Source organism: Sodiomyces alkalinus, assembly GCF_003711515.1.
Source record: "Sodiomyces alkalinus F11 unplaced genomic scaffold SODALscaffold_5, whole genome shotgun sequence".
NCBI lineage: Eukaryota > Fungi > Ascomycota > Sordariomycetes > Glomerellales > Plectosphaerellaceae > Sodiomyces > Sodiomyces alkalinus.
In genome coordinates, this window is record NW_021167083.1 from 1,677,697 (window position 1) to 1,747,802 (window position 70,106).

Genomic DNA, 70,106 nt, shown 5'->3' on the forward strand with positions numbered 1-70,106 from the left:
GACTATTGGGGTTAAAAGAAGGTATACCGCGCCGAGTTCTATATTATAAATCTCACGGGCGCGAAGATTATCCTAAGGAGGCTATGGCTTATAGCCGTTAACTCTAACGTTAATTAGCAGTGCAGTACGTGGACTTATCTCTTATCCTACGTGGAGCTTAGTGTGGTCACGTCCCTAAAAGAGCTACGTAGGGCAGTTAGATAAACTAAGTCTATCCTTACTCTAACCTATCTAGGTTCTACGCGGGGCCTATATATCGGCTATATCGGCCTAGCAGAAAACCCTTTAGTGGGATATAGAGATAAATTCTTAGAAGACAGGGACCTAGTGGCCACCCCCACGCTACCGGAATAGTATTAAGATTTCGCTAACGTTTTTAACGTCGAAAACGCCGGGCGGCTACCGATATACTAGTAGTAGGACCACGCCGTTAAAATCGAGGAAGGGAAGAAGTCCTCCTACAGACCGATTTACCCTCTCGCCGTATAGGAATTAAAGGTGCTACGCTAGTATTTATAGGATACCGTTATAAAAGGGTAGATTAAACGGTCCACTAGTCCGGCCGGCGCGCCTATCCTATTCGTCCCTAAAAAGGGTGGTAAGCTACGCCTCTATATTAACTATAGAGGGTCAAATAAGGTGACCGTTAAGAACTATACCCCCTTACCCCTTATCTACGAAATCTTAGATCGGTTATCTTTGGCGTAGTACTATACTAAGCTAGATCTTAAGGATATATACTATTGGTTACGGATTCGGGAAGGCGATAAGTGGAAGACGGCGTTCCGGACGAAATACGGCTACTACGAGTACCTTATTATGCTATTCGGGCTTACTAATACCCCCGCGAGCTTCTAACGCTATATTAATTAGGCGCTAATAGGCCTTATAGACACTATCTACGTCGTATACCTCGACGATATCCTTATCTATAGTAAGGACTTAGTTACCCACCGCGTATATATCCGCGAGGTCCTTATAAGGCTTAGGTAGTAGTTCCTATATACTAACCCTAATAAGTATAAGTTTAAGACCCGCGATATTAAATTCCTGGGATTTATCTATAGCCTAGACGGGGTACGTATAGACCTATCCCGCATTAAGGCTATCCACGACTAAGAGCTCCCTAATAGTATTAAGAGGATACAGATCTTCCTAAGTTACACGGGCTTTTATAGGCGCTTTATTAAAAACTACTCTAAGGTCGCTACCCCTCTTATAGATTACTTAAAGGGGGGGTATATAAGGATCCTCGTATTTTCCCCGTAGGCCTAGGCCACGTTCGAAGAAATAAAGCTATTATTTTAGAAGGCACCAGTCCTACGGTATTTTAACCCTACTCAACTAATACGTATTAAGCTAGATACTTCCGCTTTTACTATTAGCGCCGTTATTAGTTAGCTTAAGGATAGGCTATAGAGACCCGTTACGTTTATATCTTATAAGCTCCGAGGTGCCGAACTTAATTATAGTATACCCGACTCCGAGCTTATAGCTATTATCGAATCTTTTCAGACGTGGCGGCACTATATAGCCTATAGTTAAAGCCCTATAGTAGTCCTAATAGACCACCTAAACTATCGCTACCTATTAGATAAGCCGAAGCTTAAGGGGCAGCACGCGCGGTGGCTTAAGGAGCTCGCCCCGTTTAATTTTAAGATTCGGCACTATCCGGGGACGTTAAACCCCGCGGACGGATTATTAAAGAAGCCCTAATATACGCCCTATAAGCGTGCTCTGGTTACTAACCGGGCTAAGGTGGCAGAGTCCTTTTCTAAGCGTTTTATAGGCTATATCGGGAACTAGGGTAGTCCCCGTAATAGCCCCGGTTATAATTTTCCCGCCCCTCCTACCTTAGTGGTCGAGACGTAATCGGATAACCTTTTTTTAGAGCCCGCTCCTCCTATCTTAGTGGTTAAGACGTAAACGGATAATCTTTCTTCTATTTCCGCTCCTCCTATTCTGCCGGAAAGGGTAGTAAAGATATAAGCGGATAATCCTTCTTCTATCTTAAAGTCTTTTTCGAGGCATTTTATATTAGGCTATCCCGGGAACCAGCGTAGTTCCCGTGCTACCTTAGTTTCTATTCCCGCCCCTCCTATATTAGTAGTTAAGACGTAAGCGGATAATTCTTTTTTAGAGCCTATATCGAGACGTTTTATATTAGGCCTTATCGGGAACTAGCAGGGTTCCTGTATTACCCCCGATCGTGTTCCCGCTATTAATTCCCCCACCTTATTAGAAGAGGTGGCAGAGGCGTAAGCGGAAGACCCTTTTTACACCCGTTAGCGAGAGGCCCACGGCGACGATACCACGTACGGATAATAGTCTAGGAGTAGTAGTATCCTTCGTTTTAAGAATCGAGTTTTTATACTAAACCACTCTGCCCTCCGATAAAAGGTCCTGTAGTGTTTCTATAATAGACCTAGCGTGGGTCACTATAGGGTTATAAGGACTATTAAGAGGATATCGGACTTTTACTTCTAGGACTATCTCCTACACGATATACGGCAGTTTATACCCACCTGTACTATATATTAACGCACTAAACCGCGGCACTATAAGCTATATAGCGAGCTAGCGAGTCTTCTAGTGCCCTAGCGCCCGTTTATAGAGATATCTATTAACTTTATCACGGGGCTACTACCGGTCTATAGCCTAGGCCGTAAAAAGAATACTATCCTTATAGTAGTATATCGCCTAATAAAATACTCTATTTATATCCCCACGAGTAGTACCCTAATAGTAGAAGGGTTAGCCGAGTCCCTATAGCACTATATCTTCTGTATTTTCGGCTTACCCGATAGTATTATATCTAATCGCGGGATATTATTTACGAGTCGTTTTTAAGCCACCTTATATCGCTGCCTCGGTATAATATATTGCCTATCCACGGCGTGGTATCCGTAGATAGATAGATAGACGGAACGATAGAACCAGAACCTCGAGTATTACCTGCGTATATTCTATTCGTAGGAATAGGATAGCTAGGTTAACCATTTACCGTTAGTAGAATTTACCTATAATATAGCGTGGCACTCTACGATATATTATATCCGATCCGATACCCTAATAGACTATAACCCCCGAGGTCCTAACGAAGTATAGCTGCCGAGGGCAGGTAAGGTTCGCGCCGCTAAAGTAAAGCGCCGTGCGGAGTATTTTATAGCCTAGCGCCGGTCTATTTCGGATCTTATTAAGAGGGCGTAGGCCTCCTACGAACGGTATTATAATAACGGCCGTGCCTAGCGCTTCTTTAAGGTGGATAAGTATATCTTACTATCCACGAAGAATATCCGACAGAAAAGGCCCTCTAAAAAGCTTAGCGATAAGTTTATTGGACCTTATAAGGTGACTAAGATCGTCGGCACGTATAGCCTAGCTTACTAGTTAGCGCTGCCTAAAAGCATAAGGATCTATAACGTTTTCCCTATATCCCTGCTAGAACTATAGAGATCCCGCGATAGGTTATAACCGGAACCACCTATAGTCGACGTTAAACTAGACTCCGATAAGTACGAGGTCGAAGCTATCCTAGACTATCGATATCAGGGTAAGCGACGTTAATACCTAATTAAATAGGCAGGGTATAGCGATAAGGAGAACACCTAAAAGCTAAAGCGGAACGTCCCCGATAAACTCGTCGACGCCTACTTTAAGGCGAGGCTAACTAGGGATTACACGGGTTCCTATAATATTCCCCCCGGAAACTAAAGGGGTTTATACACTATTCCTATAGGAAACCTTATAGATATAACGTAAGGGCGCTATTTTATCCTTCCCTCTCCTTACGGTATCTTTACTACGAGATAGTCCGGAATCTAATAGGTCTATATACTATTCTCTTAGGGGACACGATAAAGACATAACGCACGTATCGACTATATAAACCTAGAAACCCTTTAGTAGGGAGTAGAGATAAATCCTTAGGCGGGGACCCCCCCTTAATCCAGACGGGAACTATATAGGTATTATCGCCTCGGTTACTATTTTCTTTCTTTTAAGCGCTTTACTCCCAATCTCTATTTTCCTTTTAGAAGTTATCGCCGCGTTTATTATCCTTCTGTATTTTGGGTATAATACCGCCCCCGACCCCGTCCTTATTCCTTTAGCATAATAGCTTATCGCCCTTAAACCTTATTTACTACCGCTTTTCCCCTTAATTAACCGTTATAATAGGGACACGATTATATTATAATAAGAGTATAGTTAGGGACCGTTAGAGTTACGATAGGAATACCCTAAAGCTAGTTAAAAAAACAAGGAAAAACCTAACCCGAAGGCTAGTAAAAAACCTAAAAAAAAAAATTACCGTTCCTCTATATATACTATCACGGCCCCTTTAGGGCGTCCTTAAATCCCACTAACTTATCGTCTAGAGGGGTAGGCTCCCGCCTAGCCACCTCATTACTATTATCCTCCGTATATACCTAGCTCTACCCCGTAGTAGTAGCCGCTATTCCCCCCTCTTACCCACCACCCGCGGATAGTATTAAAGGCCGAAAAGATAAAGGCGTCTTCGCCTTCTACTTCTTCTTCTTCTTCCCTAATAAAGGAGTCGAGGGCGTTAGAGCCTTCTTCCCCTTCTTCACTAATAAGGCCGGCACTATATCGTTATCGTCGGGCACTTCGTAAGGGTCCGGCGGACCCTACGGACCTTACGGTATTATAACCCCCGATAACGAGCCTTAAGGTTACGCAGGACTACCGTTACTAAATATATTATTACCTATAAAGATAACCCCCACGGGGGCTAAGGCAGACCCTAAAGGTATAGGCAGGTCTTCCTAGGCCTAAGCCTAGGCTAGGTTAAGAGCGGCTATCTACTCGAAAGCAGTAGCCGTCCGCTCCTAGGCCGTAAGGTCGTGCTTATATAATATAAGGCGTTATTATTTAATATTAAGGCGTTTCTGCTTAACGGTAAGACGCTACTACTATAGCCCGACGAATTACTTAAGGAGTGACTCTATACTATTAAGCCTCTCGTGGATATCTTCCGCCGTTTTCTAGCGGGCGTCGGTAACTTCCTTAGCTTAACGCCGAGTAGTAATAGCTTCCTCGGTAGACGACCGGTTAACCTCTAGCGTCGCTTAACCCAGAGCCTCTCTAAGGATAACCTAGCATCGAACTACTATAGCCTAGTATTAGTTTTATATAGGATTAGTAAGGGTACTACACAGGATTAATAAGGGGATATAGTTAGTAACACTTATATAACGACTCTTATTTAGGCTACCTTTTTCGATAGCGATAACTAAAACCTTCTATAGCTGCTCGGCAGCGTTCTTATCGGTAATAGAGAGCTATTATATATATCAGAAACGGGCCTATAGAGTAGTCTATAAAGGAAGGGGCTATAGGGATTAAAGATAGCGTGTAACTTACTACGCGGCACTTAAGGCTATTATACTCGGAGTAGTAGTAATACTTATTTATACGCCGACCGTTATCAGTGTGTCGGTATATCACGGCCTCGATAGTATATGTCTTCTCTTTAAAATTAATCGCTACTAACTTACCCGTATAACGTATATAGGGGGCCCTTAGATCTTTACCTATACCGATATCCACTACCTTCTAGCGTGGAGTAACCGACGGCGTAGTAGTCGATATTAAAGGCGTAGCCGTAGTTAAAGTAGGAGGCTCTAGCGTAGCCGGGGCAGTAACCTATAATAAGGCAGGTTAAGCAGCCGACTACGGGGTAGACTACCTAGCGGACTACGAGGACGACGCTATAGCCGTGGTCTTAAGTCTCTTAAAGGCTCGCGTCATACTCGTAGGAGTAGCGGCGCGCTTATTATTATCGTTATTATCTCCCTAGGAAGGTATAGTAACTACGCTATACCGCGCGGTTAGCTAGTATTATAGATTAAAGACGTGTGGAAGCACTTATAAGATAGTAGTTAATTAATAGAAGACTATAAAATATCGGTATACAGTATCTTAGATTAGGGGAAAACTCACGAAGAATAGTATAATCGGAAAATTAAGTATAGGAGAGAAAAAAAAGAATAGGAAGAGGGAATAACGGTAGGTTACGAGATATCCCTAAAAAGCAGTTATATAGGCACCTCTTTTTAGTATAAAGAAGGAAGCTACGAATCTATAGAAGGAGTAATAACAGACCCTATATAATACCGGCTCTAGGAGTCTTTATAGATAAATTAAAGGGATAGCCTAGAAGGATAAAGGGATATACTAGGGGGCTAGTAGAGGAACCGGCTAGGAACCTATTAGGGTCCCGGGTAGGGTATTATCTTTAGTGGTTTTAGTAATAGAACGAAGAGAGGGAGTACGCACCCGGGTTAGAGCTATAGCCTAAGAGGCTCTATATAGAAACTAGGTAGGGACCTATCGGGGTCCTATCGTGGAGGGCTCTGGTTTAGGGCACCGGGGGACGTAGAGGACGGATTCGGGCACTGGGTTTTAGAGGAGCCGGGAGGCCGGCACAGATCGGGCGCTCCTAAGGATAGGAGTATCCGGGGGAGGTCGCTATATCAGGTGCCTATAGCAGTGGTTATAATAAGTCCCTAGTATAAACCCACAGGGATCCAGGTATACTTAGTCTAAGACCCCTTAAGACACAAATAAAGTAAGTTACCATATAGTAAACAGGATAGTCCCTCGAAGTAAATAAGGCAGCCCTCGAGGAAGCAAATAAGGTAGCCCTCGAGGAGCAGCGAAACGTAGTCTTAAGGAGCGGAGGAGCCTCCCCTTAGAAGAGGGAGGCCAGCGATTAATCTGATTCTTTAGCTACCCCTATACTTCCCCTATCGTGATCCTATCGTGATCACACTTAGTTCCTTGCTTAACCCTACCTTTTCACTCTTTACGACTACCCATTTAACAGTTCTTTTAATAAATCTAATAATAGCTTTAATTAGCCTGATATTAGTCTAGTAGCGATAATTAACTTTATATACACCTATATTAAAGGGAAATACCGCTAAGCCCAGACGTTTTAATCTTTAGTCCAGAAAAGTGGGGCTATACTAATATAGATTCTCTTACCTGTAAATAGCCTAGTTCATAGTATTAAAACGTAGTCTTAGTGGACTAAGGTATATACTGCTATATTCGTTAATTAAACTATAAGTGCCTGCCCTTCTTTTACTATCAGAACCGGTATTAGTATCCTGGTCGAGTATCTATAGATTACGATTTCGGCTAAGTTTTAGGATAATATCGATACACGATTAAGGCAGATTAAGAAAGAGGTATTATAGGCAGGAGGTGGATAAAATATTAAGCTAGCTATTTAGATTATTATTATAGGTAGGCTCTAGCTACTTACTTAGGTAACGAAGAATTCAGTGTCGTTTAATTCATAAATATAGAGGTATATACCTTAGCCCGCCGAGACTCCGTTGTAGTACTACGAATTAGGCTGTCTGTATATAAGAGAACCTGTGTCAGCATGGCTCCACTTTTCCGGGCTGAATATTAAAAGTCCAGGCTTAGCAGTGTTTCCTATATTACATAGGTGTAAAGGTACGGATTAGCAGTATAATAGAAGAATCGAGCGGCGTATAAAGCTTTGTATCGAGCTAATATTTATAATCTTTAGATAGATATATATCCTTACTAGAATCTAGTATATTATCGCCTATACAAACCAATATAACTAGCTAAGGATAATAGGGGGGTTTACTAGGTAGAAGTATATCTATATATATATATAAGAGCTATTAGTATTAAAAAAGTACCTATATATATCTAGAAAGTCTATTTTTCTATCCTTACTACTATTACTACTATCGCTACTATTACCACAATTACTAATCTATATCTTCGCTAGCCCTCTTAACAACCTAATTCAGGTAAGCAGGTATTCTATAAGTAAAAGAGTAAAACTGTCTAATAATAGCCTCCTAAGCAGCCTTAATAGCTCCGGATACTATACTATTATTAACTATATAATATAAAAATAGTAATATCTTTAATTATATTATTATTATTATTATCGATCTTACTCCGCTATCCTGACTAATCTATAGGAGCCTTCCTAGGCTATACGGTCCTTCTCGGGTGGCTATAGAGGGGAAAACCCGGGTAAAACCTGGGGAAAACCTCTATACACTTCCTTAGATAAAGAGGTGCCTCTTTAATTATATAGAGATTATCTATAATCGTTCTATAGTTATTATATAGCTATTATACTTATCTATATATAATAGGTTAGCAGGTATAGACCGGTAGGCTAATCTAATAAGCGATTTGGATATAGGGCGAATTTATATGCTAATATACTAGATCCTCGTAGAGGTGTACTATATAACCCCTGTTTAATTGTGTTATAGGCTATATTCCTGTTTTACCCTTTTAGGTAAAACAGGAAGGTTCGAGTAACGTACCTACACTCATAACACTTAGGTACATACTTCTATACTATATCGACTTTACTTATTAAGGAGTTATAAGGTAGTTTGCCAGGATACGGAGTCTCCCCGGCTAAGTATATCGAAGCCCCTGTATTTTATATAGGAGAATATTATTACGGCCAGCAGACCTAACATGCACTAAGGATATACTGGTGTGTAACGTACTGGGGCGGTCAGCGCACCAGGGCGTAATCAGAAGATGACTCAGGACAATATCACGTGCTAAGTCACGTGATGGATAACCGGTATAGTGTGCACCCGCACAGGGAACCTATTAGCATAGGAGGATCACTAGGATCACCAGGGGTCACTTAGTCCGAGAAATGATCCGGCGTGATCCCGAACCAGGAGATCACCAGGATACCCGTGATCCCGTAGATATATATACTAGTATATCCTAGGTCTTACTTCTATTAGAGAATAAGATATCGATTAATCTAAGTCTTCACCTAGACTATTAGTCTACGCTCGACTCTACCTTATAAAGAAGACGCTTAGTCTTTACGACGTAACTACGACTAGACACTACGAATAACAGTTACTACTCTTTAGTTAATATCCTCTTCTTATTTTAAACTAAAACCCTAACGCTAGTCCCCTATCGTCCGCTATACTATAGAGGACCGGAAGCCGTCGTAATATTTTAATCGATCCTGTTCGGTAAGTTAACCTTAATAGCTAATAAGTAGTACGCCCGAAGTAGAAGCTACTTCGCCTAAGGAAGAAGAAGTCACTTTATCTAAAGAAGAATTATCGTCTAAAGAATCCAGTTCCTCCGACGAAGAGGAAGGACTAGAATAACCTTAATAAGACGACGAAGTAGCCAGCAACCACTCTTCTAATATATCGAATAATAACCGTACCACGAACGCTATAAGCACCGCGACGCCTACCACTACCACTAAAGGAAGCAATAACCTTTAGCAGATTCGCGATATAATCACTTAGCTTTAGGGGGAGAATACGACCCTAAAAGCTTAGTTAAACTATCCTGGAATCGGGGCTAAGTATAGATACCCTATACCCCCTAAGTATAACGGGACTCGGGGATAGCTTTAGAGCTTTATTACTTAGCTTAAAGGCTACCTCCTATTCTACTAGGATAGTATCCGTATAGAAGAAACTAAGGTACTCTATACCGCGGCACTCTTTACGGGAGATATGTATAAATAGTTCGAGTCTATCTATAAAGACTACCTAGAGAATATAGGAATAGAGATCCTAAGGAAGCCCGGGACTACGGTAATCTTCGAGAACTTTAACGTGTTCGTTAAGAGACTTAACGCTATCTTCGGCTAGCCTAATAAGGAATAAGTCGCGGCTAAACGACTAAGCTAGCTATATTAGACTAAGTTAGCTACGGACTATACTATAAGATTCTAGTAAATCTCGTTAAAGCTTAGCTACCCGGATAAGCCCCTTATAGATCGGTACTACTAAGGACTTAAGGAAGAAGTGAAGGACGAACTATACCGATTAGACCGACCTAAGATATTTAGCGAATACACCGCGATAGTAATTCGTATCGATAACCGGAATTATAAATAACGCTATTAGAAGAAGTATTAAATAAGCGTTCCATTCTACACGGCTAATTCGAAGAAGAAATAATTATACCTATACTAGTTCGGAAATACCTTATATAGACACTATAGTAGACTTATAGAGCTCGATAATATTAACCGATAAAGCGATAAGCAGGGTAAAAAGGATATAACGAAAGTTAAGTATTATAACTATAATAGGCTAGGTTATTACGTACGCGACTATTATAAGCCTAAGAAAGAACGACCGTAACGATAAGTAAATACGATCGAGAAAGAAAGACCCTAGAAGGAAATTAACGCTATTAGATACCTAGAAGTTTATAGGGACGAAATACTATATATTAACCTCTATTAGGCAACCTGCTACGATAACTATTATCTAGTATACTAATTAGGGAAAGACGGAGCTAGGTACTACCCTAAGAGACCCTAGAAGATACTCGCTATAGTATCTAGTAACGAGTACGATAACGACTATAGCCTTAAGATCCCCGATTAGGATAAGGATAAACCAGCTTTATAAACTATCGTAGAAATCCTTTAAAAATACGGATAGATAAAAGAAGAAGCTAAGAGGTAGAAGTAGATCTTAGAAATCCAGAAGGAAGGAGATCGTACCCGAGGGAGAATCGCTAAACTCGAAGAGTAAGATTAGAAAACGGAGTCCGACAGAACCCCGGATAATAACACGAACTTCTAGTATTAACCTATAGAAGCAGCCGACCTAATTAAGGAGGAAACTATCTAGCTACGGATACTTAACTAGCTTATAGAAGAACCCCTTAGATAGACCTACTAAGTTCGTTTCACTAAACTTAACTTCGATAACGCTTACCACGGGATACCCACGAATATTAGCGGGGAATAGTAGCAAACTATACGTTAGCGACCTTACCGCGCTTAGGAAAACCGAGATACTCTTACTAACCTAATAATAAGCCTACGAGGATCGGATAATTAACCACCTAGGTATAACTGCTACGGGTGCCGGTTAGATAAATATAATACTACTAGCTACGTAGTATACGCTTCTAAGAAAATCCGACGACTAGAATAAGACTAAGAAGCTTAGGAGTCACGCTTCTAGACCCTTAATAAGCGCCTATAATAGATAGAACGGCTCTTAATCCAGTACGGGTTCTTAGATAAGGAAATATCCCTCGAACACTAAGCTAAACAGGCAAAAAACTAGGAGTATACTATTACTAGGAGTATACGAGAGGCACTTAATAGATATACTCTATAACACGTAGTAGTATAGGGTACTATTATATTAGAATACGACTTAATAAATATAAGATAAACGCACTATTAGATATAGGCGTAGCAGGAAACTTTATCTTACCGGTAGCCGTGAGAAAGTTCTTTATTCCCTGGGTTAGAAAACACCTAGAAGAGGAGTATAAGGTTACTCCGTATACAGGAAAGAACTAGTCCCACGAAGAAGTTATTATTAACTAGGAGACTATACACTTTTAGGTTAAAATCCAGAATAAGACTAGAATAATAAAGTTCGATATATATAATATAGGTTATAAGGACGTTATCCTTAGCGAACTATAGTTTAACGAATAGAATCCTGATATAGACTAAAAGCTTAGCTAGCTCCGGTAACGATTAGAGAATAAGTAGGAGACTATAAAGGAAACCTTACCCGATCCCGATATCCGTCGAAAATAGCAGAAAGACTTACCGACGAAGGAGCCTTAGGGAGACTTAGATAGCCGCTAAAAGTCAGGGACTAAGGCGAAGGAAGTACGAAAGACTTTAAGATAGCAGCGACGGTATAACCACTAACGCGTAACTAATATTATTAAAGGAATCTACTAGATCGTCTAAGCAGAAAAAGGACTAGTAATAAGTAATCATAATAGACTCGCTAAGGTATTACCAGAATACCGTAAATACGGAAAACTATTTACCGAAAATCTAGAAACCGGATTACCGAAACACCGACACTATAATCATAAGATACCCCTAAAGGAAGGGACACGCCTAAATTTCTTCCTAATTTACGGGCTAAACCAGAAGGAATTAGATACCTTAGAAGAATATCTCGAAGAGATACTAGCAAAAGGCTATATCAGAGTATTATAGTTACCGGCAGGATACCCGATCCTATTTATACTAAAGAAAAACGGTAAACTACGACTATATATTAATTATTAATAACTTAACGATATAACTATTAAGAACCGCTACCTACTACCTCTTATCTTAGAAATATAAGATTAGCTAGTTAGAGCGTAATAGTTTATAGTACTCGACTTAAAAGGAGCCTATAACTTAATTAGGATTAAGGAAGGAGAAGAGTAGAAGATAGCGTTTCGGATAAAGTAAGGATATTTCGAGTACCTTATTATACCTTTTAGACTAATAAATACGCCGGTATCGTTCTAAACACTTATTAATAATATCCTAAGGAAGTATCTAGACCACTTCGTTATAGTATACCTAGATAATATCCTAATCTTCTCTAAAATACTTAAAGAATACCGATAATATATTCACACGATCCTATAACTCCTATAAAACGCCGACCTATTAGTTAAACCAGAAAAGGTTTAATTCTATATATAAGAAGTTAACTTTTTAGGTTATACGATACGACCTAATAAGATCTGCATAGATAAGGCGAAAGTCTAATACGTCTCTAAGTAGCCACGACCCTAGAATATTCGCGATATTTAGTCCTTTCTCGGACTTATAAACTACTATTAACGATTTATTAAGGATTATAGTAAGATTACTATCCCCTTAACTAAAGTAACTAAAAAGGGACTCGACTTCGAATAGAATAAAAGAATAGAAGAAGTATTCTAAGCTTTTAAAGGAAGGGTTACTAGCAAACCTATCTTAGTAATACTAGACCCCGATAAAGAATACGAACTTAAAACAGACGTATCCGACTAGGCTTTAGGAGTATAACTCGGATAGCGCGACGTAGAAGGAAGACTATACCCTATAGCCTTTATATCTAAGAAACTTAGTAGACTAGAACTTAACTATTAGATCCACGATAAAGAGCTAATAGCTATTATCGAAGCCTTTAAAGAATAGAGACCGTATCTATCAGGGATAAGATACCCGGTATAGGTCTACACGGATTATAAGAACCTTACGTAATTCACCACTACTAAGGTTCTTAATAAACGATAGATCCGATAGGTAGAATTCCTAGCTGAATTTAATTTCTATATTCAGTATATAAAAGGGAGCGAAAATAGTCGCGTAAACGCACTTAGCCGACTAAGGATACCTAACGAATCACCTAAACCGTAAGCTATACTCTAATAGGAAGGAGAAGCTCTTACTCTGAAGAATAGAGAGGTAAATAGTATTAATCGGATAACCGACACTATATTTAAAGAAGCACACGCCTCGCCGATATATAGATATCAAGGAATTTATAAAATATACTACCGATTACGCTAATAATACGGCTACATAGGAACTAAAGAACGAGTCAGGGACTTCGTTCGTAACTACGATATTTACTAGAAAGTAAAGAGTAGCCGATATAAACCTTACGGACTACTAAAACCACTACTAGTAGTAGACGGACTATAGAAATCGATTATAATAGACTTCGTGACAGGATTTCCAGTATCCAAAGATCTAGTAATAGGAACCGCCTATAATAGTATATTCGTGATTATCGACCGATTCACGAAATACACTCTTTATATTCTATATATTAAAAACACTATAGCAGAAGAACTAGTAAGTATCTTTATCGACCGCCTAATTAGGGATTACGGCGTACTAAATAAAATTATCACGGATAGAGATAAGCTCTTTACTAGTAACTTCTAGAAAGTAGTTATAAGCTAGCTAGGAATAAAATATAAGTATTCGATAGCGTTTTACCCTATAACGGACGGATAAACCGAAATTATAAACCAAGTCCTAGAATAGTACCTACGATACTATATAGGGTATAAATAAGATAATTAGGTATAATGCCTGCTATTTATATAGTTTATATATAATAGCTCGTTAAACGAGTTAATAAAGAAAATACCGTTTAAAGTAAATTACGGATACACACCGATAGTATTTAGAAAACCTTTAGAAGGACTAGACGCACTAAGAGCGATAAAAACATTTAAAAGCATAAAAAAACTACACGAAGAACTACGAACCGACCTAGAGATAGTCAGAACACGAATAAGTAGGTACGCGAATTAATTAAGGATTAAGGGACTAACCCTTTCGAAAGGGGACCATGTCTACCTTATTCGTAAAAATATTAAGATATAATAACTAAGCGATAAATTGGATTTTAAAAAATTAGGACTATTTAAAATTCTAGAGAAAAAGTTAGATATAAACTATATTCTATTACTACCTCCGATAATAAGAATATATAATAATTTCTATATTTCACTACTTAAACTAGCACTAAAAAACGTAAAAATAATATAAGATATAATCGTGGTCGATACTAGCGATATATATAAAGTAGAATAAATCCTCGATTACCGAGAGACGCTAGACGGTACCGAATATTTTATAAAATAGAAAAACTACGACCACGGCGATAATATATAGGAACCCAAAGAAAACCTGATTAATTATAAGTAACTCCTAAAGTAATGCCGACAGAACACTATCAGGACCCAGAACCGGACACCGCGGTCTACGTAAAATTAATATCCAGAAAATCACCTATATCCTACGGTAGGATTAGATTCCAGTTAATTATATTAACCGCACCCGCCACCCGCGTATCGACTACCGCTTCGGACTCCTCGCGATCCGCCGCCTCTAAAGCATTAAGGGACTTAAGGCCACGGGCTACTATGGTCACACCCTTAGAACGAAGAGACTCCCTCTAACGACGGATTCGGGCCAGACAGGCTAAAGACTTAGAAGCTTCCTTCTATGCCTTCTCTAACACGCGATAAGCAGATAGAAGGGAAGCCTCGGTTACCTCCTCCTCCGCTTTAAGACGCTTTATTTCCTTATTAATACGTGTTACTAGGGAGAGCGGTTAGTAAGAAGAAACGGCTCGCGGAGAACAGGAAAACACCTATAAGAAGATAAAGGGATACCTAAACTATCGCACGAGTAACCACGACGAATATATTCCTTATAATAAGAGATACTCTTAATTATAAGGCACCGGAGGCCTTTCGACTCGTAAAAGGAATAAGGTATAACTTCTACTCTAGAAAGCTTAATAGTACGCGATAACTTAATTCGATACTACGTCTTATAAGAAAGCTATAACTTCTATATATAACCGGATATAATAGTTAGCTATAAGAGAAAAGAAGAAAACCCGGGGGGTTATAAACCCGGGGTAGGCGACCTATTTATACGACTACTAGGATAGCGCTTAGAAGGGGGAAGGTAATATTACGGCTAGTAGACCTAATATACACTAAGGATATACTAATATATAACGTACTAGGGCGGTTAGCGCACTAGGGCGTAACTAGAAGATAACTTAGGATAATATCACGTGCTAAGTCACGTAATAGATAACCGGTATAGTATACACCCGCACAGGGAACCTATTAGTATAGGAGGATTACTAGGATTACCAGGGGTCACTTAGTCCGAGAAGTGATCCGGCATGATCCCGAACCAGGAGATCACCAGGATACCCGTGATCCCGTAGATATATATACCAGCATATCCTAGGTCTTACTTCTATTAGAGAATAAGACATTAATCAATCTAAGTCTTCACCTGGACTATTAGTCTACGCTCGACTCTACCTTATAAAGAAGACGCCTAGTCTTTACGACACAACTACGACCAGACACTACGAACGACAGTTACTGCTCTTTAGTTAATATCCTCTTCTTATTTTAAACTAAAACCCCGACGCTAGTCCCCTATCGTCCGCTATACTATAGAGGACCGGAAGCCGTCGTAACAAATATATATCTAGCTCTATTTTACTCCACCTTTTATCGTGATATTATTGGTTTATTTGGATCCGTAAGTATATAACATATAATTAAATAGGGGTTAGATAGTAGGTACTATATAACCCCTGAAAAAATATACAAAGTAGTACTTTATAAACTACACTTTTAGGAAGTTTAAAAAGGTTCGAGGTACGTACCTGCACTAATAGCACTAATACGAAAATCAATTTAAATACTATTATAAGATATCTTTAGGTTAATCTAGAATCTATCTATAGTATTTTATATAAGAAAGGATTTAGTTACTAGATATATATATACACGCTATATAGGAGGTACTTAGTTTATAGAGCTATTAGTTATTATTTAATATAATATGGAGCTACAGGGTGGTTTCAGAGAGTACTAAGTCCCCCTGTTTTAGTATATCTAAACCCATAGAAAGTTCCTACCTCTTAATGTATCTAGTTGTACTCATTGTCGTGATACTATTGGTTCATCCAGGCCCCGCAAGTACATATTGTAGTTTTTTCAGGGGTTAGACGGTATCTGTATTTATGCGTTTCTTCAGATTACATTAGAACCCATGTCGGGATCACAACGTCCCTCTTTCCCCCCACATTTGAGCCTTGTTCCAACTTGCAGGTGCTATTCATTGGCCTGCAGATGCCGGGCTTAGAATGCAATGCCTAAGGTGTCTAGGTACCTTCCTTACCTACCTGATGTTTCCTTCGTAAGGATATACCGTAGCAATATCACATCCACCACGCCGCCAACCCCATGATTATCGTACAATGCCTAGGTACCCATCCACCTTGCCTTGTACGAAGTGTATGTTACTCCGTACTGTAACTCAGGGATAAGCGCACCCCCAGAGTTTATGGATCGAATGTCCTGGAGAGGAGGCGGGCCTCTGCCGTCGTTGGGCTGGATCAAGCGCGCATCTATATAAGAAGTACTTCGTACAAAGTACTGAGGTACCTTAGTGTATTTACCTTTGTTACCTTACCTTATATAAGGTACCTAAGGTACTCCATACCAGGTACCTAAGGTAAGCATAAAAGAGTGACGGTGGGTTTCCCTTGTGGAACGTCGGGTCTCAGTGGATGGGAGGGGGTACCTTTGAGGTACTATACTTTTGGTCATGTTTCCTGCGTGAATCACCGTAGCCCCAAAGTCAAACGGTTGTGTGGATGGGGTCCTGGCCCCACAGCCTCCCTACTGTACTTCGTACCTCCCCGGTCTGTCCACGAACAAGCCGTGTCCACACAAGCCTGTCCCCATCTTCTCCTGTTCCGTCCGGCTCCTCAACTTTTTCTCTCCTTTCCCACCTCACCACCATCACTGTGCGTCGCGACATCAACCACAACATCACAGACCATCTATCGCTATCGCTACAAGGCTCTGAGGGCCGTCAACAGCCAATACAACCCACTCGAAAGAGTGCCTTTTCCATTTTAGCCGAGGAGGGGGTCGGTCGACTATCACCGCAGCCCCGGGGGAGAAAGCAACTTTCCCTTCCTCCTCACTCGTCGACCAACAGCTAGCTACTCGGACGTGCCGAGAGGCGTCGGGGTTTTTGTCTCATATTCCCGCGATCCCCGAATTTTCTTAGATCTGCTCCGGCATACCTCGATCTTGCCTAGGCCGCGTCCTGCTCGAAACATTCTCTCGTCATGTCTATGTATCCCCATCGCGCCATGGCCGGCGCGGCGCCCCCTGCCAATCAGTCCCGGCTAGACGAGCTGCTTGAACAGGTTCGCAATGAGTTCAGCTCGCAGCTGCGTACCAATGAGGCATACGAGCATCAAAGTATGATATACAAACGCCTGCCCTGGCTCGTATCGTGTTTATTGGGCGTTACTGACCAATTCGACCACCATAACAGTTCAAGCTCAATTAAGCGAGATGCAACATATCCGAGAGAAGGTCTTCAACATGGAGCAGATACATCTCAACATCAAACAAAAGTATGGACATCTTCCTCCACACTCCCCCTAGCATGGGTTGTTTTTTATATATATACTTCTTTTGCGGCACGGCGACTCACGGAATTGATCAACTAGGTACGAAGAAGAGGTCGCTCATCTCCGTCGCCAGCTGGAGCTCGCTCGCGGAAATGCCCCACCAGGCATGAGTAACGGTCCTCCACCCCATCCCGCGCCTTCCCAACAACCTCCTTCTATTTCGTCCGGCAATGGCCTATTTAATGGAATCATGGCGGGTGGCGGGCAGGGTGGCCTTGCCCCTCCTCCCCCTCCTCCGCAGGACCAACAGATGGGCCCGCAACATCAAATGGCCCAGGGACCGCCTGGTCTTCCCGGTCCTCCACCTCCCCCTCCTCCTCAATCGCAACCTCAGCATTTCCAGCAGCCTTATCCTCAAGGTCCTGTTCCCAACGGGACGCAGCCTCCCCAAAGTACTGCCTCGCCCGGCCCAGGCAGACGCGGCATCGGCCGCCCCCCTGCGGGCGTAGGTCCAGCTACACCCCAAATCAATACTCCCATTCCATTTCCCGGGGCCACTCAGTCGCCGCAGGTCAGCCATCCGACGCCAGATCACGCTCGTATGGGAGGCCCTCATGCCCCACCTCCCCCGCCCGTGGGTAATGCCCTGGGAGACCTGGACCCGGATCGCCTGCCTGCTTCGGCAAAGAAGTCCGGCTACGATTGGTTTGCCATCTTTAATGACCGCGTGCCCCGCATGCTCGACGTCGATCTAGTCCACACCCTAGGGCACGAGAGTGTGGTGTGCTGCGTCCGCTTCAGCCACGACGGTAAATATGTGGCTACTGGATGCAACCGATCGGCCCAAATCTACGACGTCCAGTCGGGCGAGAAGCTTTGCGTGTTGCAGGATGACTCGGTTGACGTCTCTGGCGACCTGTACATCCGCAGCGTTTGCTTCAGCCCTGACGGCAACTACTTGGCTACTGGCGCTGAAGACAAACTGATTCGCGTAAGTTCCCCCAACATGGTCTTCCTATATTATGGCGAGGCTGTCGGTCTGCTCACACTCTCGAACAGGTATGGGATATTAAGAGTCGGACCATCCGCAACACGTTCTCTGGTCACGAGCAGGACATCTACTCACTAGACTTTGCCCGGGACGGACGTACGATTGCCTCGGGAAGCGGTGATAGGACAGTGCGCCTCTGGGACATCGAGTCGGGCACCAACACTCTCACGCTGACCATAGAAGATGGAGTAACGACGGTCGCCATCTCACCCGACACGAAGTATGTCGCAGCTGGCTCTCTTGATAAGAGTGTCCGTGTCTGGGATATTCATCAGGGCTACCTTTTGGAACGTCTCGAGGGCCCAGATGGTCACAAGGACAGCGTCTATAGCGTGGCTTTTTCACCAAACGGTAAAGACCTGGTCAGCGGTAGTCTCGACAAGACTATCAAGATGTGGGAGCTCAGCACACCCCGCGGACTGTCGAATGCTGGCCCCAAGGGGGGACGGTGCGTGAAGACATTTGAAGGACACAGGGTAGGTTTTCTCCGCCCCCCGCCCCCTTTTTTTTTCTCTTTTTTCTCTTTTTTCTTGTGTTTTCCCTTCTTTTTCCATTATCACCCTTTGGGCTACCTTCTCTGTCACGGTAACAGGCAAATTGCTTACACGCGTGTAGGACTTCGTTCTCTCTGTCGCCTTGACGCCCGATGCTGCTTGGGTCATGTCTGGCTCCAAGGACCGAGGCGTGCAGTTCTGGGATCCTCGCACAGGAGCTACGCAACTCATGCTGCAAGGTCACAAGAACTCCGTAATTTCCGTTGCCCCAAGCCCGACGGGCGGATACTTCGCGACGGGGTCTGGTGACATGAGAGCGCGTATCTGGTCATATCGCAGCGTCCAATAGTAAAGAAATGTAATGTTGTCCGGGATACCAACAGCGGTGGATCGTCGTGATAAGTTTTTCGAGGTATGTGATTGGGGAAGTGGGGGAGTATGGTGTTCAGACAGAGTGGTTGATCCTGATTGGAATCACTTAACCGCACATATCTCTCTGTTCACGCTTGCTCACTGGGAGACTACAGGTCGGAGGATGGCGTAAGGTAATTACTTCAATGGGACTCTTGTATTATTGCCCTCACCCCCTTTGGTCCACGCGTTCCACTGATCAGGTGAAGGTTAAATTGGGAGCCATCTTCAGACACTTTGGGACAGACTTGATGGGCGTTAAGTTTCTCTCTCTCCCTTTTTTTCATTATTTCCAATCGGAGGAGACAACGGGAAGAATGTGGAAACAAGTCCATGATGTACGGCGATGTGTGGGAATTCTGTAAATCACCTGGCTCACGCGAGTAGGAACTGCGAGATATTGGGATGAAGTAAGAACGAAGACTCAAATCATAAATACACTGTAGAATACATGGCCGTCATAACAACGAACCAAACAGTTCCGAAAACTCATCGCCCTTTTTCCTCTTCTTCGGCTTTTGCATACTCTTTTTGCTGATGCGTGCCTGGGTTGATATTTCTGCGGGAGGCTGATCGTCATGCAGCCTGTCACGGCCACGATCCTGGGGAGGCTGGTCACCAGAGACCGGCTGCTGACTCGAGGGGGTCTTCTCGTAGGTCTGGTGGAGGCTTGCCTCGGACCGCGAAACCACGACACCAAAGTCGAGCGGGGCAGGCTCGCCCACGGTGGCGGATGATGGCAACTGACTGGGCTCGGTTGTCGAAGTGACTTGTGGCGGGGGGTGAGGCTCCTGCGCGTCACCGAGCAGAGGCGCTATGGCGGCCTTGACGCGGGAAGTGAGGCCAAGCAGGAGCAGGCCGAGAGTGGCGTGCTGGTTGTCAGCAACGAGCTGAGTGAATGGGCTGTTTTGAATGCATCAGGTCATCCCGGTCAACTAGTAGAGTGAGACGGGCCAGGCGGAGGCGGCGACGGATTTGTAATTCAGGCCCGACTTGTGTTGGGTGAATTATGAGAAGTTAAATCTGCTTTCCTTCACACTTACAGGTAGACTGTCGGAATAACATGACCGGAGAGCCAGCGTGCCCTTTTCAGGATAGCATCTCTCTGCGAGACCAGTTCGCTCGGCTCCTTCCGGTCTCGTTGCTTTGCGGTGGAGCGCGCCCTGGCATATCGTCCGTGTAGCTGTTCGTATGTGCTTATAGTGTCAAGGAGCCTTCTGACGGACCGGCGGAATAGGTCAAACCGAGCCCACCACGTGGCGACGCGATGTTGGTTCTTATGGCGATGGTTGAAACGATCTAGAACCAGCAAGCTGGAACTCAGGCCGTCCGCGACATTGGCGACCCGCTCGGTATAATCGGTCGACGTTGTCATTCCCAGGGAAATGTTAGACGAGAGGGGGGGAAGAGTAGAAGTTGGAATATAGGAACTCCGCCTTGGTGTATTAAAATGACATGGCATTCGTGGGTGTATATGGGCGTATTGTCATTGTCAACCTGTAAGCTTGCAAGGCAAAACTGTATCGGCTCGGCACCGCCAAGACCGCCCGTTTATCTGTAGGTGGAAAGATACAAGAGGTGTAGTTCAACAGTGTGTGTCGGTGTGAGTATGGGCACTGTCGACTTCTCGTCATTTCCTTTTCTTTTTTCTTCTTTTTTTTTAATTGTTTTGAATTCGTACCGTGTATTGGATAGACGGGGGAGTGGGGCCAGGATCCAACAGCGAATGGGACTACGATCTATGATCGTCACTAAGGTACCTTAGTATTAGCAGCATAGCCTATTATGGAAGGAGGGGCAATACTGAAAGTGGGAGAAAAGACGCGGAGAGAATTCACACATTGAAACTTGAAATTTTTTGACCCCTCCGAATCCGGACTTCACTCTGGACTCAAACCTCAGCTTGGTCGCGGCGCTTTGGATTGACACTTTGTCTGCAAAAGAAAGCCCACGGCAAGCTGCGAGCTCCAGCTGAGCCTGACGTTTTACTTTTTACCTTTTTATTTTTTATTTTTTTAACCTTCAGTCTGCCCTGGAGAACTTCTATTCCGCATTATTCATTCAAACGGTACCCCGCCATCCCCAGTACGCACGCGCTTCTTCTTCTTCTCTTCGACCTACTGGACCCCCGCACTGACTGTTTCGTGCCTTATCAGCTGGTGGTCAAATTCAACTGTCCACACAGCCGTTAGAACGTTACCTGCTACACCACGATGGCACCGACAATGCGCATCCTTTTGATTGGCAATGGGGGTCGTGAGCACGCACTCGCTTGGAAGCTGAGCCAGTCCCCCCTGGTCGACTCCATTTTCGCCGTCCCAGGAAATGGCGGCACGGCGAGCTGTCCCAAGGTTACAAACGTGTCGTCTGTCAAGCCGGAGGACTACCCGGCCCTGGTGGACTTTGCCAAATCACAGGGCGTCAACCTTGTGGTGCCCGGGCCAGAGGCACCGCTCGTCGACGGCGTCGAGGGATACTTCCGAGCCGCCGCCATCCCCTGTTTCGGCCCTTCCAAGGAAGCGGCCCGGATGGAGGGGAGCAAGACATTCTCCAAGGACTTCATGAAGAAGCACAACATCCCCACGGCTGCCTACGAGAACTTCTCCGATTACGACCGGGCCATCGCCTACCTCGATCGCATCTCTCACAACGTAGTCATCAAAGCCACGGGCCTCGCGGCCGGCAAGGGCGTCATCATCCCGAACAACAAGGAGGAAGCCAAGGCCGCGGTCAAGCAGATCATGGTCGACAAGGCTTTTGGGTCGGCCGGCCAGGAAATCGTCATTGAGGAGTTCCTCACCGGCGATGAGCTCAGCATTCTTACCTTCAGCGACGGCACCCACACCCTCTCCTTACCCCCGGCGCAGGATCACAAGCGGATCGGGGAGGGCGATCAGGGTCCCAATACGGGCGGCATGGGGTGTTACGCGCCCACGACCATCGCGACCGAGGAGTTGATACGCCGCATCGAGGAGGAAGTGGTGGAGCCGACCATTCGGGGGATGCGCCAAGACGGCATCCCGTTCCGCGGCGTCTTGTTCACCGGGTTGATGATCGGGAGCAACGGTCCCAAGGTGCTGGAGTACAACGTCCGATTCGGCGATCCGGAAACGCAGACCGTTCTCCCCCTCCTCTCGGAGGACACCGATCTCGCGGAGATCATGATGGCCTGCACGGCACACGAGGCCCGCCTGGACTGCGTCAAGATCCGGGTCGAGCCGAAATACAGCGCCACCGTGGTGGTTGCTGCCGGCGGGTACCCCGAGGCGTACGCCAAGGGGACTCCGATGGTCGTCAAGGCGTCGACGTCGCCCGAGGTCACCGTGTTCCACGCCGGGACACGACTCACCGCCGAAGGCAACCTCGAGACGTCGGGCGGTCGCGTCATCGCCGTCAACGCCACGGCCACCGAGTCGCTGGAGGCTGCGGTGAAGAAGGCGTACGAGGAAGGCATCAAGCTCATCCAGTTTGAGGGGATGTACTTCCGCAGGGATATCGCTCACCGCGCTTTCCGCAAGTCCTCCCCCGCCACTGCTACTAAGGAGGCGCTCACCTACGCAGGCGCGGGCGTCAGCGTCGACGCTGGCAATGAATTCGTGGAGCGGATCAAGAAGGCCGTCAGGGCGACCAAGGTGCCCGGTGCCGATGCCGAAATTGGAGGTTTCGGGGGCGAGTTTGACCTGGCGCAATGTGGACTCTCGTTGGAGGACGGGCGGCTCCCCATCGTGGTGGGCGCCATCGACGGCGTGGGCACGAAGCTCCTCATTGCGCAGAAGCTGGGGAAGCACGATACGGTGGGGATCGACCTGGTGGCGATGAACGTGAACGACCTGATCGTGCAGGGCGCGCGGCCGCTTATGTTCCTGGATTACTACGGATGCAGCAAGCTCGACATGGAGACGGCGGCGGCGTTTGTGGAGGGGGTGGCAGCAGGCTGCATCCAGGCCGGGTGTGCACTGGTGGGAGGCGAGACGGCCGAGATGCCGGGGATGTACCAGAAGGACGACTACGACGCGGCCGGGTGCGCGTTCGGCGTCATTGTCGGGAGGCAAAGGCTGCCGCGCCTGCAGGACATGAAGCAAGGGGACGTGCTGCTGGGGCTGGCGTCGAACGGGGTGCACTCGAACGGGTTCTCGCTGGTGCGGAAGATTGTGGACCGCGAAGGCATCGAGTACGGCGAAGCGGTGCCGTGGGACCAGGGCGGCAAGACGGTGGGTGAGAGCCTGCTGACGCCGACGCGAATCTACGTCAAGGGCGTCCGGGAGGCGGTAGAGCGAGGGCTGGTAAAGGGGTTGGCGCACATCACGGGAGGCGGGCTGATCGACAACATCCCCCGGATGCTGCCGGAGCACCTGGCGGCGGAGGTGGATTTGACAGCTTGGCAGATTCCGGGCGTGTTCAGGTGGCTGAAGCGGAGCGGCAACGTGTCAGAGTTGGACATGTGTCGGACATTCAACATGGGAATTGGCATGACTGCGGCGGTGGATGCTAGCGTGGTCGAGGAGGCAGTGGCGGCATTTCAGGCGGCGGGGGAGACGGTGTTCCGGATTGGACGCCTCGTGAGTCGGGGAAGCAACGCGGAGGGTTGCTCGATTGTTAATGCGGATTCGGCGTCTTGGGACTAACAGGTATTAGAAGTGGCTTTGTAGAAAAGGAAGCTAAAAAAAGAAAGAAAGATAGAAAAAGGGAAGGATTAGGGCGCCCGGACGTTTTGATATCGAGCCCGTAAAAGTGGAGTTATAATAATATATACTCCTTTACTTACAAACACTATAATAAAGCGAGGCCTTATCGAGTCCAGGTATATACAGTTATATTCTAGGTAATTACCCAATTAAACTGCTTTCAAAGTACCTAGGTATACTACCGCCGCCTCCTATAATAGAAGGAATAACCCTATTAATACATTACTACCTAGGTAAGGTAACTATAAAGTATAAGTCTAGAACCGTGGCTCTAGATAGGAGCTATTAGATCTATAAATCGAGGAAGATATCCAGGAATATATTAAGGAAAAAGATAAGGATCTCTTATTAATTTACTTAAGTACTCTGCAGACTTAGTACCTTATAGTATTACCTTAGGCCTAGGGGATTAATAAATATAACAGTATATACCTATTCCTACCAAGACGTCGCTTTAGTACTATAATATAGGCAGTTTATATGTAAAGGGATATATATCACTATGACTCCACTTTTACGGGCTGATATTAAGACGTCCGGGCGCCCTAATCCTTCCCTAGAAAAATGGGAAAATACCGAAGAATTTGGCTGGCGTGACACGAGACAGGTAGTTGTCAGTGGCTTGTGTCCGAAGCATGTGAGGTCGGTGAGATCGCGGGACGATCGGCGCGGTTGTTATTACCCCACGATTTGTAGTGTTTGTTTTTTGCGTGGGATAGATAGAGTACGTGTCTTCCAGAGAAGGACACGCCACTGACGGCCGCAGTGTTGCCATTTGAAGCATCTAATTGTCTATTTGTACGTATAGCTATTGCTGTGGCTGAACTAAGTGTAGTGTGCAAGGAAGTACCCGGGTACCTTACACACGCTTCTAATAAGGGACGGCGGCAGACCTATCGCACGTCAAATAGGCCCTTGAATAATTAACTTAGTAGAGCAGAAATCTCGTGTGTGTGTATTATGTCCAGTTATATCTAGGAGAGTCTCTTATGCCCTTAATTTAGGTGGTAAAGACTCTATTATAGGTACTATATTATTTAGATCCTATCCGGTCTTTTCCAGTATCCACCCGTATTATATTCTGATACCCGAAGTCCCCGATATCCGGAGCCCTTAGTTGTAGAGTGGATCCCCCCTGGATCCTCTATAAACTATATCGTGGTCCTGCCCATACAACACACCCCCTTAGTTAAGGTGGGTCTTCCCAGGTTAACTAACCAATCAGAGGCTTCGGTTTAAACCAAACGCTCTTAACTTATCCATCGTAAAATTAACAGTCAAGGGAAAAGGCCCTCGCAAAAAGGATCTAAATCCGCCCTATTTAACCGTTTAATTCAATTCTATCTTAATTAGTTCCTCGATCCTGATTAGCCGGATCTAATTAATTAGATCTATATCTATCGGATCTGCCACGCCCTCGGGGGCCTTTGTTACGGCCGCTTTAGCACGTTTAATCTCTTCGTGTAGTCGTTTAGACTACTCGATATAATCCTTTTAATTAGTTAAATTAAGCTATTACTATAGTCTTTTAATCCCCGCCTCCGGCAGTGCCTTCGTTAATCCGTCCGCGATTATCTCCTTCGTGTTAACGTACATAACCTTAAAGAGACCTTATTATACTAACTAGCGCGCCCACTAGTTATATATATCGACGTGCCGTAGCCTTATCCGCAGGCGTTATATCTTCTTATTAACGAGGTTAATAGTCTATTAATTATCGTAGTATAGCTATATCTATTATTAGTCTAGCCGAAGCTCTAAATCCCTTAATATCCAGCTAACGAATAACGTCTCTTTAGTGGCCTCTATAAGAGCGAGTAGTTCCGATTCTATTAACAACGTCGTGACCGTCGGTTATTTACCCGCTTTCTAGTTAACGGTGCCGCCGAAGAGCTTTATCGTATATTCTTACGAACTCTTACGGTCTGGATTATCTCTAAAGGACGCGTCGCTTACTATCAGGAAGAGCCTATCCCCGCCGAATTTCAGGTAGTGGTGTCTTATATAGTATAGGAATAGCAGCACTTATTAAGCCCTCTTAAGATAGTTAGAGGAGGGGTTAATATTATATTAGGAAAGCTTCGAATAGGCGAATGCGATATCGGGTCTTATACGATAACGGCGTATAGGATAGAACCGATTATACCCTAATACTAATAGACCTCGGGAATCGACGCGCGTATACCGTCGCGGGGTATTAGCGGCTTTATCGTTAATAACGGGACCTTTAGTGGTTTTCGGTAGAGTATATCTACGCAGTATTTAACCACGATCTTCTCCACATAGGAGGATTATAACAGCTATAACTTTCGGGTAGCTCTATCCCTTAGGACCTTAATTCCCAGGAACTAACGGATTTCTTCGCCTCCTAATAACCTATAGCTTCGCTTAAGGGCGGCCTTAAGGTCGTCGGCGTCCGCCTTACGATCTCTATAGTAGATAAGTCCGATATCGTCGACGTAGAAGAATAGAATTAAACCGTCGCGGAGTATAATATAGGGGTTATTAGGCACGGCCGTGAATCCTATCCTTTATAGTATACCGTTAAATTCCTCTTACTATAATAGTGACGATACCCTTAAGCCGAAGAGGGCTTTCCGTAGTAGCAGGACCTTACCTAGCACTCCATAACCTTACAGTATCTTTATAAACACCTCTTCCTTAAGGCTAACATTAACGAACGCGTTAATAGCATCGAACTGCCTTATCTCTAGGTTAAACCGGGCGGCGATCGCTATTAGTATATGGAAGGACCGCGAAGCTAGCGTTACGGCGTAGTTATCTTTAGTCTCTAACCGTTTTTACTAATCCCCTTAGACTATAAGGCGTGCTTTATACTTAAGAAGGGTGCCCTTCCTTATTAAATTTATAGGTGTATACCTATCTATAGGCGAGGACTTATTGCTTATTAGCCTAATTACTACCTACCTCCTACTAATAGCCTTTTTATCGGTGCCCCTTAAAGTATTCCCCCTTAGCCTATAACCACCGCTCCCGTAACGGATAAAGGCGTATATCGTGGTGGTAGTTTAGTAGAGGCGGGAGATCCTCGCGGGTTATATACAATAGCGATAGTGGCTAGGAGGTATAAAGGGAATCTATAGTACCGACGTCGTTATCGTTAATAGCTTACTTCCTCATGCGTATAGAGTTATAAGTCCTGCTAGTGTTAAAGAACGCCTTTTAGGCGTTATCGTTCTAGACCTTCTCGGTCGTGTATATACTTACGATAGTTCTCGCGATAGATAGGCGCGCGGGTAATAGGCGCACGGCCGATAAGAGTATAGCCGATAGGCATCCCCTAGGGGCACCTATAGCTATCTGTTAGTGGTTATCGTGTTCTTCTACCTTAGCGCCCCTTACTACCGCTAACGCTATAAGAAACGCGCGCGCGGGATCTTTAGGGGATATTAGAGACGTGGGAAACGGTTTAAACCTCGTAGTAGTAAACCGTAAAGTATCCGTAGTAATAGCGGTGGCGTCAGAGTTATAAGGTTTTAAATCTATAGCCTAGTTATTAGGCTATAGATTTAGAACCTCGTCTATAGTAATAGTAGTAGCCTCTCTTATAGTAATAGCGACGGCCTCGCCTTTATCCGTAGTAATAGCGGTAGCGTAAGAGTCTTCCGACTTAAGATCTAATACGTCTATAGCTATGCCCTTTAATAATAGCCTATTCGCGGTTATAGTATAGGTGATACGGATAGATTATAGGCGTTCCCCGATTTCCTCGGCGGAAGCTATAGCTTATAGCGTTTTAATCCTACCGTTAAATATCTCGTCTTCGTTAAAGACCATGTCTCTTATAGTGATAATATCCGTTAGGTATAGTAGCTAAATACGGAAGCTATTCGAGGATTAGTATCCAACGTAATAGCCGATCTCTACCTTCGGTTCTAGCCTTTATAGGCGGTTTCTTTTAGCTTAGGCATCGCGCATTTTTATAAAGGCTTTATAGCCGTAAGCTCGTAAGTGCGTAAGGTTAGGTTAACGGCCCTATAGGCCTTCGTATAGTGTCTTCTAGTCGTTAATATATTATAGCGTTCTATTATATAGATATATAGCAGTCTTAAAGATCTTAGGCTAGATAGATATAGGTAGATTAGCTCTAATCCTTATAGCCCTCGCCTTTCTCTTAACGATACCTTTAATCTGTTCTATAACGCCGTTCTAATCCTATAAATATAGTACCGACGGCTAGCCTTTTACCCCCTTAGCAGCGAGGAAAGTAACGACTTCTAGGTGCTAAAATATCTTAGAATCGGCCCGTAGAACGTATAGCCTAACGTCGAATTAGGTCTTAAGTAGAGTAAAAACGTCTTTTAGAGCGTGTAGGATAGAGTCTTAGTCTCTCTTCTATAGGTAGTAATCCTATGTATAACCTGTGTACACATCTATAACGAATATAATAGACTTATATAGTCCGCCCGCTAATTACTCTGCCTTTTTTAGATCGTGAAAATTAATAGATAGGGCCTCTCCGGGCTTTAACGGGTAAAGGGATAGTATCCGCTGGATCTACGTAGGCACTTACGATTACCTATACGCGTTATAGTCCGTTATATAAGGTCCTTTTATCTTTACCCCCTAAGTGGCGTCGACGATCTTAATAAGAGTATCGGTACCGCAATAGCCAAGGCGTTTATACCACCGTTATACCGTGGTCTTCTACGGTTACCGCGGTTATCGTGATCTTCTATACGGGTTATCGCGGGGGTGCCTTACTAAGACCGCGAACGCAGTAGCGGCCGTGGCTTCCGCGCGCTTGATTATATACTGGCCGTGGATATCTAGTAGCTTATAGATAGGCCGGTTATCGACGGAGCTAATAATAGTATCGTTTACGGTATCCTAATAGTAACCTTATAGGCGTAGCTAGCGTTCCGAGACGATATTAGTAACGAATTCCTTATAGTATACAACGTCACGGAGGCGTAGCAGCCTCTTTATACCCGATAGAGATTATATATATAGCTTAACGTCTCCATATCTAAGGATAAGAGCCTTATAAATACCCACCTAAAGCGTTAATAAATTAACCGTGGGTAGTCTAACGGCCATAAAACGGCCTTAATTATTAAAGATATAGATTAACGATCCTAAGTCTAGGATCACATAGTATAATAGCGCTCTAGCTTAGTTAATAGAAAGGGATATCCCCTATTCTTATTATAATCTTAATAGTATCGTCGTACGACAACGCGCTACCTCCTAGGTTAAGGGGGCTCCTAGTCTCCCCGTCGCGGTAACGGATAGGTCTTTATAAACTATAGTAGTAGGCGTAGTATTATAGAGTTAATCTTCCTAAACTTCCTCTATCTTATTAGCGGTGGCAGCTACTACTTCCCGCCTCTTCTGTATCGCGGTATCCACGCGGCTTTTAAAACTATAAATACGTATCTTCTTTTCCGCGACCTTTATAATATCTTCACGGCCATACTAGGTATAAGGGCGTATATCCGGCCTTATATACTAATAGGCGGCGGTCGTATGGGTATTCTTATATATCTTATAAGGCCTCCTCGTTACGGGAGGGATAGCCTTTACGGACGTGTTACTATAAGGGCGCTTCTTATTATTATCGTTATTAGTAGTATCCTTAGTATCGGGGAGGTTCCTAAGGGTATTAAAGGTGCCTCTCCTAACTCTAGGCTTTATAGCGGTGGATTATAGGCTCTTTATATTACTAAGAACCGCCCTTAGAGCCTTTACGAAGTCGTTAATCGTTAGCTCGTTTTCCGTAATCTTATCGTAGTTATTTACTAAGTAGTTATTACTCTATTCCTGGGTAATAGGTCTAATAGCTTTTAACGCGTCTTCTGCCTAATAGTCCGCGCTTAATAGCTCTAAAACGCCTATATATTTATAGTGTATTATCGTTATTTTCTAGCTTACTACCTAGGTATCTATATCCTTAGGTATAGCCTTTATAGGCGTGGTGTATCGTCGGTATAGGACTAGGGCTTCCTTACGGAGGTCTATAGGTATCGGTCCTGCGTGCGCGTGTAGGAGAGTAATCTAGGCCCGCGGGTTATTTACGGTATTATTCTATAGCTAGGCGAGGAGGTTACGTAACGTGGTATATACGGTCCCTTTAATATAGGAGCGTACCTTATTAAACTCCTTCTACTACGTGTCGTAGTCTGCCTTTTCCTCGCGGTATACACGGCGATTTTATAGGTAGCGCGTGCGCCCCTTTTTAGAGAGGTCGTCGATAGATATAGGCGTCCTAGTTATTAGTTCTTTTGTTATAGTCGTAGCCTTCTGGCGAGCGGCCGTTTTCCTTTTACCGGCGGCCGTGGCCGCCGTGGTAGCGGCCGTGGCGGCGGCGTCCGTGGTATCCGTGGCCTTATCGCCCTTTAGCGTGATAATAGAAGACGGAGTAGCCGTGACGGTAGTGGCCGTAGCCTCCTCCGTGTTAGGGTCTGCGGCGAGGGCTTTATATTTATAAACGTTAGGGGGTATAGGTATAGGGAGGAGATAGGCGTTAGCCTCCTTATCGCTTAGCTTTGGATTAAGGTAGTTATCCTAGCAGGAGGCCGATTTACCGCGTACGGCGTGCTCCTAAACTGCCTAATCCCTCTAGTTAACAAGGGTAGTAGCGGCCGCCTTCTATTCGGCGTTAGATATGTTAGAAGATATCTTTACTAGATTATCGTTTATCGGTTAGTTAATTAATAGGTAGGTTAATTAATCTCTTAATTACTCTAATCAGGTCAATAGTAGTTATTTAAGAGTGCTTATATAGACGTGATTACTTCTTTATAGTGGAATAGGGGTAGCCTTATTAATATCTATCGTTTAGGCGTTATAAACCGGACTTATAAATATCGTATATTAAATAGGCCCTTAAATAATTAACTTAGTAGAGCAGAAATCTCGTGTGTGTGTAGTATATCCAGTTATATCTAGGAGAGTCTCTTATACCCTTAATTTAGGTAGTAAAGACTCTATTATAGGTACTATATCATTTAGATCCTATCCGGTCTTTTCCGGTATCCACCCTTATTATATCCTAATACCCGAAGTCCCCGATATCCGGAGCCCTTAGTTATAGAGTAGATCCCCCCTAGATCCCCTATAGACTATATCGTGGTCCTGCCTATGCGATAAGACCCCCACTTCTGATACGTCTAGTGCTTCATACCATATAACCCCTGAAAAAACGTACAAAGTGGTACTTCGTGAACTACCCATTTAGGAAGTTTGGAAAGGTTCGAGGTACGTACCTACACTAATAACACCAATACAAAAACAATTTTAAATTACTATTATAAGATATCTTTAGGTTAATCTAGAATTGTCTATAGCTATTTTATATAAGAAAGGATTTAGTTACTAGATATATATATATACGCTATATAGAACGTAGTTTATAGAGCTATTAGTTACTATTTAATATATTAAGGAGCTATAAGGTAGTTTTAGAGAGTACTAAGCCCCCCTATTTTAGTATATCTAAGCCTCTGTATTTTATATATAATCTTAATATATCTAGTTATACTCATTATCGTGATACTATTAGTTTATACAGGCCCCGCAAGTATATATTGTACGGTTTTTCAGGGGTTAGATAGTACCTACTTCCGAAGGTTCTGAACTACCTGCCTCATTTACCGATTAAGGGAGCAGTACATTGTATTCGTATTACCCCACCCACTGACCATTCACGTTCCACATAGACAGCCACTAGCGTCATCATACCGATAAAAGGGGCTCCAATCGCGATAACAGCCGTGTTTCCGTGTTCTCATCTTGTAATTACCCCACCACCCACTCGTCCGAACGCGGTTGGCGTACCGCGGACGAGGTACAACGTATTTTAGGTATTCCGCTTGTCTTGTTTTCAAAATGCCAATAAATAAATAGAATGATAAGTCAATAGAAGAAAGAAAAAGGTTGGGGATTGCGTGAAGAAAGGCGAAATCCCCGAGGACCGTAGTTCGTGAGGTAGGTGGTTCGCAGGTGGCAGGTCGCGGTTCGCGGTCGAGATCTCGATTTCTATCAGCTTCTTTCACTTCCTCGTTGCTGCAGGGTAATACCGAAGGGTGATGAACGCCCAGAACTTTATGCCAGGACTTCAAACTTCTTATCAGTCTTGTATGGGGAAATTACTTCGTACTTTTGTATTTCCCGCGTTTCTTTTCTTTTCGCAGTGGCTGTAGCATCTTCGCCCTCTTCATTTTCTAGAACTCTTCTTCCTCTTCTTCCTCTTCCCGCCGCCGCCCTTCCGAGTCAGGCGCCGGCCCATTGCAAAGAGTCTATGTTAATTAGTTCCTAGTTTATTTTACTTGTTGGTTCCTACTAGTTGATAACGTTAACTCCCTAGGTGCCCTTTTATTAGGCGCCCCGTTTGCGACCGACCCCTCCGCACGCATGGGATGGTATTGAAACTATCCCGGTGCAATTGTTGTCCTCCTCGAGCTACTATTACAGTATAGGTAGCCTCTTCGTCCTGAGTGCCAAGCCGAACCACCCAACTAGGACTACCTCGTACGTCTTCTTTGGCTCACTTTTCGTTTCTTTTTCCTCTTCTCCCTCAAAATCCGACGAGTCTTCCGCAGCCTTGCTCTTTCGGCCTTACCCCGCCTTCCGTGACCATCACCGCCCACGCGTCACGCGACTACAGCAAAAGCCACCGAACAGCTTAGATACCAGTGAACATCGTTCTGACTGGAGGGTCCAGCTCCATCGTTCCATGGCTCTCCGTACTCCGTCCACGTGGGACGAGTACGAACGTGGTGGCTCCCCTCGCTCTGTCAGTATTGACTCCAACGCCGTCACCGAAGACCAGTCCTTGCTGGGCGAACGTGACAATGACGAGAATATCAGCCGTAGTGCTGGCGATTCCCCATACGCCGGCATGCGTCAGCGTCGGAGGTGTGTTTTTTCTTCCTTTCCCCTTCCCCTGCCCCTTACCACCCGGTCATTGCCGTCGCTGGCCATCCCGGATCAATCAACTGACCCTTTGCTTCGTACACCCTTAGATCGTCCGTATCGAGGCACCTCACGGCCCTGACCGACCTAGGTGGCGTCAACAGCATCCGCTCCTTCACTCGCAGCTGGGCTCGCGCCGCCGGGTTCGCCGAAGTCATTCCGCAGCGTCCCTCCTTCGTGTTCGCTCCCGACCAAGCTCCCGTGGCCACCGGTGTCGATGGCCTCGACTATGCGCGAACCGACGTGGAGGCGGCCACGCCGAACCAGGGGACGTCTCTCCTGCGCCAACACCTCGAAGCTGCCCGCCCATCCGACGCCGAAAGCGAGGCCGGGTCACACCGCGGCCGCCCCGGACCGTCCCCGTCTCTCGGCGCCGCCGCTTCCAGCCAACACCATCACCATTCGCCGGAAGGCCCCGACAGGGAGCAAAAGGCCGCCGATAGCGACATGTACGGCGCCAATGCGTACAGCTCCAGCTTTAGCGGCAGCGTGCGCCGCGCGTCCCTCTTTGCTGCCGCCCCCCCTCTCGCGAGCCCGCCCGTTGTGGGGAGTTACAGCTCATATCGGACCTATGGCACGATCTCTGATGTGGACCGGTCTTCCATGACCCACGCCGGCGATCTCTGGCGTCAACAGCAGGCCGGTGTCCCTGTCGATGGCGACCACCTGCCCATTCTCGTCAAGGAGGTCGAGCAGGACGGGAAAATTGTTTTGGCTGTCGAGGGCCAGTCCACTCTCCCGCAGACCATCTTCAACTCCATCAAGTACGCGCGTGCAAATCCATGCAATCCCCTGGGTTTCCCTTCCAGCTGCCTCCCCGCCTCACTGTTCTCGCTTAGCACATGTATATGCTAACCCACTCCCCTTCTCCTTTACAGCGTGCTCATCGGTGTCGGCCTCCTGAGCTTGCCGCTGGGGATCAAGTATGCCGGCTGGATCTTTGGCATGGTCACCTTGTTCCTTTGCGCCGCCGTCACCGCCTACACGGCGAAGCTTCTGGCCAAGTGCATGGACCTGGATCCCAGTCTCATTACCTTCTCAGACTTGGCATTCATCTCCTACGGAAGGAACGCTCGTATTGCCACAAGCATTCTCTTCACACTGGAACTTCTTGCCGCCTGCGTGGCCCTCATTGTCCTCTTTGCAGACACCTTGGTGCTGCTCTTTCCGGGCTTCCTATCCGTCAACATGTGGAAGGTCATCTGTGCCATAATCTTGATGCCCCTGAATTTCCTCCCATTACGACTCCTCAGCTTTACTAGTGTTGTGGGCATCCTGAGTTGTCTTTCCAGTAAGCTTTTTTTTTTTGTTTTTTTTTGTCCTTCCCTTCTGGCGTTATTGTCCTTTTCTTACCTACTTTTGAAAACTACCCCGCTCCCTTAAGCACGTCCTTTTCATGTCCAGGAACCCTTCGATGCTCGACCCTCCAGGTACTGACCAAGTATATGAACTTAGTTGTGCTCATTGTCATCATTGATGGCTTTATCAAACAAAATACCCCCGGCTCCCTCGTGGAACCCGCCGTGACTCATTTGTTTCCCGCCAACTGGCTCACCTTGCCTCTTTCCTTTGGACTGCTCATGTCCCCATGGGGTGGTCATAGTGTGTTTCCCAACGTACGTCCCCTCCCCCTTTTCCAAGACAGGCAGCCACAGCAACGAACGGCCACAAGAGTCTACTTCGTAGAAACAACCCTATACTTAAGTACCCGTTGTTTGTGTAGATTTACAGGGACATGAGACATCCTTACAAGTTCGGCCAGGCAGTCAAGGTGACTTTTACCTTTTCGGTACGTATTGCGCCCCTTTCTCTCAGTCCCCTTTTCTCCGCTACCAAATATCAAATATCCAGATAAAGCACGAAGGAACTACTGATCCTGACACGCCGCCCCCAGTATTTCCTCGACGCCCTGACGGCCCTCGTAGGCCTCCTCATGTTCGGAGACGACGTGCTGGACGAGATCACCTCCAATATTCTCACCACGAGCGGCTATCCCAACGCCCTCACCGTCCTCCTATGTATCTCCGTCTCCATCATACCGCTGACCAAGATCCCCCTGAACGCTCGACCCATCGTCTCGACCGTAGAAGTCCTCGCCGGCATCCACCACGATGCGCTGGCCGACAGCCAGGCCATGGTCGGCCGCTCCGCCTCCTTCCGGGGCGCCATGAAGGTCGCCATTCGCATCTGTACCATCCTAGCCTTCCTCGGCATCTCCATCATCTTTCCCTCCTTCGATAGCATCATGGCTTTCATGGGAAGCGCCCTTTGCTTCACCATCTGTGTCTCGTGAGTCTTTCCTTTTTTACTTTTCCTCTTCTTCTCAGCTGCTTACATGTCCATTTTGCTAGTCTCCCCTTGGCCTTCTACCTTAAGCTTTTCGGCGCCGAAATGTCCGCCCGCGAGAAACTCTTGTGCTATGTCATCCTGGCCATCTCAACCACCCTTTCCACTGTCGGCACGGTCTGGGCTTTCCTGCCCAAACGCATCATCGGCGCGGAGTAACAAAGTCACGGAGCACCGGAGAAGCAAAGCTATGAGTCGAATTGATTGTCTTCATTGTCGTCTCGTCGGTTTATCGGCTTACCCCCATCTCCTCCTTGTTCCTTCACATCCTCCTCCTCCGTCGTCATTTGCTATCTATATACATGCTATTTATACACACCTCATATTAATGGTCGCATAATTTTTGTTGCTAGCTGTTGTAGTTATGCTACTGTGCAGAGAGACATGCCAGTCAAGTCTTGGAATACCTTATCAATGGATGATAGTTTGGCTGATGTTAGGGGCTTCTGTTGTATGTGATTTAATGCTTCCAGGGATGACTCGACTTCTACTTGTGACTGACTACCTTAGTATGGGTTCAGTTCGCATCCTTGGCATCCAGCTCCCTTGGTCACCTGCCTCACTCGCCCTGCTTGATTTCAGCCCCCACTCCACCGTCTCGGCTGATGAGAGATGCCCAACAACAGGTTCGTTCCCTAGCAAATCAACAGTACTCTTACGACCGAGCCACTGTCGGGGAAACGAAATGATTAGGGTGGGTAACTTCTGGTATTTTGTCATTATTCTGGAAATAGCTAATACACAGAAAGCGAGTTGAGACCCTGAGCATCCAAAAAAAGACCCAACGCAAGTTCCGCCATGAAAAACGGCCTTTCGGCGTCTTGAAATCATGAGGCGCGTTTACCAGCCTCTTAAGGAGAGAATCCAACCACAAAAGGCAGATGGCTAAGAATGCGACTCTTGCCACCCGCCAACCCACTCCAAGTCTCCAACGTGGCGCTTCTCCCGGCGCCAGTAATGCCAGTCTCGGCCCCTGTTCCATGGGCACTCCGTGTTCCGTTCCCGATGAAGTTTGTGACTGTTCCCGAGAAAACCATGACCATGGACATTATCCCAAGTACTGGTCCCGTGTACAAAGTTATAACCAAACCCAGGCTGGCAGCGTGATTTGATCAAGTCCGGTGACTTGGCCGAATCCGGCGACGCTCCAAAAGCCCTACGTCGCTCCCCAAGCGCTACCCATTTGTCCAAGGGGCTGCGCTTGGGCGGTGGAGAGTAGCGAGGCGTGGCGGAGATGGGCTTGTTGGCAGGTGGAGCCTCCTGGAAGAAGAAGCCATCTGCCAGGTCGACGTCAACGTCGTTCTCGTTCCGAGTCCGAGGCAAAATGCAGTCGGAATTGGCAGTTGGCTCCTGGGGCCCGGCTTCGCTCTCATGACTCCAAGTCCGCGAGTTCATCTCTCTCAACGTCTCCAACTGGCGGCGGGCTTCCTCTTCCTCCTCAATGTCCTCATCCCACATATCGCTCCAACTCTTGGACACGATGTCATTGAGCCGGCCAAGTGCGAAAGACGTCGACGACATAGCGTTGCGGGCGGACGACATAGCAACCGGAAGAGAGCCAGCCGTCAGCGAAACCTTGGGAGATGCGTTAGTCGCTTCCATCCCGGGCCGACCGCCAGCCAGGAACTTCATCGACGCCCCCAGCCTGGAATCAAGCGTCGAGGACATAGAGGTGGTCTCGGCAGAGGCCGACAGCCAGCCAGTCGTGGCCTGCGACTTGGAGAACAAGTCCTCCGAGTAGCTCTCATTGTCAGGAATCACGCTCAGCTGGCGAATAGCCTGCGGGGGGCTGGCATGAAGAGCCTTGGTCCAGGGGAACGCGCATTGGTCCATTTGAGGACTCTGGATCGAGGGCGTGCGCAGAGGTTCGCGGTTGGCACTTGCGACGACGGGCTGCTCGACTGAACAGAATTCGTCGATGTCCTCCTCGGACGTGGTGAAGCTGACGACACGGAGGAGTGCAGCACGAGCTCCCACAAGCGAACGCTTCCGGGGGTCCAAGTTCATGCACTGCACGATGACTTCGTACGTGTCCTGGGACATGGAAGGGAACACGTCGAAGAGCGATTGTTTGTCGCGCGAGAAGTCGAGGAAGAGCGGGTCCGCCTCGGTCGGCGTGGTGAAAGGATTTCGAGAGAAGAGCACGTTGAGAAGGCAGATGCCAATAGCCCATATATCGGCTTGGGCAGGCGAGTATCCGGCCCCGGCCGAGTCATATTGCTCCGGAGACATGTAGCGGTCACTACCGACTGTCGTTTCCAGAGTCCAATTGTCGGTGGTGGCAAGCCCAAAATCACCCAGTTTCATAGAGCCGGACTGGGTAAGGAAGATGTTTTCGGGTTTAATGTCTCGATGGTAGACACCCTTGCCATGGCTATACGCAACAGCATCGACGAGTTCTAGCATGAACTGGCGGACGTGCTCAGTCTCCAAAGGGCCATGGCCGTTCCGAATGGCCTCATAAAGATCGCCTCGAGAACAATACTCCAGAACGAGATAGGTGTGGAAATCGGTCTCGAAGGAGTGGAGCAGGTTGACGATGTTCGGGTGGGATCCTAGGCGCTGATGGAAAAGTTGCTCCTCCGATTTGTCGTCAACGGCGAAGTCGAACCCGGCATCGTCGGCAGCTGCCTTCTTGGTCAGGCACTTGATGGCAACCTTCTCGTCCGTATGGATATCCCGCGCCAGGAAGACCATGCCGAAGGAACCATGATTGAGAGGAGAGATGGTCTCGTAGCGGCCGTCGAGGAGAATGCCGCTCTGGAAGTAGTCCCGTAGGCATGTCATTGTCGAGACAAGCAGTAAAGATGTGAGTTGAGGGGGTATCGGAGAAAGTTGAGATGACGGGAAATAACGAAGTTGGTGGTACAAGTATGGCGCTACTCGTCTCGTTTGGATTTGCCCTTCGGTGTGAGGCTGGAGTAGACTATTCGAAACAGTCGCAGTACGCGGGATAGAAACAGGTTCTGACAATCAGCTTCCGAAGTTGTTGAACAGGCCGCAAGAGATGAGAGTCGAGTAGAGTTGAAACGAAGAAAGCGAGTCGAGAGGTGAGTATACAAAGGGCAGGATCCAGTAGTGCAAGCGGACAAAACTCCCTTTCATTCAAGTATCAGAGGCTCATTCAGGTGTTTGTGGATCGGTGGTACAAATGAAAATAAAGCGATGGTCGTGTGGGATGTCGTGAAAGCGCTTGGACGCGAGTCCGGAAAAAGAAATAAATAAGTCGTTATTTTATGTTATGTTGACATGGAAAAGAAATGTTGCTAAATGACGAATGCCGGAACGATGGAGTTGCAAGAATTCGATGAAAAGAAGAAAGAGCGACGGGTGACGGAGCCGCTTAGACGTTTTGATGGTTGTTGGTATGAGATCAAGTGTAGTCGTAGGAGATGGTAATGTAAGGCACGAGGCTGGAGCTGGAGCTGGAGGGTCCGTAGTCTGTGACGAGGCACCGACCGTATGGTCTCGCAACGTAATCGCTTGGTGACAAGCTGACTATCCAGTCGGCCAAGGCACCGCGGCTATGTTGGTAGCATCCGGCGTGTGTGAGGGTGGAAGAAAGAGATGTGTCGAGAGTTCGGGGTGAGGATGAGAATCCGGGGAGTCGACAGGCTGTAGCTGTTCTTGGGAGGAAGGCACTGGTTATAGAGCTTGGTGAACCTGCCAAAAGAGTCGGCGGCCAGCAGATGAGTCAACGGCGGAACGGGTGGACGAGCTGACTCGATGACCGCAATTCGAGTTCCGGATTGCGAAAGTTGTCGAATATGTACCGAGTTGTCCTCTTTGCTTTGATGCGTGACTCAGAAAGCTAGAGGCGGGTTCGGCTGCCGACCGGGGGTTACGTGTCTATCTCGCGGATTCTCGATGGTTCCAGAATAAGGAGAGAGTGGTGAGATAAGAGCGGAGCCGGCGGAGTAATGAATGAAATAGGGAAGGGAACGGGATAAAGGAGAGGATAATGGAGGGGGAAGGGCGAGATGAAGAAAGCGCAAGGAAAGAAAGCGGTGATGAAGGGAATGGCGGACAAATTGGGTAGGCAAGGTATTAGAGTCGAAAGTCAGGTTGGGGGGGGGGGCAAGGAAGGAGAGGTTGAAATGAATGGAGCATGAAGGAGAAAGGCGGTGGGCGGATAGAAACAAAAGGAGGGAGGCAACTGGAGGAGAGAGGTGACACTGGGGGAGGAGTGAACACAGCGAGCAGAGTGGGCAGGGAAGGGCGGGGATCAGGGGATCGAACCTACCTCACCCAGGCTAAACTCGAATGGGATAGGTACATTATTTCGACATATCTTGGCCATAGTGGTCTTGCTGAAGGAGGTGGAGAGAGGTGGGCTACGTTGAAGCCAGGTGGCAGTGGAGGGCCGTGCGATTCCACAGTCCGTTTGCCATCGCACGCGTGATCGAATGGCCCGGTCTCCTCCTATCTAGCCAGTGACTCGCCAGTGAAGTGGCCGAGTATTGAAATCGTATCCATACGGAGTACGGTACCGGTACGGATGCAGGGACTAACTACCTTAAGGTAGACACGAAACCGACCAGTGACCATGCCGAATCTGAGAAGATCCTTAGAGGTCTTGGAGGTGGGCCCCGGCATCCTGTTGGTCACGCTCATCACCGCTTCCGCCCAGTTTTGCCTTGGGACTCGATGAGTTTCCATGAGTCCTGGAACGAACCACTCAGCGCTCCATACGAACAGGCGGTGGCCTCGAGATGGTGCATGGGTCATGCAGGGAGTTGGCATATACGCAATGAATGGGGTACCTTGACTGCCAAAGGAAAGCAACACGTATGGAGGTAGTCAGTCAATCGCATGTACGGGAGTAGGAATACAGTGCGTACGAAGTAACTGCATTGAATCAACGAGAAGGCCAACACACTGAGGTGGTCTATATTACATGATCGAGGCACGTACAGTATCACTTCGCACGATGACATTCCTCTCTACGTGCATATTTATACCCGAGCTGATTTGGTACCTGATGAATTTTGACAAATGGGGGATGCTGCTCACCGCCAGGTGTCCGACGGCAATTGACTACCATCAATAACAACAAGCTTATTATCTTTATTAGGAGAACCTGAGTATTATTACTGCGGAATAATATAGAGTCGCCGGACTTCGTACAAATGCGCATCGTACGTATCAAGGACCCCTATTCCGTACAGAAGAGGTATCCACAGCATACGTAGCACCTCATATCCGGACTTGTTGTAACTTGGGCCTCCAGCGATGGGCGAACGAGCACGGGGGCCTCGTAGAATACCTCAAGTCGTCGGTGGTTTGGCAGAGAATCGACTTTACGACGGTCACGACAGCGTTCAAACAGGGGCAGACTCTCAGTCGGGCTCTGGTTTTCCACATAGGCGTGCGTCCTAGCCATGTTTCACTTGACTCTTATCTCTCACTGTTTACTTGACATCTATTGGCTGGATAGGATGGTTGCGAGGGGTTATCACGTCTGTACCCGCATGACGGAGTGCAGCGTACCGAGTACTGAAAGGCCTAACACTTGAATACGTTGTATACAGTCCATATATCCTCTGCCACGCCAGTTTAGAGGGAATGAACAGATGCTCACGAGATGCCGTGATAGTCATCCTAGTCAACCACGTAACTACTTCGTGCTTCTTCGGCTTGGACTTGCTGGATCGTACGCTGCAGGGAGAGCTAGGGGCATAATGGTGGCGAATGAATCCACGGGTACGGATAATTAGGGTGCGACGTAGGTATGCAGAAGTCGTCAATCTGGAACTGTAAGGAGAATTCATCCCATTGGGGTGGAACAAAGTCGATGGCAACACTACAACAACAACACTACGCATACCTACCGAGGTCTCGTAGGCAACCAGTGGAAGACAGAGTTTCACAGGACATGTAGTGTAGTACATACGTCGTCCTTCGCTTGCCTTAGAACCAATCGCATGACAGTGTACACGCCTCGTAGATTTTGCAGCGAGCCATGAGCGCCCAATTCCACAACGGCCTATCGTTCTGGGACAGCACGAATCAATGACAGACACGCTGCAACGATGACGCGCCAATGGCTGCTCGATCTCTTGCCCTTTTTCCGTCCCATAAAACGTCCTTTATACGTGGCTTTGGCTGCCCGTCATGGCCGTTATACTTTGCCACCGGCCCTAGGTACTTGTGCATACGCGTTCCAGAACGGATTCATACGTCTGGGGAGGGGAGGGGGGAAGAGACACTCTTCGATACCTAGTCAGACAGCTTCAACGTGTTATGAGTCCGTACGGGTTCCTAGGAGTTCAAGGTAATTGAGCAGTTTATCAGGCCGCTGATCCCAGGTGCACAGTGAATAAATACGAAACAATGTACTTCGTACTGTCTTGGACATATCCGTAGCTCCGTTCTCCCACGAAGTATGGAGTACCTACTTGGAAATACTTCATCGTACGAAGTACGGTGTATGGATACCTACAGACAGGTAGGTCATCTAGAACACTTTGTAGGTGCCTTGGTACCCTGCAGGAGAACCGTCCTGTGACCGTGACCCGATATAAGTGGATGTAACGACTTCGCCTGGGTTGGTGTCTCGGACCCGACCGCCTCCGAGCGGAAGTATCTTTCTCACCGCCTTCGCCAACTTCACAGCCAGCAATCCGCATCACCAGCCATCCGCCCGCCCAACAACGTTCCAAGGGGCCTACCAGCACTTCAAGATCCGGGTCTTTTCCAGCTATCACTAAGATGTCGTCCCCGCTGGCAAGCGTACGTGTCGTATTGCTAGACATAGGTGAGTAGTTCTTTTCGGCTGAACCAGTTACATCGCAATGCACCTTTACGTCCAACTAATTGACTAATTCGCTTCTCCATTTCTCTCCAGAGGGAACTGTATGTCCTATCTCCTTTGTGAAGGACATTTTGGTACGTACAAAATCACCAGGTGACAAGGATGATCCCTTTGCATTAACTCGTTCCTTGTCACCTCTCCTCTGTCTTCTCCCCTCTCCAAACTGTTTCGCCTTCCCCCGTCTCCCCCTCTCGACATAGCCTCCCCTCTGCCCCCGCCAAACTCGCCCCGATACCCAGCCTGCTCTTTTCTGCCTTTCTCGCTTGGACTAGTAACCAGTGGTAAAGTTCCCCTATTCTCTGCAAGCGCTGCCTGAGACCCTTGACAAGAACTGGGACACGCCTGAGTTCGCTTCGTACCGCAACGCCTTTCCTGAACCAGCAGCCTCATCCAGGACCGACTTTGAAGCCCACGTCGTTGACCTCGTCAATCGCGATGTTAAGGCACCCTACTTGAAAGCCCTCCAAGGGTATCTATGGAAAAGGGGGTACGAATCTGGACAAATCAAGGCGCCACTCTTCCCAGATGTGGCGCCAACTATGGCTGCTTGGGTCACGACCGGGATGAAGGTGATGATCTACTCTTCGGGGTCTGTCCCTGCTCAGAAACTTCTCTTTGGCCACACCGACTCTTCTCCTTCGAGCCTTATTCCGCTCATCTCAGACTGGTTTGACACCGTCAATGCTGGTCCCAAGACGGAGTCCAGAAGTTACGCCATCATCATGTCCCATCATCCGAATGTCAAACCCCACGAGTGGCTTTTCCTGAGTGACAACCTCGCTGAGGTTTCTGCCGCCCGGGAAGCTGGGATGCAAAGCCTCCCCGTTGTTCGTCCGGGGAACGCTCCTTTGCCAGAGGATGATCCATTAGCAGCGAATGCCGTGCGGGACTTCAGAGATCTGGCCGCATTAAGGGATGGATCGCCATGAAATTTAACAAACGAGAGGTTATGAGACGGAGTAAGCATTACATGTTCTGATGCCAGCTTCATCGCACTAGGCATAAGTATGCAATTCACAATGATGCTTTGTATAAGGACGGAATATGAATCCCTGTGGTGAATTCAGCAACTATCTCGGAAAAGACGTCTAAGCATTATCTCTTAACCCCGGTTGACAAGTGATATTCTCGAGACCGGTGGCTGCTCCAGGGTCGTGGAAATCGTGTTCATAGCCGCCTGCCAATCAGGGTGTGAATTTTATGTCGAGCCGCTGAGGTCGACCTATGTAGATTTTCCAGCAAACAGTGTTCATCCAAGTTCTCGCTCCTGTGTCATGTAACTTTGAAAATGATAGAGAAATTGTTCCGGTTACTTCCCGGATTGACCTCTTTCTTGGGGAAAGGGGAAAGTGGATCCCTCGGCGTCCTCGCTCTCCTCCAGAGGAAATACGCCAGCTTATTCGTGAATTTGCTCTCAATCTGAACATATCCGAGCAGCGACATCAGCTCCGTGAGTCGGGCGAGGGAACAGTATCGCGAGTTGGCGACACAGCTCCGCGGGAGGACAAGAAACAGGGACGGGAACAGCTTTTGTTCGTCTTCTCGCAACTCTAGCGGTGGTTCACGGAGAAATTCCAAGGTTCGGAGCAGCATCTGGCCACGCAACGCGGCATCGGGCACGTAATTAAGAACCAGACTCAGTGAGATGATGTCGAATCTCTCCTCGTCACTCTCGGGCAGCGGCCGTTCCATGAAGTCCTGCTGGAGAATACTGGGCTCTTGGCTATTGAGGTCGATCAGTTCCATTTGAAAGAGCCCACTGCTCGAGCATGCATTCGTTGTGCTCAAAGCGCCGACCTCTAGCATTCGAAATGGCCGAGAAGAAGAAGTTGCCTCTGTCAGTCGAGCACGAGCTGGCTCTAGCCATTTAAGAAGCAGCCGTGAGCTATCACCACCACGATCACTTCTCTGCCCTTGGAGGCTAGCCCGCTGGTATTCTTCAATCCCCCCCAGAGCGGCAATCTCAGCGTCGATGGCCAATACGGCCGCATCATCGTTTCGTGCTAGGGCTTGTTGCCGTTTCTTCTGGAGCGTGTGGTGAGCATTGATGAGGGCCCGAGTCTCCCTTCTTGAGATGGACAATGGCCTTTGCCTAGTTGTTGGAGGTCGTCCAGTGGATAGGGATTGCGGGAGGCGTTTCTTCTTGCCCATTATATCGACGCGAGGACGGGTGGGAAGGATGCTCACGGCATCGATCCCACGTAGCAAATCGACATGGGGAATACTTATGCGCTTGTCGGCGTCGTCATGGTTCTCTCCTCGATTTGTTGCTCAGGTAGTACAGAGCATTAAGAGATTAGATTAGGACTCGGCGAATATAGTCACGTGATTACAAAGGTGGTACTCGCTCCTCGTGTCTTTCTTATCTTCGGACAACGGGGGCTGTTTCAACCAATGATCTCGTGCACTTTAGAGGGTCGTTAACACACTGGCCCTAATCGGCCAGACCACAAAATTCTCCACCAAGGCGACTGAGGGTAAAACCAAATAAGACGACAAAAAAAAAAGAGAGAAGTCCAACCTCCGATACAAGGCAGCCAATTTCTCATCCTCTTGACGACAACCAACGACCAGATCCCCTGGCAAATATCCGTCGAGATGGCTCCCAAGGACGCAAAGAAAGGTACAACATGATCCAAGAGGCAATCATCCGAGCTCGGTGTCGACCTCACATATAATCTCCCTCAACAATGGCCCGTAATCGATCTCGAGTACCGGGTTTCAGGGGCATCATGCAACAGCAGACCTTGCGAGTTCTTCACTGAGCGATTGCTGATGCTTCCTCTCTCATCTAGGAGGTGCCTCCAAGGCTCCTAAGGGCACCAAGCAGGCCAACGCTGCGGCGAAGGCTGCCCTTAAGGGTGTAAGTACTTCTCGCATTGGCGACTCCCGACATACTCTTCATGTCGTTCTGCGGTGCTGACGAGCCTTTTCCCGTTTTCTAGTCCCACTCCGAGAAGAAGACCAAGGTCCGGTACACCACCAGCTTCCATCGTCCCAAGACCCTCCAGCTCTCCAGGGCTCCCAAATACCCCCGCAAGTCGGTTCCCCACGAGCCCCGTCTCGACGAGCATAAGATCATCGTCCACCCCCTGAACACCGAGAGCGCGATGAAGAAGATCGAGGAGCACAACACCCTCGTATTCATTGTCAACGTCAAGGCGAACAAGGCCCAGATCAAGCAGGCTCTCAAGAAGCTCTATGATATCGACACTGTCAAGATCAACACCCTGGTTCGGTGCGTAGTGCGACCATGCGTGCTTCGATGTCAATCCAATTGCTAACCTGCAACCCCCTAGTCCCGATGGCTCCAAGAAGGCTTACGCTCGCCTTACACCCGATGTCGACGCTCTCGACATTGCCGCCACCAAACTGGCCCTCGTCTAAACGATGATATTTTGGAACAATTCGGGAATGGGATTCATCAGTCACAAAACGACATTGGGCATGCGGCGTCTTAAGGTTGATGTTTTCTGTGAACTCTAGGGTGGCAGCACCAGAAGTGTGCGCCCAACAAAAAGGGGATCAGACAGGAGAGGAACCATGCAGCGAACATTTCGGCACTACTTTTGTCGCCAACCATTGAGGATGGGTAAATGTCACGAAATACCTTGAACATACCATGGTCCACTGTGAGCTCCAACCCGCACGACAATTGAGATGATGTTTCCACTCGTCAAGATTACTTGAATCCCTGCTCCTCTTCTGCGATGATGCTGTAATGTATTATACAAGGACATGGGGTGGATATACAGCACTCCAGTGAATGTGCCGGACACAAGTGACCGTAATTTAAGCCGACCGCATGTTGTTCAAATGCTTCATCGTCAAGAAATTGACGTCAAGGAACCTGTCCACACAATTGGCTAGACACTTCTCTTCGCCACTGTCCAGTTTCGATCCCCGGACCGTTCCTGTGACACATTTCTTCCAGCAGACCTCGGTGAGCGCATGGGTTTCTGTGGTGTCCCAAGTTAGCTCGGGGGCAAGCGTAATCGAGATTATCGTCCACGCCACGTCGCCAGTGAACAACATGGGGTTGGGATGGATGTTACTGACGTGATTGAATCTGTGATCTTTGAGACTCGTTGGCGAGAAACTGCCGAAGCTCCTGCTTATCCTTGTCGTTCAGCTTCTCCAAGTCAGCATTTTCGAGTGCTTGTCGAGAGGAATCCATCTTGGTCAATGGACCTTTTTTTGTGTCCAGTCAGTTCGAGTCCAGCTTGTGGGTGCGTGTGAATGATGAATTAATGAGTTACCTATATGCGCGGATTCAGAACTGATTTTATTCTCCTGGAGTGGGTTGGATATAGTTGCGCGAAAGAAAACAGTCTCGGATCAATGCTATGAAGATACCAACTTCCAGGAACGTCACAAAGTCAGAAAGTGAAAATCCATACATGAATACCTGGGCTTGGGATTGGGTGGCCCACATGCCTCCACCGGAGCTGCACAGGCCCTGATACTAGTGGACGGGCCTCGTTCCTGGGGGCTACACCACCTAGGTACGTTAGGTAATATTGCCTCTCCTCCACCTAAACGCTTCTTCGTATGGTGCCCGTATATTCTACTCGGACGTTCGCATGGTGCAGCTACACCGCATTTGACTTAGGGCGATTTAGCGACATAGCAAGGTCCGGATCAACGCAGTAGTACGTGTCGATTATAAGTCCTGGCCACCGGCCTCAACATTCTCGCTTCAGACTTTGCGTTCTCCTGAAGAGACGCTCTGACAAGTTGCATGACTCCTGGGGCGCAAAGTTTCAAGCACGACTGTCTGCCAGTCGCCCTCCTCTTCTCGACTATAGTAGTGGTCCTTGCTAGCCGTCCACTAGAACTGGACAATGCAGTTATGGCGGGATTTTGACTCCTGCATTATTATCCTGAACTGAAGCGTTGAATTCAAAGCTACCCTATCCTAATATATGACTAACTTGGATTCACTGCTCTGAGAGGCCGACACCCGATTATACCGACGTGGGCAAGACAAGGAATGCAGGTTCTGATATTCCCCGCTGGCCAATTTCTCCGGTTCAGAGTTCGCCATTAGGGATTACACGGTATGTGGGTAGGGTACAGGCAGACAACATGGATCTGCGTGCCCGACCGCGTAGACCTTGCTTCTTCCAGTATTCCCGTTGAGGTTTTTCCCATACCGTATCTTGAAGTAAATCTACGAATTACGACTGGTCGGGAATAGAAATACTCTTGGGACCCAGTTGTAAAGGATAGACAACACGGGGCGATCTGGAGCATCGGCACACAGTGGATTAGTATGAGCTGCCGAAGTGCGGTCCTGAACAGATGGAGCAGAGATTCAGGTGCTCATTCACCCACTGGTGCAAAAGTATGATATATGGTCAAGACCGAAGACCTTTACGCATTGTTGCCGGTCTTATAACCCAGCAGTGGCCTGCAGAAGCACTGCATCAGTCAACAAGAAAAAGAAGACACCTTAATTATTGCTGTCTATATTCGGTAGCCCAACGAAAACCACACAAAGCCGCTCCGTCAACTGGCCAACTTGAAAAACCTAAACACTCCAAGAAGGACATGGCCCCTCGCTAGCTCATCGCGTTTATATATACTTGGCCTTTCGTGCCCAAATTAAAGTTATGATGCAAAAGACGATCAAGGAGGTGAAGATCATGAAGAAGGGAACAAGGGTATCGGCTCCTTCGAAGGGGACTTGGACGTTCATCCCGAAAAGACCACTGACCAAATTCATAGGAACCAGAATCGATGCCAGGAACGTGATCTTGCTAAGAACGCGGTTTGTATCTGTACCCTGTATAATGTTGCTGATAGAGAGCTGCGCGAGGTAGTTGCTGTGCGATCGGGAAAGGATTTTGTCCGAGTGCCCCAGATTGGTGACCATAGTGACGACGTGATCCTGGATGTCTCCGAGGTAGAGACCAATATCCATGCGAGGAGTGACTTTGTAGTTTTCATTGCAACGCTTGGTGAAGCCACGAAGAACATCGGCCTTTCCGCCCAGAAGTCGCATCAGTGCCATGCAGTTCTTTCGAGTCCGGCCTATCGACTTGAGGAAGGCATTCGAGTCGTCTTCTCGAATAAGGAAGACACCATCCTCAATGGCATCCGCTTCGAGCTCAATTTGTCTGATAATGGGTGCGAATGAATCAACGATGTCGTCACTTGAAGAGCAGAGAACAGTTGTGTTAGTCGAACGCTTTCATTGCATTGTTAGCCCGGGGGGGAGGTGGGTCGCTTGTATGCTACTCACATCAAGGCGTAGCAGATCCAGTCGCTGCTCAGGGCTACGTAGTCCTTCAGGAGAGCAATCCTTTTCCTGACGTGCGACGCATGGCCGTTCGGCTGGAAGCTGAAGCTCAGTGTACCCTCGCGGAAGACGACGACATAGATATTGAACGGTTCGTATTCGGGACCGTCTTCTTCTTCAATCGTACTGAAGGAGCGGAAACACGCGAAATAGTACGACGGGAAAAGCTCAATCTTCTCTCGAGCTTCCTGCGTGTTGATGTCTTCAATGGTGAGCGGATGGATTCCGAACGCCTTGCAGATACCTTGAACCTCCTCTTTCGTCGGAGTGTTGACGTTCAGCCACCAGACGCCATCAGCGTCATCAGGCGGGAGGGCGAATAGCCCTCGGATATCCTCCCCTGGAAGCACCAAGGAGCCGAAATCCTGCGAATGAATCGTAGACTCCCACGCCGAGGAAAAGAAGCTAAACCGATTCTTATCAGCCGGCGCCTGGGCCTGTGGGGGCAACGCTCCCTGGCCATCGGTAATGCCGGCCTTGTCCTTGTCCTCTTGAACCGTGGACGAATCAGAAGGCATGTCCAGAATATCGCCGTCGACAGTGGGCAGCCGGACACGATCTTGGGCGGCCGAGGGATGGTGCGGCCTCAAATCGGAAAAGCTCTTCTCTACAGTCTCCTGCTTGCTGAAGGCTCTAGCTTCGGCTTCGGCCTGAATGAAGTTCTCCAAATAATCGAAATCAATGCACAACTGATCCACCCGTCCTTTGTCCGGGGGAGGAAAGCAAACATCATCTTCGGCGGTCTTGTTGGTCACAAGACTGGCTGCGTCATCCTCGATCGTGTGAATGTTGCTTCGAAGGCTACGCCGACTAGTAATAGAGAGCGAGCGATGCAGCTCGCCGTCCTCGTACTTTGGCTCCGAGAAGGACATCTCCCGCTCACGCCGGCGAGCTTCGGCGAAAGCTTTCACGGAGTTGGGTGGAGAGATAGATCGCTGATCTCCGGCTGTTTCAACAGTCGGTCGCCGACCAGGTCGTGTAGCAGACGACTGCTCTCCGTCATCAATGATCGCTTCTTCCATGTCGCGAATACGGGAACTGGCTCCATCGTTGCCATGTCCCATTTCGTGCCCTAAAAGGCGGGCACCATAAAGAGTATCGAATGTGCCCCGGCGAACACGTCCAGGAGGTTGAGTTGACGGCGATTGATGTCTATGATCGTCAAGTTCGGGAATAGGGGCCTTGAAGCCCATGTCGGAGACGGTCTCCTCGTGGTCAGACATGATGAAGAAGCACCTGGGCCTCAGCAAGTCGTGTGTTGTCGTTCACCCAAGCTCGGAATATCTGTCAAGCGTGGAACAAAGGCACCCACACCCAAGGGCCCTGCAGCGATGTAGCTAATCTGCCGCTCCCATAACTTGATCCGACCAAACTCGATCAAGGCGTTGGAGATATCGCGTCGCTGCGCACAGGGCGCCACAGCTGTGCGCCGTGCCGGGTGCGGTGACGTAGCCAGGTTTCACAAATTCGGCGGCGTCGAGGAAGAGCCTGGAGCAGATATTGACGCCAAGTAGGTTGGTCACGGGTATTCGGGGAGGAAGAAATGTGTGTCGATGTGCCAGTGGATGATGGGGCCAGTTAAGGGGGTTTCTTGTCCACTCCGCTGTAGACCCAGAAACCGGGATCTCGGAGCGAACGGGTTAAGGAGCGGATTTCGGGGGCGAATGAAGCCAACTTGGTGGTATTGAAAGTGTGTTGACGATAATGTTGGTCCGCCAACCTCGGTGAAAACGCACTCGATAGCGCTGCGCGTTATCGAAACCCAAACGCCTTGAAGGGAGATTGGAATGGAATTTTTAATGGCGCTTGTAAGTCTCAAATATCTGAAGAATTGTCCGGGAATATGGATTTCTCTGATGTACCAGTAACAGACATAGAAAAGAATTTGCTGCTTGGTCCTTTAAAAATAAGATGTTAAGGAGGTGGTGCTTGACGGAAGAGGGGTTTTGGAGAGGCGTATTGGCGAGACGAGAAACTGGTGTCGTTTCGTGAGGCCCGCAACAAAAAATTAGCATTGTTTGGTGCAATGTTAGGAAGGTACTAATTACCTACTCAACCCATTCCCTATAGGGTAACAACCGTCTGATGATTTCCTATCCGTAGACTGTATCCGTACGGAGTACTCCGTGTGAAGTGGGTTACAAAACAAGTACCCGTGCCATGCCCCACTTATTCAGGTTTGTTTGGCACTCGCCAGAATAAATGGGGCATAGCATATTGTGTGTGTGTGAAGAAAGGAAAAGAGATTATCAGGATAATATCGCACGTCAAAATGCACTCTTCTGACTTGGGGGAAATCTTCGCATGTGTGTATTGTGTCAAGTTATAACGTGTGCGAGACCGCTTACCCTATTTTTATAAGGGGCAGTACTCCTCCGGAAGTACTACTCCATTTAGATCCTATCCGGTATTTTACCGTGGGTCCACCCTTGTTATTTCCACCCCCGAGGCCTATACCTACCCCCGAGACTTATGCTAATACGATATACCCCCCTAGCTAGAGCGGATCCACTTTTCCGGGCCGACTGGCTAATTAGAGGCCTCGGTTTAAACCGAATAGCTCTTAATCCTTTTTATCGTGACAATAGTCTATTTTAGAAATAGTCCTCGAAAAGGCTCTTAAAAACGCTCTTAAACCGATCCTTTTAATCGTTTAATTTGATCTTAATCCCTGGCTTCTGATTAGTCCGATTAGGTTAATCGCCGCCCGTTTAATCCTATCGCAGGGACGCTCTAGAGGAGCTCCTTATCAAATAGGTAGTCGCAAAGAGTGAAAAGGTAGGGTTAAGTAAGGAACCAGGTGTGATTATAATAGGATCATAATAGGGTTAGAATGTGGGTATAGCTAAAGGATTAGATTAATCGCTGGCCTCCCTCTTTAAAGGGGAGGCTCCTCCGCTCCTTAAGACTACGTCCCGCTACTCCCCGAGGACTGCTTATGTACTTCCTTAAGGGCTACCTTATTTACTTCGAGGGACTATTCTATTTACTATATAATAACTGCTTTATTTATGCCTTAAGGGGGCTTAGACTAGGCACGCCTAAACCCCTATATATTTATACTAGGGACCTATTATAACTACTATTATAGGCACCTAATATAGCGACCTCCCCCGGATACTCCTGTCCTTAGGAGCGCCTAATCCGTGACGGCCTCTTGGCTCCTCCGAAACCTAGCCTCCGAGTCCGTTCCTAAATCCTAAATCCTTTAATGCCCCGAACTAGAGCCCTCCACGACGGGACCCTAACAGGTTCCCGCCTAGTGCCCTTTTAGCCGTAGCGCTAATCTAGGTATACCCTCTCTCCTTTTATCTATTAACTAAGGTTACTAATAAGGGCCACTCCCTTTTATACTTCCTAATCCGGCGCCTATAGCCGGCCGAGTCCTATCGATTCACCTATAGCCGTGCCCTTACTAGGAACCTAAGGGGTTCTAGGGAGGTTCCTTTCTAGGCCGTTAAATCAACCCCTTTATCCTCCTAGGTTATTCCTTTAATCTATCTATAAAGACTCCCGAAGCTAGTAGTATATAGGGCCTGTTATTACTTCTTCCGTGAATTTCGTAGCTTCCTTCTTTATACTAAAAAAATAGGTGCCTATATAACTACTTTAGGGATATCTTATAACCTGCCGTTATTCCCTCTTCCTATTCCTTTCTTCCTCTTTTATACTTAATCTTTTAATTATACTGCCTCTTTCGGTAAGTTCTACCTAATCCAGGATACCGCGTGCTAACGATTTATAGTCTTAATTAATTAATTAATTAACTAACTACTATCTTATAAATACTTCTAACCTATCTTAGGTCTATAATACTAGCTAACCACGTCATATAGTGTAGTCACTATACCTTCCTAGGAAGATAATAATAATAATAAGCGCGTCGCTACTCCCGCGAGTATAACGCGGTCCTTTAAGAGGATTAAGATTATAGTTACGGCGTTAACCTCGTAGTCCGCTAAGTAGTTAGCCTCGTAACCAGCTACGCTAAAGCCTCCTACTCCTACTACGGCTACGTCGTCGTTAACTACTACGCTATTAGTTACTCCACGCTAAGAAGTAGTGGATATCGGTATAGACGGGGATCTAAGGGCCCCCTATATACGTTATATGGGTAAGTTAGTAACGATTAACTTTAAGGAAAAGGCGTATACTATTAAGGCCGAGATATACCGTTACGCCGATAACGGTCGGCGTATAAATAAATACCACTACTACTCTAAGTATAATAGCCTTAAATACCGCGTAGTAAGTTATATATCCTTAGGGCTATAGTCTCTCCCTTTATAGACTACTCCGTGGGCCTGTTTTTCTAATATCTATAATAGCTCCCTATTACCGGTAAGAACGCTGCCGAGTAGCTGTAAAAGGTCTTAGTTATCGCTATCGAGAAGGGTAGCCTAAATAAGAGTCGTCGTGTAAGTGTTATTAACCGTATTCCTTTATTAATCCTGTATAGTACCCTTACTAATCCTATACGGTACTAGGCTATAGTAGTTCGATACTAGGTTATCCTTAAAGAGCCTCTAGGTTAGGTGACGCTAGAGGTTAACCGGTTATTTACCGAGGAAGCTATAACTACTCGGCGTTAAGCTAAGGAAGTTACTAATGCCCGCCAGAAAACGGCGGAAGATATCCACGAGAGGCTTAATAGTATAGAGTCGATCCTTAAGTAGTTCGTTAGGCTATAGTAGTAGCGTCTTACCGTTAAGCAGTAACGGCTTAATATCGAGTAATAACGCCTAGTATTATATTAGCGCGACCTTACAGCCTAGGAATATACGGCCGCTGCTTTCGAGTAGATAGCTACTCTTAACCTGGCCTAGGCTTAGGCCTAGGAAGACTTACCTATACTCTTAGGGTCTACCTTAGCCCCCGCGGGGGTTAGCTTTATAGGTGATAATATATTTAGTAGCGGTGGTTCTACGTAACCTTAAGGCTTACTATTAGGAGTTATAATACCGTAAGGTCTGTAGGGTCCGCCGGATCCTTATAAAGTGCCTAACGATAACGACGTGGTACCGACCATATTAGTAAAAAAGGGGAAGAAGGCTTTAACGCCCTCGACTCCTTTATTAGGGAAGAAGAAGAAGAAGTAGTAGAAGGCGAAGACGCCGCCGTCTTTTTATCCTTTAACGCTATCCGTGGGTGGTGGGTAAGAGGGGGTAAAGGCGGCTACTGTAACTGGATAAAGACGTAGTGGCACTAGATCGTTAAGATAAAGATCAGATAAAGAGGTTAGCGCAGTAAAACCACGATATATAACCAAAATATAACTAATACCACTATAATCTTTAGCGAAGAAGTAGATCGGTAATCACTATTCTGATCAGGGTAACGTAAGTTGAACTAGAAAGATACCTTAAATATAGAATAAGTAATTGTAAAAGAGGATGATTATTGTATGATAGTCCCTTGATAGGGATGTCCGGCGCCTGTCCTTAATATATATATAGGAGGTGGATCCCGTAGCCTTAAAAAGGGGGTCACGTGACCGACTATTAGAACCACTCCAACACCGTATCTGCGCGGTTATAATACGGAACAGTCATCTCGTTTACGCCCTTATAGCGTACATAACTCCTAAAAACAAGCAGATATAAGTAAATAAACTAAGTAAAGAGCTATTGTATACCCTTATTCCTCTGATTACCCCGTCCTCCTCGTATACCTAGTTAGAGATCCTCTTAGTTCTAGTTCCTCCGGATATACTATTCCCTTACTATCTTTATCGGCTATACCCTTAAAACGTCCCTTATCTAATCCTCTATATACACCTTTACTTACGCTTTCGTAAAGTCCTTCCTCCGACTACGTAGTCCGGCTTATTAGCCTTTTTAGCCTCCTAATTAGCAGTAGCTTTATCTGCCTTTCACTTAATAGCGGTATTATAATAACGCTAGCCTCCTTACTCTACTACTTGTGATAGCGGGAGATACTTACTACTATTAGTAGCAGTATCCTATAAGGCGGCTTTATAGGGGTTATTAAACGATTAGACCTAATCCTCCCGGCTATAGTTACTCGGTCTAAAGGGCACGTTCCTTATCTCGATTAACCTATAAAATAGTAGGCTACGAGATATCTCTAGACCACGGCCTTAGTACGCCTAATCCTTCTCCTACTTACTCTGTATATCGGTCCTTACGGTAAAATTAATAAGGTCCTCTCCCTTATACGCGTAGTAGCTAGTGGCCGAGCTAATCTTAATAGGGGCGAGCTACGGCTACTTCTTTAGCTTAGTCTTCTTCTAATTAGGGGAACCGGTAGGGGCTTAGGCTTTAAGAGACTTAGGCGGTATCTTAATAGGAGAAGGTTCGGTAGCTAGGGGCGTGTTTTCCTTAATGGCCTTCTTATGCCTAGGGGTGGTAAGCTTAAAGTTACCTAGCTCTAGGAACGCGCCGCTATTATTATTATTAAACGCCGGGACTTTAGTTAGTCCCTGATTAGGGGAAGGGGACCTCTGCTTTATCGTTTAAGGGGTCTTAGGCGCCTTAGGCGTCTTCGGCGTCTTTAGCGTCTTCGACCCTTTAGGCGGGTTAACGGGCGTCCAGTTCTTATTAATAGGCTTAAAACCCGTTATCTTAGGCGGATTATAGAGAGGGGTCGTGATAGGAGCGGTAATAGGGGCGGAGATAAGAGCTGGATTAGGGGTTAGAGTAGGCTACTTAAAAGCTAACTTAGACTAATAGCCGAAGCCGAAGAGTTCGCTTATATAGCTTAACTAACTATACCGGATATACTATGTATAACTGGCGTTATCGGTGGTATAATAGCGTTTATTCTGTAGTCGATATAGCCTGGAGGATACAGGAAATAAATAACCTTCTTACATAATAGACCGAATCTATTTACTGATACATAGACTACACGAGTGCGTATCTTTCTGCTAAGGACTAAAGATAATATAGAACTTCCTGGTTAAGCTGTCTATAGCCTCCTCGGGCGCCTTGATATACCGTAGCTAACTTATAACTCCTCGGAAGCTTTTTAGTAGGCGCTTCTCGACCCCGCCGTCGAGCTATATACTATCGTATATATATATTACCTAAGTCTCTTAATCTAACATTAGGCTAATAAAGTGGTTACCCCTAACGTGATATATAAAGGGAATTAGTCTGCTCGTTAAAATACGGAAAAGATCCCTATCGCTAATATTTAGGTGGTTATATTTCCGCTTCTTCGCGTCGTATCCCTATAAGTCGACGTTATTAATCTAAACCTTAGGCCTAGAATTCCTAATCTGCCTAGTGGTTATTACCCTGATTAGGTCTTCTAGGGTAGACTTTTCTAACTATTTATTCTTAGAGACGTCGTTATACACTCTCTGCGTAGCTAGTAAGGCTATACGGGCAGAGATAATACTATCCCCACGGACCTTTACTATTAGAGTTAACTAGGTTACTTTATCTATAGCTTCCTCCTCTAAGTACTCTCCTTCTATACTTCCTAAAAGCCGTTAAATAGCCTATTAGTTAACCTCGTTACCTATAATAAACCTAAAAATAAGAGGGTTATTATTAGATACGTCGAATAAATAGTAGTGGAGGCCGGTTAAGGGAAAAGCCTATCTGCTCTTCTTAGTAATATATTCTACGCGGCTCCTAGTATAAGATTTAACGACTACGCGTGCCTTAGAGTGAATATACCGCTTAAGTAAGTCTCCTACCGGAGTAGTGGCTTAGTAGTTAGTTATATCGTGCGAGGTATTAGAGGGGGGGGGGGTAAGGGAAAAAGGAATACTAAGGGGAAATAAGACCTAATATAAGTATAAACTATGGCAGGTTAGCCTAATTAAGTCTAGAGGTGTTGAGGGAAGTTGAAAAAGAAAAGGAAAAAGTCGTTACTCGTGAAATAAAGGTTAGTGGTTACAGGTGATATCCGAGGGTAAAGGACTAGTCGAAAACTGAAGAGTGGAAGAGGGGAAAAGAGATCCTTAGAGCTCGAGGTCGAGGGATATTTATCCTCCTCTAATAAGCTTAAAAGTGCTTTCTTCCGTGATAGTCTTTACCTTAAGGGTTCCTTTATAGCAGGCGTTACTACTTAGCTACTACCTATAAAGGAGTCTTTTCGGTTAGTTAAAGGAGGCGTGCCTTAGTCACTACGATAGTGACTTCTTTAACCCGGCGGGAAGGTTCCTAATTAGGAAAAAGACATTAAAATCCGGGCTCTAATTAGTCGAAAAATTAGATAAAATAACTCCTGCGTTATTTAGTTATAGGTATAGCCGTGACTTAGGAATAAGGGATCCAAAAGGGGAAATAATGAATTACTCCTCCCTTAGACCGTAGTAGGTAAAGGCCTCTTTATAACTGCTTTAACTAAATAGCCGTCTTTATAATTTATAGCAGTAACGAGGCTTATAGCCTCCTTTAATTGCTTAATCCCTCGAGTATAAAAGGCGAGCTTTTTAGCGGTATGCCTCCTTTTCTTCTTCCTTTTTCCACCGTAATATTAAGGTAGATACGAATATAACCGCTATTTACACTTATAATAACTAATAATAGTAATAATAGCGATTAAATAGCTAATTAGTATACTTAACGAGACCGAATCATACGAAAGAAAGAAGGTAGTCGGCCGTTAGTAATCTATTAAACCGACTCCCTGGTTGTAGCCCGCTGCTCGTCTACCCCTTAAAACCCGTAAGGAGTACTCCTTTAGAGTAACCCTAGTCGATATAGTGGTAGGTTTTTATCGATTATATATATAGGTTACCCTAATCGGATTATAAAGAGGCTAATGACCTATAGGTGAACTCCTATCTTAGCTAGTATAAAGTGGCTAGTAAGGGTGGCTTATTATACGTTAAGTTGGATTTTCTGTAGTCGCTAATTCCTGGTGAAAGTAAGGCGGCTATTATTAGGCGGGTCTAGGATACTCTCCTTAACCTTAGGGATTTTAAAGTTAGTCTGTTTATACAGATAAAGGCTAATAACGGTTCTCCTCTTTTCGGTTATTAAGTCTTCGTGGCGAAGGATATAGCTAGTCCTTAGACAGAGTATCTTATAAAAATCGTCTCGCGGCCCTATACTATTAGGGCGCTTCTAATCTAAGTATACGGCACTATTAATAAGGTTCCTTACTAGTACTACGAGGAGTATTAGATAGCTATAACTAATCGGGTTAATAATAAGATGCTATACCCCTTTTTCGAGTATATATCGATTTAGGAGAGCGAAGAGTTCCCTAACTACGCTAACTGCTAATTTCACGAGTCCGATTATACGTATCGTAACGATGCCCTTCGAAGATAGTTTTAATAGGGTAATTAAGAGGTCTTTTAGCTAGACGATAAGTATCCCGGTATTAGCTACCCTAATCCTTCCCCTAAGTAGAGTATAGTACTGCCTTAGTCGATTTATAACGATAGTCACCGACATTTATAGTCCCCTAGGCGTGGCGTTTATATTATTAATATAAAGGCTATTTATTAATAGGTGGCCTATTAGTAACGCGATACTTCGGGAGGTTAAGACCTCCTAGCTCGAGATAGTATTCCGGCTATAGTTCTAGTTCTAATATATCGGTATTAGACTAAACTAGATAGCCACTACTAGAGAGTTAAGGATAGTGCTTAGTATTAGAAGGGGGAGACTATTAAATAGTATCGGATCTCTCTTCCCGTAGGGGCTTATATCTAGCGTAGGGAAATCGAGGTATACGTCCCTAAGTATAAGGACTATAAGGAAGGACCGGTTTAGGAGTAAAAGAAGGGAGGGAATAGGTGTCTTTTACGGTAATTAAGGGAATAAAGGCGTAGTTATAACTAAATAAAGTAGTCGGGGCTGGATTAGTTAGTGGGTAGTGAAATATAACGAAATAAGCTTCCGGGCCTAAGTCGCCCGCGTAGTTAGGGGAAGTAAGAACCGTTATATGGGAAAGCAGGGTAGGGTAGTAAGATTAGGGGAAAATAGGTATAAAAGGAGGTCTTCTTCGTGGCTTATTTTCTTTTCTTTTCCTTCTCTTTATAGTAATCCGTTTTTTACTCTATAGGAGTAGACTCCACGGGCCTATCTACCGATAAAGCCCTTATAAGAAGAATAAGATTTATAGGTAACGGCCGGCAGTCGCTTAATCAGGCTAATAAAGCTAGGGAATCCCCGGATTTTCCGGTTTTTATTATTATTATCGCTATCGTCGTCGTAATATTATATTTTTCTTTTTTAGGGGTTTTTCTAGCGGGGCTCTTAACGCTGTTAACTTAGTATCTTAAACCTACTCTTCTAGTGATAGGTATAGTATTCGTCCTCTCTTTCCGGACAAGGAACTTACGTATAGTAGGTTTTAAGGGTAATATATATAGGCGTAGTTAGGGGAATAGGGGTATAATATTAGTAATAGGGAGAGCGATTAGTAATAGAGATTAGGAAAAGAAGCTTTAAGTAGTAGAAAGGAGAGGGCTCTTATACTTTTAAAATCAGGCTATTAAGATTAACGCAATAACTTAATAAGTTACTAGTACTAGTGTTACTAAAGGAGGGATTTACAGTTTACGGCTTATAGCCTTTAATAGCATTTCTCTCGATTATATTATACCCTTAGTAACTGTCCCTATACTAGTTATTACCGACTATAATTCCCTTCCGTAGAATAGGTAGCTTATAGTACACTAGATGTAATTTAGCTTAGGCCCGATAAATTATACGGTGCTTAGGGGAATAGAAGTAAAGAATTCAAGATTATAATAAAAGAAACCTAGACTTATTATAGAAAAGAGAGTATATAGTAGTATATCTCTATAAAGTCTATATAGTTAGGCTTACTTATAAATATAATAAACGATATATATAGGAAAAAAGTCTTCTAATCGGGGAAATAAGTCTAGATAGGTTTATAGTGCTTCTAATTAGGGTAATACAGGTAAAAGTTTTAAAAAGAAACGGACTAGGGTTATAGTTAGGAAGATCATTTATAGGTTTACGCCCTTTATACTAGCGTATATCGCGACTCTGGGTGGATAAAAGACTTAGCTTTATTTACCCTCGGCTCTAAGACTGCACGCTAGCCTCCTAGCGAGTATAGGCTTTAAAAATAAAGGAAATTAGGGAAAATAATACTAAGGAATAAAATATAGCTTACTAGTATAATCCTCGTACTTACTCGGGTTAAAATCTAGGCGCTATAGAATCTATACCTCGACGGTACTAGACTCCCTTACCTTTTTTAACTCTTCTTCTAGCTTTTTCTAATACTCCCCTAATAACTCTCTTAGTCTCTTAGAGCGGCGTAAAATATCGTTAATAGTATAATCAGGGGAACTAACGTTATCCTCGGCCCTAGTATCTTTTTTAGGGTCCTCGCAAGGTAAAAGGGGTGCTTCGGTAACTTTTTCGGTGATAAGCGCTCCTCGGGCAGGGTATATAATCTTAAGCTCTTCGCTATAGTCCCGTTCAAGTATAGTCTAGTCCTTAGGCTCTTAGTGCCTATTATCGTTTTTAATAAACTTCTTTAGGCGGTTAGCGGTAAAAGTAATCCCTTTTAATTCTTCCCTAGTAAGAGTCTCGAGGATAAAGGACTTATTATCGTGATTAGCCTTCCGGATATAATATTAGGCGTTCTAGCGGTAGTCGAGCTTAGCCTTACGGCTTATATTGATAGCTTTCTTAGTATTATAAACTAGTATAAGATTCTTAACTTATAGCCTTTACTTATAGAGTACCCGGGCACGGCTAGCATTAATATAGACTATCCGTCGCCCTTATTATTTAGTAATTATAGTAATAATAGCTTATTAGTTAGTATTAAGCTAGGTAAAAGCCCTTAACCGAAGTATTATCTTATCCTTAGGGGTTTTAACGCGGCCTTAGTCTAGTACTCTCTAGGTTAGGCAAGTCGTCTTAATCGGGGTAATAGCCTCGTGGCCGTGTAGAAGGAAGAAAGGGGTACGGTTAGTGGAAGCCTTTACCGTTATACGGTTAGCGAAGAGGATTATTAGGAGGATCTCGTAAAGGGCTTTAGGGTAAAGCTTCGACTAAATAGATAGAGCGTGGGTAATAGTCTTACACCTAACCTCGTTAAGGCTATTAGCGCGGGGGTAATAGGCTAAGGCGAGCTTTCGAGTAGTCTTATAGCGATGGTTTAGCTCGATTATATAACCCTTATTCTCTAGACCTTTATCTATCAGGAGGATTATATAAAGCCTATACTTATAGATTATATCTTCCTATAGAAATACGGTAATAGCCTTAGACGTGTTCTTCTTTAGTAGTCGGGCCTTAACCTAACCTATAAATATATAGCGGGCCTTTATAAGATACTACCCCTAAAGATATTAAACGTCTAGGCTAACCTAGGTAAAAGGGAGGGCGGTTTCGGGTAGGCTTATTATAATTAGGGGGTCTTCCTAGAAACGGCTATAACAGGCCTGATATTTAGAATAGGACTCGATAAACCTCTAAACGCTTTTATAGATACTATCCTAGAAGTAGTTAACGGCGAGGCGATAGTAAGTGCCCTGCCTTCCTCGGTGTCCGGATTTATCGTAGGCTTTCCTAATTAGATTAACCTGGGTATTCATATCGTTAATCTAGCGTTTAGGGGTCGAATCGGCTTTAGTTACTCGGGTCTATAGTAGTCTATCCTTAAAGAATACGCGGATGGCTTTATCTTTAAATCTATAGGCTTCCCTGGGATTTATTCCTTTAAGCACGCGAAAGGTTATTAAAAAGGTAGCTACTTATCGGGAAAACTAACTCTAGGTAAGGTCCTTATTAAGGATATCGTTAGCTAAGGCAGGGTTATCGAACTACTTCTTAGCTTCCGTAAGGAGGATTCTATTATCCACGAAGTCGTTTAGGTCTCCTTCGGTATCGTTATTAGCCTAATTAAAGGGTATTCTGGGTATCCGCGAGAGTCTATCGGCTATAGTATTCTTAGATTCTTTAATATACTTAACGTCGAAGTCGAAGAGCCGGATCTAGGCGAGCTATCGGGTAATTAGGGTATTAGGGAGGTTAGTAGTAGATCCTGTTAATTAGGATAAAAGGGCTTAGGTATTAGTCTTAAGTATAAAGTGAACCCTATAAAGGTAGTTACGTAGGCGCTAAAGGGTTTTTAGGACTCCCCTTAGCTCTAGCTTACTAGTATTATAGACCCTCTCTACAGGAGACTAAGGGGCGCTTTTATATCATACTATAGCTCTTTTATCCTTAACGTACTATCCGAGGATTCTACCCTATTTATCCGTGCTAGCGTTAACGATAACGTAGATAACTCCTACGCCTTCACCGTACTGCATAGTAATTAGGATAGGGACAGTAGTAAGGGCTTTCTTAAGGGCGTTTATAGCGTGTTATTAAGGCTCCTCCTACTTAAAGGTAGTATTCTTCCGTAGTAGGTCGGTTAGGGGTCTAGCGATAATAGCCAACTTATAAATCCAGACTTAGTAAAAGGTAGTAAGACTAAGGAACGAATAAATATTAAAGACTATACTATACCTTTCCCACTCTTAGACCTTCGTAATCTTAGCCTATTTAGGGGAATAACTATTAGTACCGTAGATATAGCCTATAATAGTGGCTACTTTCTAATACTACTAGCTTTTAATACCTACGATAATACTTTAGCTAGCTTTACGTTAAGAAGTATTTTATCGATATTAGCGATATACTTAGCTATAAAACGGTGAATTCCTGGTCTAATTAGGGTATTCTTATAGGTGGTTATCGGTCCTTTTACTATAATATCGTTAATAAAGGGTCTATAGCACTAGGGAATAAGGTCGTAAAGAATACGGGTTATAATACGTATAAACTAGGCTACTAAGTTAATAGCCCCTTAGGGAAGGGTATATATCCTAAAGAGTCTAATAATAGTCGTAAAGGTGGTTATATCTCGAGACTCCTTATTAAGGGTGACCTAATCGTAGCCGGAAAAGAGGTCTAAGAGTGATATAAGCTTATATGTAGCGAAATCCTCGGAGAACTCGTCGGCCTTAGGCGGTATAAAGGTATCTTAAAGGGTTATTACGTTAATCTTAGTAGCCGAGTTAATATACCATATATTACCGTTCTTTTTTTTAACTAGGAACTAAGGGTTATAATAGGCTACGTGGCTCTCCTCGATTATACCTTTTTTAAGGCGGTCCTTTATTATCTACACGACTATAGACTCTAGAGCCTTAGGAATAGGGATCCCCTTTACCTATCACGCCTTATAAGGAACCGCCCGAATCTTCTATAGAGGGGCTATTTATTTATCGAGGCGGCCACACTTAGTCTAATCCCACGTAATAGCTACTTCGCGGTTTAGGAGGACTTTTATTAGGAGCTCCTTTTCCTTGGGGTTAAGTGGTCGATGGTCTTTAGGATAGCGTCGAGTCTTTCGAGTATAAGGCGCGAACGGGGTATGATTTTAGAAAACTTTAGTATGATTAGGCTAATAAACCGCTTATCTTCCGGCTCCTAGTCTTCCTCTTTAATTTCTATAAGGATATTCTTCTTCTAATAGGGGTCTTTATCGGGGACACTTCTATTAGACGGAATATCGCTAAGAGGGTAAACCTTAAGAGCCTTAGGCTTTTATATAGTAAAGACGCCTTCGGGATTAGGGGGATAGTATACTTCTTTAATAAGATCCTAGGACTTCCTCCTCTTAGGCTACTATAGCCTCCTTATCGTAACCGCGGCTATACTAGTACTACTATCCTCCTCTTTCTTTAAGGCCTTAAGCGCTCTTATCTAGGAATTATCCTATATTATCCGGTCCTTTCGAAAATATAAGACTAAAAGACTATTAGGGTAATTAGGCTAATAGTGGTATAGAAAAGTCGAAAACGATAAGTCGTTAGTTAGTATGAATTAGTTATTATTATATAGTCGTAGTTATTATATAGGGAGCCTCCGCGATATACCTTTTATATCCTCGGCCCTGATTTCGTAGTATCGCCCTTAAGGCTATATAAATTCTCTTCGTTAAGGGCTTTACCTCCTCCGTAAATAGGAAGGCTATTAAAGTAGTAGCTTCCTTATTATCTAAATAAAAGAAAATATTATCGTCGCTCTTCTTCTCCTCCTCCTTCTTCTTCGCTTTCTCCTCCCTCGCCCCCTAATCGGGCGAACCGCTAATCCTAGTATTACTTAATATTAAGGCAGCGGCCCCGGACTAACTATAAAGGACGCCGTCTTCCCCTTACTATCCGATACTTAAACTAATTAAATCCTCCTTTTCTCGACGTTTCTCCTCCTCTTTAAACTTAGGCTAGCTTTATCTATAACGGCGGTCGTCGACTTATTCCCTGCTAGCGATAGGGATATTAATACGGGTATCCCCGTAGGTAAAGTCTATATCGATCTATCCGTCCTTATAGGTAGAAAAGGCGTGACTATCGAGTAAGAATAATAGGCTAAGAAGTATCTTAGGCCTTATTCCCTCGACTACCACGAAATAGACCTTTTTATACTAGTCCCCGACTTAGAGGTACTCCTTTAGATATCCTATATAGTTTACCCTATCTACGTTATTAATTCCCTTAATCGCGATATTACTTTTCCCGATACGGCTCCGTAATCCTAGCTTTTCTATAAGGTCTAGCCGGATAATATTAAAGACGGCTCCTATATTAATAACTACGTAAAACCGATTCTCTATAGGGTAGGCCTCAGCTATTCGCTTAGTTAGGCTAACCCGTATTGTTATATACTTAACGTAAATAGTAGGAGGCTTTAGTTTATTAATTATCGGGGCGGGCGTGATAGATAGGGTACCGTTAAGCGTAGGGGTAGCGGTCGCGGTATTCGTAAACTATATAGGATATTCGGGTTCTAGGGATAAGGAGTCTATAAAAAAGGCCTTTTTAGGGGTTAAGCGGTAACTTTATAAGGCTTTACCTAGCTGCCGATCGACTTTAGTATCTCCTTATAGTCCGCGAGGATAGCTCTATTAGTAGAGAGGAGGTAAACTATAGGAACCTTAACCTCTATCTCTAAAAGGTGCTTTAGGCTTTTCTCGCGGACTTTCTATATAATAGCCTCCTGGTTAAATAAATTAAGGGTATCTTTCTAAGTCGAGGCTCGCGAGGTAGGCCGGGTAGTAATCGAGGTAATAGCGGGTCTAGATATAGGGGCTATCGAATTAGGGGTTAGACTATCGTCTATATCGGTATCGTTAACTATCTCTATAACCCTTTAGGAGCTTTCCGGAGTCGATAAGGTCTATTAAACGGCCTGATTAGGGGAACTAGCTACTTTTAGCGTGGGTTTACTAACTCTACCGCTCCTAGTAGTGCGAAGAGGGTCCTAGGGTTTAGTCGAGGGGGGTCGCGATATAGATGTAGTATACACTCTAGTAATAATAAAATTAATAGATTTCGTAACCTTAATAACTCTTAAGGCTTAAGTGGCCTAGTTAGCCTAACTACTCTAACCGGCCTACTACTTCTATGTCTACTTAACTATATACTTAATTATAAGCCTATTAGTCTTATTAGTCTTATAGGGGAGGGTAGCGGGTTAGAAGGTCTTAATATAAAGGTCTACGAGTTTCTTAAATCGGCTATTAAGCTTAGTAGCTAGCTAGTATAGTATAAGGCATCTATATAGCTAGTACTCATTAACCCGTAGCTTATTCTCTAGGCAGGTCGCCTAGGTACTATTCTAATCTATAACTAAATACTCGGGGAACTACTACTTAACTAGGTTATAGGCGCTATCATGGATTAGGATAGGGTAGTTATCTCTCCGATACCCTTCTTAGCCGTAGTAGTAATAGCGAGCTAGAGGGGGTTATCCGTTATTCTAAGCTCCTCGCTACTATCCTAGGCGGTTATCGTGTTACTAGGTCGGGCGGTTATCGTTACGTCGGTTATTATTATATTTAGGGCGGGGTCCTCCGTAGTAGATCTCCTCGGTATACTAGGCGTTATTAGGCTAGGAAGCGGTACTATTAGCCTGATTAGGGGCGGTAAAGTGTATTAAAGTAGTTATCGTAGGCTAAGAGGCGTGCTTAAGGACGGTATAAAAGGCGTTCTTTAGGTTAGACTTTATAGTAGGGAGGGCTTAGACCTTTTCCGTGCCTATTTTCTTAGATAGGGCGAGTATTTAGGCAGCGGTGCCCCTAACGCCTTTAGCTTTATTATAAATAAGGGAAATAGTATATTTCTCGAGGAGGTCGGCGAGCTTATCTGTATCCGATTAAGAGGCTATAGACTCCTAGACTATAGTAGGCCGCCTTAAGATTATAGGCTAGAAAGCAGTACTATTAGGCTGATTAGACTTAGCTATACCTAGTATAGCGTTTTTATCCACGAGCTTATCCTTTACTTCCTAGATATCCGTAGACTACTCGCGTAGTATTTCCGAAAGCAGCCTATAGCTCTTAACTATCTTACTTAGGTTAGTGCCTTAAATCTTAAGCTTATTAGCGATAAATATATAGATATCCCTATGTAAAATAGTAAGAACGATACCGTAGAGCTCGGAATCCTCGATAAAAGTGCCTTAAACCCGCTTGGCCTTAGCCTTCTAGATAGTAATTTACTATAATAAGTCCCTAATCTAATAAACGCTATTAATCTTATACGTCTTATACTTTATCCGAAGCTAATAAACCTTATAGGAGAAGTTAAGTTAGTAGTTAGGATCTAGATAAGAGAACTCTTTAACGAGCTTCTTAACCAGATTAGACTAACCGCCCTTATCGGCTTAAACCTCTCTAACTAAGCGTTTAATAGCGGGACGAATAGCTATATCCGTGTATAGATTAATATAGGTGATCTTATCGGCTTTACTAAGCCGGTTGAGCTTAGTATAGTTATCGTACTACTAAAGGAATATAGAGAGGGACTTACCACTAAAGCGGGGAGCTCTAGTAGCGAGGGGATTTAGGGGTACTCTTTTAACGTGGTAGTAGTAGGGGGTAGGGCTCTAATAACCTCGGTAATAGTGCTCTCTCGGTCATGGCTTATTAGGGCTTATAGTCGCTTAATCAGGTCTTTAGCGGTAGTAGGGGGAGTGTTCGAAGCGGGCTGGGCAGTAAAGATAGGCTAGGCAGGGGTAGTAATAGGGGTAGTATTAGGGGTAGTTATCAAAATAGTAGTCGGAGCCGCGGTAGATATAGTAGTCGGCCTAGGAGCGGGCGGAGGTAAAGCCGTAGCCCCGATATCGTGGTTCCCCTAATTAGGGGTAGTAGAAGTAGCAGGCGTAAGAATAGGGGGAATAGCCGGCGAGGGAGCCTTATTATCGGAGTCGCTAACGACGATAACGGGGTTAGGCTCGTGATACTAAGTCTAAGTATCTATAGTGTTTTAGGTGTAAGTCTAAGGGGGTAGGCGAATAATAATAATAGGGTTAGGGCGTTTAGGGAAAGGCTCTTCGAACTAATCGTTTAGCGAGAAGATCCTATAGGTGTTCTAGATACTAGCTAGGTTAGTATATATATTATCTTATCTTAATAAGAGTGATAAAGTCTTTAACGAGAGGGTAGTGGCGGTCCTAGATTTCGCTCCGTGATATTTATCTTCGGGGTCTAACTTTTCTAACTCACCTTAAAGGAAGAGGCCCCCTATAATTAGGAGATTACCTATTAGTAAAGGGGCTATACTCACGGATATTAATATTAGTAATATTACACGCCAAGTCTTACGAAGAAGTATTATAACTTGCTTGCGGGGTCTATAGAGGTTTTTACTAGACTATCGGGTCCTTTTATAAGGTATCGTTATTTCGCTCCTACGCTTAGTATTAGCTTTTTATTAGGTCTACTAAGGGTTAATTACCCTAATCCGGGTAAGCTACACTTAGCGGTCTTATCTTTTCTTCGCTATCGTGCGAGAGTCTATTTTAATTAGTAATAGGGGTTATAAGCCCCCTATTAAGTCTATTCTATATCCGGAATCTAACTCTATCGCGATCTAATCGGTTTCTTCTATTCCTATAGTTACTACTTCCGCGGCGGCGGGTCTTATAATTAAAAGTTCTAAAGGTGCTTTTAATCTCATCTATATAGTCGTTTCTTTTTCTAAATCTATTAGGGTAAATCTCCCCTCGGTCTTAAAATGTTAAATCCGTCCTCGGTCGTTATCTTTATATCTTTAGGGGTCGTTAACTAATAGTCCGTTTAGGAGGGCCGGAACCTCCCTTAAGCGCCTCTATTACTCTAATTAGGGTTAGAATACTTTAGGGACGCCGAATAAATCCGCCTCCGAGTACTATATTATAACTGGATAAAGACGTAGTGGCACTAGATTATTAACATAAAGATTAGATAAAGAGGTTAGTCTAGTAAAACCACGATATATAACTAAAATATAACTAATACCACTATAACCTTTAGCGAAGAAGTAGATCGGTAGTCACTATTCTGATCAGGGTAACGTAAGTTGAACTGGAAAGATACCTTAAATATAGAATAAGTAATTGCAAAAGAGGATGATTATTGTATGATAGTCCCTTGATGGGGATGTCTGGCGCCTGTTCTTAATATATATGTGGGAGGTGGATCCCGTAGCCTTGAAAAGGGGGTCACGTGACCGACTATTAGAACCACTCCAACACCGTATCTGCGCGGTTATACTACTACCACGGGGCAGAGCTAGGTATATATAGAGGATAATAGTAATTAGGTGGCTAGGCGGGAGCCTACCCCTCTAGACGATAAGTTAGTAGGGATTAAGGACGCCCTGAAGGGGCCGTGATAGTATATATAGAGGAACGGTTAGTTTTTTTTTTACGTTTTTTATTAGCCTTCGGGTTAGGTTTTTTTTTTTTTTTTTTAACTAACTTTAGGGTATTCCTATTGTAACCCTAATAGTCCTAACTATGCTTCTATTATAATATAATCGTGTCTCTATTATAACGGTTAATTAAAGGAATAATAGGGGGAAATAGGCTTTAAAGGCGATAAGCTATTATGCGAAGGGAAAAAGGAATAGGGATCAAGGGCGTCCTGCCTAAAAAGGAATAAAGGTCGGAAATAAGACGCTTAAAAGGAAGAAAACAGTAACCGAGGCGATAATACCTATATAGTCCCCGTTTAGGTTAAGGGGGGGTCCCTACCTAAGAATTTATCTCTAACGGCCTACTAAAGGGTTTTCTAGATTAATATAGCCGATACGTGGCCCTTATCTTTATTAGGTCCCCTACGGGGATAGTATATAAACCTATTTAGTTCCTAGTAAGTCTCGTTATCCGTAAGGGGGGGGAAGGGTAGAATAACGCCCTTATATCGTGTCTATAAAGTCTCCTATAGGGATAGTATATAAACCTATTTAGTTCCCTAACAGTTTTGCCTTAAAGTAGACGTTAATAAGTTTATCGAGACGTTCCGCTTCGGCTCCTAGGTATTCTCCTCGTCGCTATACCCTATCTATTTAATCAGGTATTAGCATCGCTTACCCTAATATCGATAGTCTAGGATAGCTTCGACCTTATACTTATCCGAATCCGGTTTAACGTCGACTATAAGTGGTTCCGGTTATAATCTATCGCGGGACCTTTATAGTTCTAGTAAGGAAACCGGGAAGACGTTATAAATCCTTATACCCTTTAGCAGTTCTAATTAATAGGCTAGGCTATACGTGCCGATAATCTTAGTTACCTTATACGGCCCGATAAACTTATCACTAAGCTTTTTCGAGGGTCTTTTCTATCGGATATTCTTCGTGGATAGCAGGATATACTCGTCGACCTTAAAAGAACGCTGGACACGGCCGTTATTATAATACCGTTCGTAGGAAACCTACGCCCTCTTAATAAGGTCCGAGATAAATTATTATTAGGTTATAAGGTGCTCCGTACGGCGCTCGGCTTTAGTAGTATAAACCTTGCCTGCCCTCGGGAGCTATACTTTATTAGGTCCCCTTAGGTTATAGCCTATTAGGGTATCAGATAGGGTATAACGTATCGTAGAATACTAGGCTATATTATAGGTGAATTCTGCTAATAGTAGCCGGTTAACCCAGTTATCCTGTTCCTATAAGCAGAAAACGCGAAGATAGTACTCGAGGTTTTAGTTCTACCGCTTCGTCTATCCGTTAGTTTATAGGTGCCACGCTATAGATAAGCGCCTGGCTATACCTAAATATTAATATAGCGTTACCTAGAAACGGCTCGTGAATAATAAGCCTCGGTCTAATATAATACCGTTAGGTAGGCTAAAGGTACGGAAAACGTAGTGCTATAGGGACTTAGTAAATCCTTCTACTATTAGGCCACTACTTAAGGGGACGTAAATCAAGTACTTTATTAGGCGGCACACTACTATAAGGATAGCGTCCTGTTTCCTATCTATAGTCGCGCTATAAACCAGCGGTAGGCCCGTTATAAAGTTAATAGATATTTCTGTAA

At 45.4% G+C, this 70,106-nt stretch overlaps 9 protein-coding genes across 9 annotated transcripts; 5 read left to right on the top strand and 4 right to left on the bottom strand.

The window, feature by feature from the left end:
• Positions 1-17,141: 17,141 nt before the first annotated feature.
• SODALDRAFT_311872 (WD40 repeat-like protein) lies at positions 17,142-20,020 on the top strand. Its single transcript, XM_028609183.1, has 5 exons — positions 17,142-17,625; positions 17,702-17,783; positions 17,880-18,771; positions 18,840-19,307; positions 19,447-20,020. The coding sequence occupies exons 1-5, from the start codon at positions 17,490-17,492 to the stop codon at positions 19,672-19,674; spliced, it is 1,806 nt and encodes a 601-aa protein (XP_028466627.1). The 5' UTR covers positions 17,142-17,489; the 3' UTR covers positions 19,675-20,020.
• Positions 20,021-20,102: 82 nt separating this feature from the next.
• SODALDRAFT_333450 (hypothetical protein) lies at positions 20,103-21,337 on the bottom strand. The gene is made up of 2 exons (XM_028611975.1): positions 20,780-21,337; positions 20,103-20,639 (listed from the first exon to the last, which is right to left on the bottom strand). The coding sequence occupies exons 1-2, from the start codon at positions 21,109-21,111 to the stop codon at positions 20,195-20,197; spliced, it is 777 nt and encodes a 258-aa protein (XP_028466628.1). The 5' UTR covers positions 21,112-21,337; the 3' UTR covers positions 20,103-20,194.
• A 442-nt stretch (positions 21,338-21,779) lies between these two features.
• SODALDRAFT_333451 (phosphoribosylamine-glycine ligase) lies at positions 21,780-24,539 on the top strand. Its single transcript, XM_028611976.1, has one exon. The coding sequence runs from the start codon at positions 21,962-21,964 to the stop codon at positions 24,359-24,361; it is 2,400 nt and encodes a 799-aa protein (XP_028466629.1). The 5' UTR covers positions 21,780-21,961; the 3' UTR covers positions 24,362-24,539.
• Positions 24,540-32,648: 8,109 nt separating this feature from the next.
• SODALDRAFT_333452 (vacuolar amino acid transporter 1) lies at positions 32,649-36,139 on the top strand. The gene is made up of 7 exons (XM_028611977.1): positions 32,649-33,301; positions 33,409-34,122; positions 34,237-34,649; positions 34,814-34,974; positions 35,082-35,147; positions 35,253-35,647; positions 35,710-36,139. Exons 1-7 carry the CDS (start codon positions 33,120-33,122, stop codon positions 35,861-35,863), a joined length of 2,085 nt encoding a protein of 694 aa, XP_028466630.1. The 5' UTR covers positions 32,649-33,119; the 3' UTR covers positions 35,864-36,139.
• Positions 36,140-36,589: 450 nt separating this feature from the next.
• Positions 36,590-38,491, bottom strand: SODALDRAFT_340092 (serine/threonine-protein kinase ksp1; the record flags this gene model as incomplete). The annotated part of the gene is made up of 1 exon (XM_028612915.1): positions 36,590-38,491. The coding sequence occupies one exon, from the start codon at positions 38,489-38,491 to the stop codon at positions 36,590-36,592; it is 1,902 nt and encodes a 633-aa protein (XP_028466631.1).
• A 3,918-nt stretch (positions 38,492-42,409) lies between these two features.
• On the top strand, positions 42,410-43,447 carry SODALDRAFT_277444 (enolase-phosphatase E1; the record flags this gene model as incomplete). Its single annotated transcript, XM_028608065.1, has 3 exons — positions 42,410-42,461; positions 42,552-42,592; positions 42,806-43,447. Coding segments are annotated over 3 exons (735 nt in total), but the record flags the coding sequence as incomplete, so codon positions are not given.
• Positions 43,448-43,914: 467 nt separating this feature from the next.
• SODALDRAFT_333455 (hypothetical protein) lies at positions 43,915-44,835 on the bottom strand (the record flags this gene model as incomplete). Its single annotated transcript, XM_028611978.1, has 1 exon — positions 43,915-44,835. A coding segment is annotated over exon 1 (755 nt), but the record flags the coding sequence as incomplete, so codon positions are not given.
• Positions 44,836-45,116: 281 nt separating this feature from the next.
• Positions 45,117-45,905, top strand: SODALDRAFT_324229 (60S ribosomal protein L23a; the record flags this gene model as incomplete). The annotated part of the gene is made up of 4 exons (XM_028609865.1): positions 45,117-45,141; positions 45,314-45,381; positions 45,464-45,756; positions 45,818-45,905. 4 exons carry the CDS (start codon positions 45,117-45,119, stop codon positions 45,903-45,905), a joined length of 474 nt encoding a protein of 157 aa, XP_028466634.1.
• A 163-nt stretch (positions 45,906-46,068) lies between these two features.
• Positions 46,069-51,038, bottom strand: SODALDRAFT_378991 (hypothetical protein; the record flags this gene model as incomplete). The annotated part of the gene is made up of 14 exons (XM_028615014.1): positions 46,069-46,477; positions 46,578-46,709; positions 46,875-46,983; positions 47,096-47,110; positions 47,224-47,266; positions 47,758-47,814; positions 47,899-47,942; positions 48,148-48,676; positions 48,766-50,064; positions 50,092-50,106; positions 50,233-50,310; positions 50,346-50,675; positions 50,757-50,797; positions 50,976-51,038. The coding sequence occupies 14 exons, from the start codon at positions 51,036-51,038 to the stop codon at positions 46,311-46,313; spliced, it is 2,922 nt and encodes a 973-aa protein (XP_028466635.1). The 3' UTR covers positions 46,069-46,310.
• Between the last annotated feature and the right edge of the window lie 19,068 nt (positions 51,039-70,106).

Excerpts from the sequence above, each read along its gene's own strand:
- SODALDRAFT_311872 (XM_028609183.1), top strand. The coding sequence starts at position 17,490 with ATGTCTATGTATCCCCATCGCGCCATGGCCGGCGCGGCGCCCCCTGCC. Across the intron at positions 17,626-17,701 it reads TGAGGCATACGAGCATCAAA|TTCAAGCTCAATTAAGCGAG; the intron begins GTATGATATACA and ends CCACCATAACAG. Across the intron at positions 18,772-18,839 it reads CTGAAGACAAACTGATTCGC|GTATGGGATATTAAGAGTCG; the intron begins GTAAGTTCCCCC and ends ACTCTCGAACAG.
- SODALDRAFT_333450 (XM_028611975.1), bottom strand. The coding sequence starts at position 21,111 with ATGACAACGTCGACCGATTATACCGAGCGGGTCGCCAATGTCGCGGAC. Across the intron at positions 20,640-20,779 it reads GTTATTCCGACAGTCTACCT|CCCATTCACTCAGCTCGTTG; the intron begins GTAAGTGTGAAG and ends CATTCAAAACAG.
- SODALDRAFT_333451 (XM_028611976.1), top strand. The coding sequence starts at position 21,962 with ATGCGCATCCTTTTGATTGGCAATGGGGGTCGTGAGCACGCACTCGCT.
- SODALDRAFT_333452 (XM_028611977.1), top strand. The coding sequence starts at position 33,120 with ATGGCTCTCCGTACTCCGTCCACGTGGGACGAGTACGAACGTGGTGGC. Across the intron at positions 33,302-33,408 it reads GGCATGCGTCAGCGTCGGAG|ATCGTCCGTATCGAGGCACC; the intron begins GTGTGTTTTTTC and ends GTACACCCTTAG. Across the intron at positions 35,148-35,252 it reads AGGTGACTTTTACCTTTTCG|TATTTCCTCGACGCCCTGAC; the intron begins GTACGTATTGCG and ends CGCCGCCCCCAG.